The sequence below is a fragment of the Nicotiana tabacum genome, chromosome 6 (genome assembly GCF_000715075.1).
Source record: "Nicotiana tabacum cultivar K326 chromosome 6, ASM71507v2, whole genome shotgun sequence".
Lineage (NCBI taxonomy): Eukaryota > Viridiplantae > Streptophyta > Magnoliopsida > Solanales > Solanaceae > Nicotiana > Nicotiana tabacum.
The window spans coordinates 134,289,974-134,362,062 of record NC_134085.1 but is presented as its reverse complement, the minus strand read 5'-3'; the positions used below and the strand labels follow the sequence as shown (position 1 = coordinate 134,362,062).

Here is a 72,089-nt window from a genome sequence, read left to right as displayed (position 1 = left end):
GGGAACAATAGGGGCCAATCCTTCACAAATAAAAGAGGCCAATGCAATAAAGGGGGTCGAGAACCCTCAAGACGTTGGTTCTGCCCCACCCGGTGTTATTGACATAACGGGGTCGCCTTCGTTCACGGACTCGATGTTCTTTGAAGCTCAAAGATGAATGAGCTATTAAATGAGGGGATCCGTGGAGTGGACGATCCTCTCCCGAGATTTTTTGATAGCGTGGACTCCACTAGCATGGAGGATGCCACCAGATTGGGTGACTTAGAAGTACCAAGAAAATGTTCGCCCTCGGGGGCAGGTGGGTCTAGTTCGATCCCGATACTGGTCAACCGATTCCCAACCCCGAGTGTCGATCCTGGTGGAAAGCAATCGATCATTAGCTCCATTCTGGAGGATGCCCGGGTCCTTTCCGCACTCGTAAGGGTAGCTAGTTACCACTGGTGCCTGGTGACTGAAGAAGACCAGGCAAAGATGAACGAAGTGGATTCCCGATGCTTTTTCAACGAAGCAGAGCAGGTGCTAAATCGGGTAAGGTATTACCAAACCTTTACATTTTGTACCTTTGGTTAATTAGTGATCTTAATATTTCTCCTCATATTCGCAGGCCTCGGTGCTTCACCATGAGACCTTCCTCTGATACTGAGAAGAGCTGAGCCTCCTCGAGGCCGAAGCCAAAGAGCTTACTGAGAAGAGAGACATGTAGAAACTTCTCAGTGAGCAACGTGAAAAAGAGGTTGAGAGAGCCTTCGAGCCAAGTTGGACGCGGCTCAGAAAGAACACGCCGACCTGGTGGAACAGATAATAAATTTTGAAGTTAGTGATGACCAGATAGACACGGTGACTAATAGTTAAAACCCGTAGGTCCAACAGAAGCTTGATCGGATCGACCAGTTTCAAGCAGAGATAGGCATGATAAAGATCGAGGGCAAAGAATGGAAAAGCAAGATGGACCGCTTGGCCTCAGAAAAAGAAACTGCACGAGCGTAATTGGCCTCGATGGAGGCCCAACTTCGAACGATGAGAGAGAAATATGAGGCATAGTCTCAGAAAGTCAAGGAGATCCAATCTCAACTTAGCTCGGTTACCGCCGATCGGGGGGCCCTTGCAAAAGAGCTTAAAACGGCCAAGTCGGTAGCTAAAATAACCAAGGCTGATGCCGACGAGATGGTGGCCCAGTACAGAGACCACGCCGAGGTAGCCCAAGACCACTTAATAGACATTGTTGAGTATAAGAAGCGGCAATCCCGAAGGGAGGCCTCGAGGAGGCTCATGCTTGGAATTTTGATTTGTTGTTCGAGATTGAAAATGCTAAGAGGCTCGAGGCTGAGTCCAAGAAGTTAGCTAACCCCAAGGACGACAAAGAAGAAGATTCTAAGGGCTCTGGCGGATCCGAGGGTGGAGAAGAACCCGATGGTCCAGGTGATGAGGCAGGCTCCGATGAAGACTAGGTCACTTAGATGCCTCGCAGATGTTTTTGCTTTTCTGCATTTTTTTTTTGTTGAGGCCATTTGGCCTTTGTAAAAATTTGTATTGAGGTCATTCGGCCATTGTAAAAAATCTTTTGATATATATATATATAAGGCTTTTTCCCTTCAACAATTTCCAAGCTCTTTTTTCTTTCATGATTGCAAAGATATTGAATGCCTTAGCACGTTACAACTAGGTCTTGTTTGGAGATTCGAATAGGCCTTGTTCTCGATATTATTTTTCTTAAGACTCGTGGGGGAGGGGGGAGGTATAACCAGGAGCTTTCCCCAAAATTCTTAGAATATTTCAATTTACAATTTATCGTGTGTGGCCTTTTAAACCAGTTTAGAAATTTCGAAGGCCATATGTTTTGATCACGGGTCTCAGACATCTCCGAGGCATTCTAGGATGGCCGTAGCCTTTTTAGTTCAGGTGTATCCATATAGGCTTGTTACCCCGAGTCATCTGAGCTTACCCAAGACAACTATTCTCTAATGGGGATGGTCGTAGCCTTTAAAATTCGGGCACTACCTAATAGGCTTTGTGCCCCCAGGCTTCGCTATCCCTGGCTGTTTGAATCTGCCTTGGACAATAGTCCCCGAGTCAGGTGGCCCTTGGGCTCGATGATTTTAGGGGACCAAATGTAAGAAAGAAATTTTTTAAAAAGGGGCAGAATATTTATCCGCAAGGTAGAAGCTTCATTTCATTTTTGCGAGCAATATATAAGGTTACATATGTGTACAAGATTTTGTCAGGGCTCAGGCGACATGCAGACACAGTTCAATTGACCGTTTGACCCTTATAGTGGATCCTATCGGCCGAGCCTAGACTGTTCGAGCGCAAAGTGTCTTTCCTTGTTAACATCATTATCCGATAGTGATGCCCCCTAGTGTTTGAGGCCGATCATAGAAAAGCCTCGGATACTATTGACGTGATCTTTGATATCGGTTCATGAGCGGTCTTTGATTATAAGTTAGCATGATCCATTGTTGTCTCGTTAAAAACCTGGCCGGAAAACTCACTTGGGACAAAACCGGTTCAAAGGAAAATAGTGCAACACATGCTTTCAGACCTAAAAATTGTATCGTTCCTTTTCGATTACCTGCAAGTGTTAGTTCAAAATATAAATAAAAGAAATAAATAGGGTCGTACCTTAGCAGTAGTATCGTTGCAAGTGAGTTATATTCCAGTTGCTTGGTAGTTGTTCGCTCTTCATTGCTCTGAGTTTGTAGGACCCTTTTCCAGTGATCTCGATAATCTGAGACCTTCCTAGTTCGTCCCTAGATTCCCTTCGTTCGGGTTTCGAGTGTTTAGTGTAACATTCCTTAATACCAAGTACGCGACATTGAAGTGTCGAAGGTTTGTTCTTCGATAGTAATACCTCTCAATCCGTTGTTTTTGGGAAGCCAACCAGATGAGGGCGGCTTCGCGCCTTTCATCTAACAGCTCTAGGCTCGCATTCATAGCCTCGTTATTTGACTCTTCGGTTGCATATTGGAACCTGAGACTTGGCTCTCCTACTTCGATCGGTATTAGAGCTTCGACGCTGTAAACCAGTGAGAATGGAGTGGCCCCGGTACTGGACTTCGAGGTCGTACGCTACGCCCAAAGGACTTCGGGCAAGATTTCTTTCCACTTTCCTTTGGCATTGGTTAATCTCTTCATGAGGTCATGGATGTACGTGGATTCAGATTTCCCGTTTCGAAAAACTTGCTTACTTTGCTACCGATGAACTGTTTTCCATTGTCGCGCACGATCTCGGTCGGCATTCCAAACTGGCATATTATATGGTCCTAGATGAAATTAATGACTTCCTTCTCCCCGAATTTCTCAAATGCCTGGGCTTCCATCCATTTAGAAAAATAGTTAGTCATAAACAATATAAATTGAGCTTTACCGGGTGCCCATGGAAGGGGTCTGATGATGTCCATCCCCCATTTCATCAACGACTAGGGTGACAAGACCGAATGTAGCAGCTCCCCGGGTTGGTGGATCATTGGAGCATGCCTCTAACATCCGTCGCATTTTTGTAAGAATTCCTTCGCGTTCTTCTCCATGTCGATCCAGTAGTAGCAGGCTATGATTATTTTCCAAACTAACAGCTCAAAGCCCGAATGTTTTCTGCAGGTGCCTTAGTGAATTTCTCTCAGAAAGTACTCGGTGTCTCCTGGTCCTAGACATATTTTGAGTGGACCACCGAACATTCTCCAGAACAGGGTGCCATCCTTGGACAAGCTGAACCGGGCTACCTTATGCGCAGAGTTCTCGATTCCTTGGGATCCGAAGGCAATTTTCCATTCTTCAGATAATCTATACACTTATTTATCCAGTCCCAAGTTAGGCTTGTTGAGGTTATCCCAATGTGACCTTCTTCCACTACCGATCTCATGAGTTGTAAGACTGCTCCTGAGCTGAACTCATTGTTGTCTACTGATGATCCTAAGTTAGTGAGAGCATCGGCCTTGCTGTTTTGGTCTCGAGGTGTGTGTTGTAAAGTCCACTCCTTGAACCGAGGTAATGTTACTTGGAGTTTATCCAGGTATCTTTGCATTCGTTCCCCTCTGACTTCAAACGTCCCATTAACTTGGTTCACCACAAGGAGGGAGTCACAATTGGCTTCGATTACTTCTGCCCCCAAGCTTTTGGTCGTTCGAGACCTGCAATCATGGCCTCGTACTCGGCCTCGTTGTTAGTCAATTTTACAGTCCTAATAGATTGTCTAACTATATTACCTGTTGGTGGATTTAATACAATGCCAAGTATGCACCCCTTTGCATTCGAGGCACTGTCCGTAAAGAGGGTCCAGATTCCAGATGAAGTCCCCAAGTTTAACAACAAATCTCTTTCGACCTCGGGTATGAGGCCGGTGTAAAATCGACCACAAAGTCTGCCAAAATTTGAGATTTATGGCGGTGCGGGGCCTATATTCGATATCGTACCCGCTGATTTCGATAGCCCATTTGGCAAATCGTCCCAAGAGCTCGGGTTTATGTATTATGTTTCTCAATGGATAAGTAGTTACAACACATATATGGTGGCACTGAAAGTACTGTTTTAGCTTTCTAGAGGCACTTAGCAAAGCGAGCGCTAATTTCTCTAGGTGAAGATACCTAGTTTTGGCCTTGCCTAGAGTCCTACTGATATAATAGATTGGAAATTGCGTACCTTCTTCTTCCCAAACCAAGACTTCGCTTACCGCTACTTCGGATACTGCCAAGTACAGGTATAGTTACTCACTTGCTTTCAGAGTGTGAAGCAGAGGCAAGCTCGAGAGGTACCACGTGTGTTACTCCAAGGCTTGTTGGCACTCTGGAGTCCATGAGAAGTTATTTTGCTTTTTCAACAGTGAGAAGAATCGATGGCTTTTGTCGGAGGATATCAAAATGAATCGACCCAAAGAGGTTATGCGTTCGGTTAACCTCTGTACAACCTAGACGGTGTCCACTACGGTAATGACTTATATGGCCTTGATTTTGTCAAGATCTCGATCCACCAATTAGACACCATGAATCCGAGGTATTTTCCGGACCCGACTCTGAACGCGCATTTTTCTGGGTTCAGCTTCATATTGTACTTATTCAATATGTTAAAGGTTTCCTGCAAATGTTTCAAATGGTCCTCTGCTCATAGGGACTTAACCAACATGTCATCAATGTAAACCGCCATTGACTTTCCTATTTGTTCTTCGAACATCCGATTTACTAGGCATTGATAAGTGACACCAGCATTTTTTTAGTCCGAATGGCATTACGTTATAGCAGTAGTACCGTACTTAGTGATGAAGGACATTTTTTCCTGATCATCTAGGTCTATCCAAATTTGGTTGTACCTGGAATAGGCGTCGAGAAAATTGAGGATCTCGTGGCCGGCCGTCGCATCTATCATGCGATCGATGTTGGGCAGAGGGAAAGAGTCTTTGGGGCGTGCCTTATTCAAATCTTTATAGTCTACACACATCCTTAATTTATTCCCCTTCTTGGGGACTACCACTGTGCTTGCTAACCAATCTGGGTATTTAACCTCCCGAATGGACCCTATTTTAAGGAGTTTAGATACATCGTCTTTGATGAATGCATACTTAACTTCGAATTGAGGCCTCCTTTTTTGTTTGACCAGACGAAACTTCGGGTCCAGGCTCAGCTTGTGAATGGTCATTTCTAGCAGGATTCCTGTTATATCAAGGTGGGACCAAGCGAAACAATCTATTCCAGCTATAAGAAATTGAATGAGTCTTTTCCTGAGCTCGGGACTTAACCCCGTGCCCAGGTATACCTTTTGATCGGGTAGATGCTCGATCAATATAGCCCATTCTAACTCTTTAACCGTCGATTTAGTGGCATCGGAATCATAGGGGCTATAAAAGACCCGGAAGCCCGTAATCATCGTCTTCATTAGTCCTTTGCTTCTTCGGTTGGGTCGGGACTGGCATCGGTAATTGCTATTTAGCTTCTTGCTTTCTGACCAAATTTGGCCCATTTGTCTTTGCAAGTGCAGATATCAGAATTGCTTTTTCGACCGCAAATATTTTGTTTGTGGCTAGTTGTTCTCTGTAGATTGTTTTAATCCCTCATGGTATTGGGAATTTTAATACTTGGTGCAGGGTCGAGGGCACTGCCCTCATGTTGTGGATCCATGGCCTCCCTGAGCAGAGTGTTATACCTCATGTCTCCTTCAATCACATAAAACTTGGCTTCTTGGATGGTCCCGGTGGAATTCACCGATAATGTTATCTCCCCCTTAGTGGTTTCACATGTCATGTTGAGTTTGTTTAGGACTCAAACCGCAGGCACGATTTGATCTTGTAGACCGAGCTGCTCTAAGACCCTCGATCGGATGATATTGGCCGAGCTACCTGGATCAATTAACACACGCTTAACTCGAGATTTATTAATGATTACAGATATTACCAGTGTATCATTATGGGTCTGCACGATCCCTTCTGCATCCTCATCGTTGAAAGACAAAGTTCCTTCTGATATGTAATCTCGAATTCGTTTCTCCTCGTGATGGATACTTTGGTGCGCTTCAACATCAACCCTAGAGGGACATCGACCCTACCAATGATCATGTTAAAGAAGTGTTGAGGTTCTTCTTGTTCTGTCTGTTTATTAGAATCCCTATTTCTGAAATGATTCTTGGCTCGGTCGCTCAGGAATTCTCGAAGATGCCTGTTGTTGAATAACCGGTCTATTTCCTCTCTCAACTATCGGCAATACTCTGTTATGTGGCCGCAAGTGCCATGATATTTGCACATCTAGGTAGGATCCCTTTGGGCTGGATCGGATTGTAGAGGTCGAGGTCATTTGGTGTCCTTTATGCGTTTGATAACTGATAAAATGGCAACAACATCGACGTTAAAGTTGTATTCCGATAACCTCGGTACTTCCTTAGGCCCGATAGGCCTATCAAAACCGTACTTGCTCATAAGTCCCCGATTAATTTGACCTCAATCACTTCTCCTTTCACTTCTTATGGGGTTTCTCCCAGACCTATTATCTCGTCTATCCCCATTTTATGGTTGATAACGATCCCTGCTTGATATCAGTTCACGATCAACATCTTTATTGGCTCTATCGATGGCTCTGACGGTATAAATGGAACCTGAAGTGGCCCCAAGTTGATCATCTTCAACTCTGATTTTTGAATGATACCGGTTATGTACGTCGGCCCAAGTAATAGCCGGATATTTTATCGTTTTTTTAAACTGTTGTGAAGCCACCAAGCTTCGAACATTGAGTCCCTGGGTGAAAGCTTGAATGGACCAATCGTCCGCAACTAGGGGTAAGTCCATTCTCTCCATTTGAAAACGGGACACAAACTCTCTGAGCATTTTATTATCCCTTTGTTTTACTTTGAAAAGGTCTGACTTCCTGGTCTCGACCTTGATAGCTCTGGCATGTGCTTTTTATGAAGGAATCTGCAAGCATAGCAAATGATTCAATAGAATTAGGAGGTAGGTTATAGTACCATATCATGGCTCCCTTGACAGAGTTTCCCCCAACTTTTTCAGCAGGACAGACTCAATCTCATCATCCTTCAAATCGTTCCCTTTGATGGCACATGTGTAGGAAATCACATGCTCGTTTGGATCGGTCGTCCTGTTGTACTTAAGAATCTCGAGCATGCGGAACTTCTTAGGAATCGGCTTTGGAGCAGCACTATGAGGAAAAGGTTTTTGAACAAACTTCTTGGAATCCAGGCCCTTCAGTATCGCGGTGCTCCTGGAATTGAAGGTTTCCACCTTCTGGTCATTTGCTTTGATTTTCTTCTCCCATGATTCTATCCATTTCGTTAGTTCTTCGAGCATTTTTTTGATCTCGGGGTTGGTCCCCGACTCCTTTTCGTTCGGCCTCTCCGGGATCAGTTTATTCTGTTGATGACTTCCCAGGATTGTTCGGGCTCAATCCTGCTCGGCGTGCGGCTCTGGTTCTGGAGTTGGGCTATCATTGCCTGTTGAGCCTCTAACATTTCGAAAATTACCCGCAAGTTGATCCCACCATCTTCGTGTGCAACCAACCGGAGATCTCTGTGGATGTTGTTCTAAGGATCGGTAGGCAAATTTGCATTGATAGCCACATGCGAGCTAATGTCGATCAGGTCTGTGACTGGGACTCCGCCGAGGTCGGCTGGGGGGACCTCATTTCCGGGTGCCACGTTGTCGGTTTGGCCGGATTCGGCGTCTACGTTTAAAGGGGCTGACTGGGAGTTTGACATTTTAGATTTTGGCCTGAAATCAGAGACATTTCAAAGAATAAGTGTAAAACAAGGTGTGTTATAGAAGTTCGTATCAAATAGCCACTATTATCCTTAGCTCCACGGTGAGCGCTAAACTGTTTATCCTTAAAATCGGATAACAATTAAATTTGTAAGTAGTTTCAAGGATGCGTGGTTTAATTCGATACAAAACAATTGATGAAGTAAATAACGAATAAAGAAAGACAGAAACGATTCAAACCACGTGAGAGAGATGGTTCCAGTCTTAGTGAAATAATCGACCTCGATCCGAGCCCACTACGATCGGCGATAATGAACAAGAAAGATAGCTAATAGCATAGACAATAACACTATATTTGCCTTGAAGTGCGAGTTATAATGTGCGTTATGAAACATCTGACCCCCTTTATATAGTAGGGGAGTCCTAATTTAAGTACAACTCTATAAAAGGTAACAAATCTTCTAATTAACTGATAGCCGATTTCTTATTGATACGTCCGAGATCCCCGCCGTGATATGTGGTCGATCACGAATATCATGGCCTTCTGTTGGCCGGGCTTGATTACCTGTCAACGTGCTCCGAAGTTAATGAAGGCATGGACCGACCCGAACCATGATCCCGATATCCTCGAGCGTAGGCGTTATGGTCCCGGACTCCAAATCGATGAGACTTCTACCTCGGTCTCGGCTCCCTGCTGTCGTATCTCGAGCTTGGCTTAACATGTCGGAGATCGGGGTGTAACCACGAGACCGGTTTTACCCGTATACAATAACATATATTGAACACCTTTTGTTGGAATTTTTTTTCACTTTTTTCAAGTTTATACACTCTCGAAGAAATTCATGGCTACGTTCTGCGCTGCGCTGGCCTTGTTCTTCCTTCCATAGAAGTTTAGTTATTCACCCGACTCGGCTGAGCTTAATGTAAGAGACTTATCTCTGCTATCTGCTTCAATTTGCCTTATCATATCAAATATGAATGTTTTCTTTTATTCATTTTACTTATTTATCTAAGGATGGATCTCTATGCATTTTTTGTTTCTGCACGAGACAATATTCCAGCAGAAAGATTGGCAGCTACGATGATTATAAGTCGAGGTTTCGGGATAAACGAAACACGTCATTATGTCAGCTTCTTGTCTTTTTTTTTGTGTGTGTGTGTGTTTGTGTCTTTGCCATTAGAAAAAACTAATTTCCATTAACCCATCATGTTCTTATTCTTATTTTTGGAAGTTCTCTCTCTATATAGTTGTATTTTGTGGTGAGATTAGGTATATATACAAATTGAAAATCGGAGAAGGTTAGATATAAACACGCCGAGAATGAAGACAACAGAACTTGCTCAATATATATTGGCATTTTCCCCCTCTTAATTTGGAGTTTAATTTGAAGAGAGCTACTCCTTATCTTAGTTTATTTACAAAGAAAGAAGGAAAAACACTTGCTCCATGCACAATGTCTTTAAGCCAAGTCAAAGTGGCATAACGCCATATGTAACCATTCTGTTTCTTTTTGTTGGAATATAATCCTCCAAAAAGTTGGCATCTGAAAGTTATTCAATACTTTAAAAAAGGACCTGCATGTAGCAAACATTAAGTTACCAATATATGCATGTGAAGTAAACGAAAAGAAAGGAATGAATGTTTTCACTTGTGTTGCATCTAGGTAGTAAAACACACAACCCAAAAGAGAAAAGAAAAAAACAAAAAAATGTTTCTCATATATGTTCGAGTGTCGTATTCTTAAGAAAGTTTTCTGAAGTTTGAATTTGAATAGATAATGAAATTAACTTATTTATATCAACTGACCTCAGTTCTGGCCTTTTGGGACACACCTATGATAGGATTCACTTTTGGATATAATTTCTGTATTAAATTTATAATTAAACATTTATACCCCTATACCAATCCTACATATAAATCCCCGCTGGGGTATAATATAACTAAGTATTTACAGTATAATTATTAAAAAATAAATTATAAAGAAAAAGTTTTTCACATTTTTATTTTAGTTTATTTATTAATTAATTCGCTTTAAAATTATCTTAAAAATACTTTTTAGAAAAGTAGGGATAACAATATTATATTTAAGAGTTTAGAGATAAAAATACTTTGCCAAATACGTAAAAGTTCAAGTCATCTCATAATTAAGTAATTTGTGTTCATTTCCCGTTTAAGAGTTCCAAAAGATAAATATTTTAAAAATATTAATTCTCGTATTTAATCAAATGTGTGAATAAATATTTTTAACAAGAATGTTTATACTCCTTTTAAGTTTCATAAAAAATAAAGAAATAAAAACTTTTTATTTATAGTTTCAATGTGCCTGGTAATAATTAAATCTAATATAGGATATACCTCATAGGGGATATAAATATAGGATTTCTATTGTAAAGGGGATATAAGTGTTTGATTTTGAAATACATGGAATGTATCTGAAGCTAAGTCTAATTACAGGAACGTGTAGCTTAATTGTGATGACCCAAGAGGTCATCACTTGTTTTAAAAACAAATTCTATATTCCGAGGCCTAAAACACCTCCTTCTGCATCATCTCGATTTGCGTGCACAGTCCGGGCGCGTAGCCGGAAAGCCAATATGTGAAAAATCTGTGAAAATGATGAATTTTGCTTATAAAATGAATTTAAGTTGACTTCGGTCAAAATTTTGGGTAAACGGACCCGGATCCGTGATTTGAAGGTCCTGGAGGGTCCGTAGAAAAATATGGGACTTGGGCGTATGCCCGGAATCGAATTTCGAGGTCCCAAGCCCGAGAAATGAATTTTTATAGAAAATTATTTTCTGGAATATTTATGAGTTTTTGGAAATGAAATGTGTTTAAAACTTGATGGTATCGGGCCCGTATTTTGGTTTCAGAGCCCGGTACAGGTCTTATATGTGATTTAAGATGAGTCTGTGAAATTTTGTAAGAAACGGGCTTGAAATGATATGAATCGGACCTTATTTGAGAAAAATTGAAAAAATTGAAGTTCTTATGAAATTTCATGCTTTTGATGCTAAATTCATAGTTGTTGATGTTATTTTGGTGATTTGAATGCACGAGCAAGACGTATGATGTTTTTAGGTTGGTGTGCATGTTTGGTTTGGAGTCCCGACGAATCGGGTGAGTTTTGGATAGGCCACAGGGTGGAATTTGGACTTGGGAAAAATTGCAGGTTTCAGCTGTTCTATTGCAGGCTTGCATGCGAAGCCTGACTCGCAAATGCGAGGGCTGGGTCGCAAATGCAAAATAGCCCAGGCCAGCGCTACCTCGCAAATGCAAGGTACCCATCGCAAATGTGATGCCCCCCAGTTATTGCCTTAGTCGCAAATGTGATTGTTGTATCGCAAATGCGACTTCGCATTTGCGAGAGGTCTATCGCAAATGCGAAGAAGACCGGAAAATGTACTTAGTCGCAAATGCGACATTTTGTTCGCAAATGCGAAGGTCTCAAAATTATGAAGGGTTCGCAATTACGAATCCTGGTCGCAATTGTGATATCAGAGACCTGTAAATTCATACTTAGATGCATTTTCAACCATTTTTCATATCTTCTCAAAACATAAACTCTCTAGGGCGATTTTTCAAAGGCAATTTCTTCTCCAAATCGATTGTAAGTGATTTCTAACTAGTTTTCTTCAATCCTTAACATCTTTTCACATGATTTCAACTCAAAATCAATGATTTTCATGGGGGAAATTGGGTGTTTTGGGTAGAACCTAGGTTTTTAAAATTTTGGGGATTTGGACCTCGATTTGAGGTCTGATTTCAAAACAAATTATATATTTGGGTTAGTGAGGGAATGAGTAATCGGGTTTTGGTTCGAACCTTGAGTTTTGACCATATGGGCCCAGGGGCGATTTTTGACTCTTTGGGTAAAACTTTGGAAAACTTATTTTCATGCATTAGAATTGATTCATTTAGCATTTATTGATGTAATTAAGTAACTTGTGGCTAGATACGAGCGAATTGGTGGTAGAATCAAGGGGTAAAGAAATAGTTGGGACTTGAATTGTATTCGTGGCATCGAGGTAAGTGTTTGGTGTAACCTTAGCTTGACGGATTAGGAGTCGAGTCCTATTAGCTATGTAGTATTTGTTGAGTACGACGTATAGACATGGTGACGATTATCTATACGTTGGTGTCAATTATGCTCGTGAGTCTTATATCATAATTATCTTGATTTCGTTATATTATTCATGCCTTGATGAAGATTTCTATTGTTGGGCAAAGTTTGTGGAAGTAATAGTATATTTGAACATTGAGGAGCGTTGGCTCAAGTTGTATAACGAAAGGTAAAAGTATAAGAGGTAATTGAACCCCTTTTAGAGCACTGGCTCAAGTTGTGAAGTGAGTTATGAAGTAAAAGTGAAAAAAGAGAAGAGAATCTTATTGTTGCCTCCCTTGCCGGGATATTATTGCTTTTAATGCTATCTCCCTTGCCGAGATGTTGATGTTTTGATGTTGGTCCCTTGTCGGGACTTGATTGTTGAACATTGTTCCCTTGCCGGGATTCTTAGTGTAATTTCATTTATTTCCTTGCCCTATTATTTGTGATTGTTGTTTGGGTGAGGAAGAGCGTTAAAGCACGAAGGGTGATGCCGTGTATTATTTTGGTGAGAGAGTGATAAAGCACGAAGGGTGATGTCGTGTATGATTTTGTGAGGAAGAGTGTAAAGCACGAAGAGTGATGCCGTGCCGCACGATGTACCATTCCGTGTCGATTATACTGATTTTATAGTAAGGACGAGAGTAAAAGTACGAAGGGTGATGCCATGCAATTTTTATTGATTCTTTTGGTGAGGACGAGTGTAAAAGCACGAAAAGTGATGTCGTGCACTGGTTTGATTCCTGATTTTTGCTGATATTTGAGATATGGTGTTTCTTGTATTTACCCCTGTCTTTCTATTCTTAATTGATGTTTTCCCGCAGCATGTTTCCCCTTCCCATACTTGACTGTATATTACTGTTCTTCTTTTCCGTTGTATATGATTTAACTGCACAGATTTATTTGGTAGTCTGGTCCTAGCCTCGTCACTACTTCGTCGAGGTTAGGCTAGGCACTTACCAGCACATGGGGTCGGTTGTGCTGATACTACACTTTGCACTGTGTGCAGATCCCGGAGCAGCAGCTTTTGGACCTTATCTTGGGTGACTGCCTTCAGTCGATACAGAGATCTAAGGTAGTCCTGCAGGCGTCCGCAGGCCCTGGCGTTTCCCTCTATCTCTTCAGTATGTTTCATTTACTTATTTCAAAAACAGTGTACTATTTATCTTTCAGACTTTATTTGTAGTACTCTTAGACCGTCTGTGAAGCTGTGACTCCAGTTTTGTGTAGTCTTGTTCAAACAGTTGTATTGGATATACTCAGTATTTTTATTATTTTTCTTTCGCTTGTTATAATTTTCGTTGTCTTTAAATTATTGTTCAAAATTGTTAAAGGATTAAATGGAAAATAGGTAAATTGTTCAAAAGTCGGCTTGTCTAGCTCATATTAGTAGGCGCCATCACGACTCCCGAAGGCGGGAAATTCGGGCCGTGACATTAATTAACCCTAGAAAATTAACCTGATGAGTTCTCAGCTGGTGCTTTATCTGGGTCCCTTAAGAATAATTTTGAGATATATATCAATGACATGCAATATTTGGGGCATAAAGTGATTAGTGAAAGTTGTTTTCATTAGTAAAGTTTTCTACTTAAGGCATAAGTTCCACGTTGTATGAGAACTTCCACAACCATGGCAACTTGCTTTTGTTCCACTAAGATAAAAGAAGGCCAAGGGAGATGTATCCAAAATCCAAATTATGTCACGTAGTAGCTGGCGCCGTATTCACTCCCATCACTCCTACCTAGGAAATTCTACACAAATGAAAGGAATTAACTTAGTTAGATTAAGGGGTAGTTTGGTATGAGGTATAAGATGGTATAGTGCCGGTATACAAGTTTAATGTCATTTTAATATTTCGCTTGGTGAGTAAACTAGGTATAACTTATACATACTTCTTACAAATTATGCAATTGTCATATTTAATACAACATACCAAATAATGCATAAAAAATAATCCCAGTATAACTAATCCCAGCATAACTTATCCCAGCATAACTTATACCAATATAACTTATCCCGGCATTAACCGTATTCAAACCAAACGATCCCTAAGTCTGCAGAGTCATGCAGCTTCTCGCCAAAAAGGAACAAAAAGAAAAAGGGAAAAAATGTTTAATTTCTATATAACGTAGGTAAAATTATTCATATAATCAGATCACTTATAAGGTATTATAATTAATTTTTATATATAAAATAATTGATAACCTTAACATTTTGCTTGGATGGTTGTTACTTGTTACATATTGTATTATATCGTATTATTTCTTTAAATACAATATTTGTTTTGATTGTTACTTTAATTTTATTATATCGTATCGTTAAATCCGCCGTTATGTACGTAATGACGGATTTGGTGTGGTGGCATCGTTACCTTACTTTTTTCTCTCATCTTGCCCTTCCTTATTATTAAATAATCATATTTTATCCTTTATTTTACTTTTTAATATAATAATTCTACAACAACAACAACAAACCTAGTATTTTTTTCACAAATGGGGTCTGGGGAGGGTGAGATGTACGCAGCCTTACCCCTACCCTAGAAGGACGGATCGAGAGTCTATTTTCGATAGACACTCGGCTGGAGAATGGATGACAAAAAATAATGGCAACAAGAAGGAATAACAACAAGATAGAAATACTGAAGCCAAGAAAGCAGTTAAACTCTAGGTAATAATAGCAATCTATAAATAAAAGAATATCATACTAACACTAATGCTAGCGAACTGGAAAGACAAAGAGATACGCTCTACTACCTACCAGCCTTCTAACCTAATCCTCGACCCCCACACTCTCCTATCTAGGGCCATGTCCTCAGTCAACTCCAGTTGCGCCATGTCCGCCTAATAACCTCGCCCCAAGACTTTTTAGGCCTACCTCTACCCCCTCCTGATACCCACTGAGGATAACCTCTTGCACCTTCTGACTGAGGCTTCTATACTTCTCCTCTTAACATGTCCGAACCATCTCAACCTCGTCTCTCGCATCTTTCCCTCCACCGAAGCCACTCCACCTTATCCCGAATGACTTCATTCCTAATCTTATCTAACCGGTTATGCACACACATTCACCTTAACATCCTCATATCAGCTACTTTTATCTTCTAGAAATGAGTGTTCTTGACTTGCCAACACTCTGCGACATACAACATAGCCGGTCTAACTACAATCTTGTAGAACTTACCTTTAAGTCTCAGTCGCACATTTTTATCATACTTTGCGCCATATAGTAATTCTACTATGTATCATATTTTTTCTTAGTAATGTTGCAAGTTTATTCTTCACATATTGTTGGCGTGTGATATCATGAAACAACGGCAAACAATACAATCTATCCAAATATTATATTCATCAAACATACAATACATTATGAAACGGTATCTAACAACCATCCAAACAAGCGGTAAAAAAACTATAACGCAATAGCTAGCTCTCACTGTCTCACATGTTAAAAATTAATGGTAATTATACAAAAAATCTTACACTTTAATTTTAGTATATAACGTGTGTGTATATATATAGTAAAAAAAAAAAAAGGAGAAAGATTTGTGTTGTTGAGATACGTGGATTGATAACCTGAAAGTAAGATTCATATTTTCCTCTTTAATTTGATGGTAAGTAGGTATTGTACATGCATTCCCCTTGGAGAGTTTGGCCTTTTGCATCACTGTCTATTGGTCTTCTGGCTCACTGGTTTTATGATACCTGCTTTGATGTTTACATTTTCGTAATGCTTGTCTTTGTCCAACTTTAGAACTTGACAAAGATATGGAATTAATTAATTAGGTGCTTACTTAATTCATACATGCATGATAATGCTAGTTTTCTCCTTTCCTATATATTTCTAATTAATTCTTACTCTTTCTAGAGATGTCGTCCCCATACAGACTGAAACTGGAATGTTTTTTTAAGTTTTTCAAATTTTCGAAAATTTTTAAAGTGCATATTCAAATGAAAATTGAAAATTTTATGAACAAACACTTATTTCGAAAAAAAGTAAAAAAAAAAATTAAAAAATAAAAAAATTCTTATGCCCAAACGGGCTCTAAGTTTTCTACAACTTTTCAAGTAGGACTACAAAATAAGACTTGTGATTGTTTCTCGTATTTCAAAAATAATGTAGTACTAATAGCTTTTAAAACCTTTTTCCTTTTTTCTTTATTGAGTAACTTGGTTCTAACTTCCGAGAGTATTGTACAATATTTTAAATGGTTAGTTTTATTTGGATAGTACGCAGTCTTTTGAATATTAATATATTAGATTTTAATTTTTTAAGTTTTTATTTAGTTATATGTTTAAAATAAATGTTTAAAACATCTTTTTAAGATATTTCTCAATCATGAATATGCTTATTTTCGATTTTACTTTTTTACATGTTTGTCTCTTACTATATTTTTTATATTATTCTTAAATAAATAATGGGTGATTCGTACAATAGATTTGCATGGAAAAAACTTAAAAAATTTGTGTTCATATAACTTGCTAAAGTACACAACTAAGTAACTTTATGATCTTTTTTTAACTTTCTTAAAATTAAGGAAATTTAACAATTAATAAATTTTCGTCTAATCACTCTTCCATCTTTTTTTTTTTTTTTTGCGATTTTGGTTAAGTGATCTCCTCTAAATTTACATGGCAAAGAAAAATATATGCTCAATATTAATTCCAAAATTTTGAAGAGGAAAAAATCGAATTATTTAGGCCCGAATGAATAGAAAATGGTAGATGAAAAAAAAAGTAGCACTTTATGTCATATGATATGTAAACTTATTTTTATGCCTTTTAAAAGGTAAATTATATATTCTTCCAGAAAATAATGCCTTTTGTTGAATGGATCATAATATGTAAAGCTTTAGCCACTACGGAGTTGAACAAAAAAATCACAACTCAATACTGATATAATAAAATAGTTTACCAATATAAAATAATTATTCAAATATAATGCAAATAATAAACAACCACATTGATTATTTTGAGGGGAAAAAATAAGAACATGTATATATAGATACATGAGTGATAATTGATATTTGGATATACTAAACTATTTCATGTACGAGTATTTACGCTTATGGAAGAGACACATGATTGGAGTTTAATTAATCGCGGTTGGAGTTAAATCTTGAAATTGAATTATTACCTAATAACTTTTTATGTTTGTATTATTCGTTATTAATGTATCTTAATTTAAAAAAATATGACTTTTATGTACCTGGATCATTAAGGCTTAACTAAATTAAAGTGAATCATTCAATCAAAAAAATAATATTAAGTATTGTTGTATTCTTTAAGCGATTTACAACTTCAATGCATACTTATGTCATTTTAGAATGTTTATTACTTTTGAAAAGTGTTTGATAACATTTGACATAAGATATTCGTGCATCGCACCAATGTAGAGACAGTATATATATATGCAACTATTGTCTTTACTCCATTCACTATTACATATCTATTATGCCAATAGCTACCAGATATATGCCGATTTGAAAGCTAAATAAAGGCGGAATACATCGAGACTCTCCGAATTTGGCACACAGGTTATTCAGTGCATACAACAATTACTTTTTGTCTTATTTATTCCCTTGAATAAAAAGTTATTCTATTGTTAGAACAAATTTCATCCTATCAAATTAAGCATAATGTCTTAACCATAATAACAATTGACATGTTGCTATTGAGATCCTTCCTGCATATCTAAAATATTTTCCAACTAAGAAAAAAGTTAAACATAGTTTATATTTTTACCAAACTTAGACAACACGCACAGTGATATAATAAAGCTAATACAAATTGTAATAAGCATCCTAAAGTCTTGACTACCATGAATCATTAATTGGACAAAACACTTATTCATATCTAACGTTTACATCAAATCAATAGTGATTTTATGTAATTACCGAGCAAGTATTTTCTTGCCAATATACATGATCATTTTATAAGGCGTACGTAAAAAGCATATATCCAACTGCTTTACTTATTAAAAAATCTGAAGAATGAGGAGATTGGATCGCTTTAACTATATTGTGCTAAAGATATTGGCATCTTGCTGATTTTGATTCTTAAATATGTCTATTTCACGTACTTAAAAATTGGTAAAAATAAAACAGTACTGTATCTCCTTGGATTCGCCATTATGTCCTTCACTTAGATACTATCCTTGAATTTTAAGGGTATTTTTCTTGTCAATTTGATGTTCTACAAACTGATTAAAAAAAAAAGAGTTTATTGCATCTTCCAGGGAATTGCCTCTTAATATTTTTTAATGGCCTTCCTTTTTCTTTTGCTTCTTACGGCCCTTAATCTTAAGATTAGAAAAAGAAAGGGACCCTACTAGTTTATAAATGATTCTTGCCAAGTCGATTACAATCTATAATTAAACCAAAAGGAAAATTTCTTTAAGCCCTATTAATTTAGTTTATACAACTAATTTTTCAGATACCGACAGAAAAAGGACCAAAAAATAATTATATTTAATTTGCTATGATTTAATTTCTTCATGTACCTCTTTTCTTTTTTAATTATTTTCTCTTGCCAAGACAGTTCTATATTCGTTAATTATATATTATACAATTTTAAACTAATACAGGGAGTAATTGACGCCATTTTGTGGAAGGAAATTTGAAGCAAATCTTATTAGACATTTTATTGGTAACTAGTATTAGGGTACGCGCTTTGCGCGTGTATCCATACTGATGAGTATAATTTAAAATAAATTACGTAAATAATATTAACTGATGTTATTGAGAAGCTTTTGAAATATTTCCATGTAAAACATTTTCCTTCATACCAAACACACCCTATATGTAATAATTATATTAGTACAACATATTCATATATGTTCTTTATGACAAATAAAACACTTGGCATGTAGACGATAATCTAATTTTGCTTTATTCAAGTGTTTGAGTTTTCTAATCTCGTTATCCTTTAAAAATATATTAAAAATTAGATAAAAATTTATATAATTATTTTTTATTTTTTATATTATATTTAGGTATTTTTACTAAATTTGACTATTAAATCTTTCATTCTTTAAAATATGTAGCAACGCCTAATATTTTTGGAATTTAATTGTATTATCTACACCCGAAATGAAACTAACCTTTAGTAATTTAATATTATTTAAACCCTAAATGAAAAATATTACGTTGCTTATCATTAGGACATGACGTTAGCTTTTAGACACAACATAATTATTAAGATTTTTAAATTAAATTTTAAAATATGAAAATAAGTAAGAACGAATTAATTTTTTCCGACATTGCTGTTCTTCCATTTTTCATGATAAGTTTTTCAATGTCTCTGAAACTATGCTATAAGATTTAACATACAAGTTTCAAATAACATTTGCTGGACTATCGAAAAAGCACAAACAAATATTTACACACCCTTTATGTAATAATTATATTATTACAACATATTCATATATGTTCTTTATGACAAATAAAACACTTGGCATGTTGACGATAATCTAACTTTGTTTTATTCGAGTGTTTGAGTTTTCTAATCTCATTATCCTTTTAACATAAATTTAAAATTAGATTAAAATGTTATATAATTATTTTTTATATTATATTTAGGTATTTTTACTAAAGTTTTAACTATTAAATCCTTCATGCTTTAAACTATGTAGCAACAACTCATATTTTAGGAATTTAATAGTATTATCTACACCCGACATGAAATTAACATCTAATGATTTAATATTATTTAAACCCTAAATAAAAAATATTACATTACTTATCATTAGGACATGACGTTAGCTTTTAGACACAACATAATTATTAAGATTTTTAAATTAAATTTCAAAATACATAAAATATGAAAATAAGTAAGAACAAATTAATCTTTTCCGATATTTCTGTTCTTCCGTTTTTCATGATAAGTTTTTCAGTGTCTCTGAAATTATGCTATAAGATTTAATATACAAGTTTCAAATAACATTTCCTTGACTATCGAAAAAGCACAAACAAATATTTACACACCCTTTATGTAATAATTATATTATTACAACATATTTGACAGGTTTTCAATGTCTTTGACTTATATTTTGATGATTTAACAAATTTACTGTCAAGGACCAGATAGGGAACCTAACACACTTGGGCTACACTGCATGTTAATAGATTCCAACTAAATGTGAACTGCTATAGCTTCAGGGGATAAAGAACCAAACAAGGACCTGATACCCTTGTGGTTCCCTCATAGCAGTACGAAGTCAATGGGACACAGCTGGAAGCGACGTGACTGCCTGCACAGTTTCTGCCTGCACTGCACTGTTTCCAGTGGCCACTTATTCCTTGACCAACTGAAGTACTTACATCATTTCAAGTGATGTCATCAAGGTGTATCAACAATGAGTTTATACCAACACATCACTTGACCACTTCAGTTTCTCAATCAAGCCTTTTGCAAAAACTGAGAAATTAATTCTCACGGGCTTGAAGAACAAAGTTAAATGCTACTACGGACCAGTTCCTAAAGTTAGTATTTTATTGTCCTTAGTTGAGTTGTAACTTTGTGATTGTTCTTATTGTATCTCCTAAGTTACTTAGCAAGAAGCGTTGATTAGGAACCCTCTTATAAAATCCGTAAACTCTCTGAGTTTATGTTGTGACTAGGTTTAGTCATAAGTTAAAATCTTTATAACTAGAGAGTGACAAAGTGGCTTGTGGTAAGAGTATCACAAGTTAGTTGAGTTGAATTCTTTGTAATGGAGTCATTACAAAGTGGCTTGTAATAGGTGTTTACAAGTTAGTAAAGTTGAAAGCCTACAGGTGTAGGTTGTGGTTTTTGTCCCCCTTGAGTTGGGATTTTTCCACGTAAAAATCTCGTGTCTTATTTACTTACTGTTTTATTAGCATTCTCAGTACAACCTCATAGAGGACCAGGTACTCTACTGTTTGGTGGACTCATACAAACTAACAATTAGTATCAGAGTGGGTTCTTCCTATCAGGCTAACACCTAGGAATGATCCTTATGGATGCTCCACCAAATTTTGAAAAAGGTCAATTTACATACCGACCACCCCAGGTTCAATGGATAATACTATGGGTGGTGGAAAACAAGAATGCATGATTTTATCATGGCTGAGGATTCTGAGTTATGGGATGTTATATGTGACGGTCCTTATGTTCCAACAAAAGTACCGGAAGAACTTCCATTTCCAATGGCAAAAATCAGTAAAGAATACACTGACGCAAACAGGAAAGATATAGAGAAGAACTTTTGTGTCAAGAAGATTCTGGTATGTGGAATAGGACCTAATAAATACAATAAAATCTCCGTCTGTGACACTGCTAAGGAGATATGGGAAGCTTTGCAAACAGCTCATGAGGGAACTACCCAAGTAAAATAATCTAAGATTGATATGCTCACTACCGAGTATGAACTCTTCAGGATGAAGGATGATGAATCTATTCAAGATATGCACACAAGATTCACTTCCATCATAAATGAGCTACACTCACTTGGTGAAACCATTCCTAGGAACAAGCTAGTGAGGAAAATCCTCAGTATTCTGCCTAGTCCATGGGAAAGTAAGGTGAATGCTATTACTGAATCAAAGGACTTGCACGAGATGACCATAGAAGAGCTGGTTGGAAATCTGAAGACCTGCGAGATGAAGAGAAAGATAGACAGTGAAAGAAGAGAACCAAAGAAAGAAAAGAACTTGGTACTCAAAGTTGATAGCAATGACTCAAGTGAGGAAGACAGTGACATGGCTTACTTAACCAAAAGATTTCAGAAGATAGTCAGAAGAAATGGAGAAATACTAAAAAGAGGCAGCTCTAGCAAACCAAAAAATTATGATCTCTGTCATAAGTGTGGAAAGCCTGGACACTTCAAGTCTCTTGAAGCAAGAATTCTCCAAGTACAACCCTGAGAAATCAGCTAAGAGGAACTTGGTTCCTTTCAAGGACTTCAAAAGAAAGAGATTTGCTGACCATGTGGTGAAACAGGCTCTTGCAGCATGGGGGGATTCCTCTATTGAGTTTGAAGATGAAACTGATGCTGGCGATAGTTCCATGATGGTAGTTGAAAGAGAGGAAAATGAATATGACTCAACTTTTGCTTTGATGGCCCAATCAGATGATGATGAAGACGATGACGACAAAGAGGTAAATTTCAGGGATGTTCAGAGAAATCTGAAATCCTACTCTCCTAAGAAACTTATGTCTTTAGCTAATGTATTGATTGATGCCTATCATAACCTTGTGGAGGATAAGGATGACCTGATCTTAGAACTAGGGGAAGCTGATAAAACAAGAGATGATCTCTTGGTAGAAATTGCAGAACTAAGGGAAATAATGGAAGGACTAGGAACTAAGTCTAAACCTGGAAATACTGGCAAAAGGATAAAAAGATAGTCAGTGAGGAACACATTAGGCTTGAAATGAGTTGAAAGCTGTGAGAACTGGGATGTGTGTTGAAACAGAGAAAAAACAAGTACCTCCAAACTAAACTGGAAAGAATAAAATCTTGAAAAGTCCCTAAAGTGGACTTGGTCCTCAGAATCTATCACTGCCATGTACACTAATAATGGTGGAAACAGGCAGGGAATAGGGTTCCAAAGGGAGAAAACTCCTTACAACCCTCGTAGAAATTACGTCATTGTTCCTAATAACTGGCTTTGTACCCACTGCAGGAACAATAGGCACTTCAAAGAAAATTGCCAGCCAGGGTTCAATCTGTTCAGAAAAATAAAATGTTTGCTGAAAAAGTGACTACTAAAGAGGGACCAGGTTCCACTCACAAAAAATGCATATTACCTGCATGAACTAAGAGAACTCTTATTCATCCTCTTGCCTACTACAAGGGACCCAAACTTTCTTGGGTTCCTAAAACTAACTCTTGATCTTCTTGTGCAGGGAACAATGAAAGGAAGCGGTCAACAATAGTTTATGGATAGTGGATGTTCAAAGCACATGAATGAGAACATCATGGACTTTCTTTCATTAAAAGCCCTGCAAAGAGGGAATCCTTTAGCAATGGGAAAAATAGGTGCATTATTGGAGTTGGAAAAGTCGGGAAGTCGCTTATTCATTCTATTGAAAATGTGTACTATGTCAATGGCCTTAAGTACAGTTTCTTGAGTATCTCTCAGATCTGTGATAAAGGAAACAAGGTGGAATTCTTGTCCAAGATATGTACAGTTACTGATCTGGTAACTGGTGAAGTGGTACTTGTGGCCAAGAGATACAAGAACATTTATGTTGCTGATTTCGAGTCCTTACAAAGTGGTGATCTGAGTTATCTAAAAACTGTTGATGATGATGCTAAATTATGGCACAAAAGATTGGGGTACGCAAGCTTTTCTCTTCTGAACAAACTAATTCAGAAGGACCTGGTCCATGGTCTGCCCATGTCAAAGTTCAAGGTGCAAAAAGTTTGTGATGCATGTGCTAGAGGAAAACATGTGAAGTCCTCTTTTAAGTCTAAAAGGGATGTGAGCACCTCAAAGCCACTTGAGCTTCTGCATATGGACCTATGTGGTCCTATGAGAGTGCAAAACAGGGGAGAAAAAAGATACATTTTCGTGATAGTGGATGACTATTCCAGATTCACATGGACTCTATTTCTCAGAACTAAAGATGAAACCTTTGAGGTATTTGTGGCATTTGTGAAGAAAATCCAGGTGATGGAGTCTAGAGTCACATGCATTAGATCTGATCATGGAACATAATTTGACAATGCCAAATTTGATGATTTCTGCAATGAAAATGACATCACTCATAACTTCTCAACTCCCAGAACTCTCCAACAAAATAGAGTAGTGGAAAGGAAGAACAAAACTCTTGAAAAGATGGCAAGAACAATGCTAATCGACAGTGGAATTGCAAAGAACTTCTAGGCTGAAGTGGTCAACACTGCCTGCTACTTGGTGAACAAGTGCATGATCAGATCACTCTTGAACAAAACCCCATATGGAAACCCAAGCTGACTTACCTAAGAACATTTGGGTGCAAATGTTATGTTCTCAACAATGGAAAGGATCAGTTTGGTAAATTTGATGCCAAGAGTGATGAAGGAATATTTCTAGGCTACTCTTCTCAAAGCAAAGCGTACAAGATATACAATAAGCGGACTCAATGTGTTGAGGAAAGTGTTCATATTATTTTTGATGTGTTTTATCCATCCTGTGAGAAGAGTGCTGAAGAAGATCAAGATGGAGAATCCTTACTAGTCCCTAGTGAAGTCATTGACATGACAAATGGAAAGGCAGATATGATGAGACAAATAAAAGAGATGAGTGAAGACAATACTGCCTCATCTTCAATGGAACTAGATACTTCAATTACAACCACTGAAGTTGAAGAATGAGTGATTGATGCAGTTCAGTGTACTCCACTAGCACCTGAGATAAGAACACATGAAAACCAGTCAAATATACCTACATTCTCTACAAATGAACCTCAGACGTTTAACTAGAGACATAAAAGCTCTCATCCTCTTGACAACATAATCACCCCTCTAGATTCCGGAGTATAAACCAGGTCAAAAGCCAGAAATTCGCTTACCTTCTCAGCCTTTCTCTCCCAAATAGAACCCAAGAATATCAAGGAAGCCTTAAAAGATGCAGATTGGATTACAGCCATGCAGGATGAGTTACATCAGTTTGAAAGGAACAATTTCTGGCACCTGGTACCTAGAACCTCAGATCGAACCATTATAGGAACCAGGTGGGTATTTAGAAACAAGCTTGATGAACATGGAAACACCACACGGAACAAGGTCAGGCTAGTGGTTCAAGGCTACAATTAGGAGGAAGGGATTGATTATGATGAAACGTTTGCTCCGGTCACTCGCATGGAAGCTATTAGAATTCTAATCGCTTTTGCATCTCAAATGGAATTCACCTTGTTCCAAATGAATGTCAAAAGTGCATTTCTGAATGGACTTCTTAAGGAACCTGACCTGCTCGGACTATACTGCAAGCTTAACATATTCCAACTAAAGGTGAACTGCTACAGCTTCAGGAGCTAGGAACCCAAATAAGGATCTGATACAGTTGTGGTTCCCTTATCGTAGTACAAAGTCAATTGGACACAGCTGGAAATGAAGTGACTGACTATATTGTTTCTGCCGCATTGCACTGTTTCTAGCACCCGCTCATTCTCTGACCAACTAAAGTGCTCACATCATTTCAAGTGATGTGATCAAGGTGTACCTATAATGAATTTATACAAAACATCGCTTGAAGGTTTCAATTTCTCATTCAAGCTTCTTGCCAATAGAGAAATCAATCCTCACAAGCTTGAAGAACAAAGTTGAACGCAACTACGGACCAGTTCCTAAAGATAGCTTGTTGTTGTCCTAGTTGAGTTGTAACTTTGTGATTATATTTATTGTATCTCCTAAACTGTTTAGCTAGAAGCGTTTGATTAGGAATCCTCTTGTAAATCCGTAAACTCCTTAAGTTTATGTTGTGACTAGGTTTAGTCATAAGTAAAAGCCTTTGTAACTGTAGAGTGACAAAATGGCTTGTGGTGAGAACATCACAAGTTAGAAAAAGTCTTTGTAACTAGGAAGTCACAAAGTGGTTTGTGGTAAGAGTACCACAAGTTAGTTGAGTAAATTCTTTGTAATGGAGTCATTGCAAAGTGGCTTGTAATAGGTGTTTTACAAGTTAGTGATGTTGAAAGCCTACAGGTGTAGGTCGTGGTTTTTTGATCCCCTTGTGTAGGAATTTTCCACGTAAAAATCCTCTGCCTTATTTACGTACTATTTTATTAGCATTCTCAGCAGAATCTTGTAGAGGACCGGGTACTCTAGTGTTTGGTGGACTCACACAAACTAACAATTGGTATCAGAACGGGTTCCTCATATTAGGCTAACACCTAGGAAGGATCTTCATGGCTACTCCACCAAATTTTGAAGAAGGACAATCTACATACCGACCACCCAGGTTCAATGGACAATACTCTGGGTGGTGGAAAACAAGAATGCACGATTTTATCATGGCTGAGAATTGTGAGTTATGGGATATCATATGCGATGGTCCTTATGCTCCAACCAAGGTACTAGAGAAACTTCCATTTTCAATGGCAAAAACCATCAAAGAGTACACTAAAGTTAGTGGAGTCATTGTAAAGTGGCTTGTAATAGGTGTTTTACAAGTTAGTGAAGTTGAAAGCCTACAAGTGTAGGCCGTGGTTTTTTGATCCCCTTGTGTGGGATTTTTCCACGTAAAAATCCTCTGCCTTATTTACATATTGTTTTATTAGTATTATCAGCAAAATCTTGTTGAAGACCAGGTACTCTACTATTTGGTGGACTCACACAAACTAACAGCATCTTATATTGAATTCACCTTGTTCCAAATGGATGTCAAAAGTGCTTTTCCAAATGGACTTCTTAAGGAAGAAGTCTATATGAAGCAACCTCCAAGGTTTGAATGTCATGAACACCCTGATTATGTGTTTAAACTGGACAAAACATTGTATGGGTTGAAGGAGGCTCCTAGAGCTTCGTATGAAGGACTATCAAAGTTCCTCTTGGAAAATAATTTTAAAAGAGGAAAAATTGACAACACCTTGTTCCTAAAGAAACGGGGAAGGAAACTGCTCATTGTTCAGGTCTATGCTGATGATATCATTTTTGGGGCAACAGTTGAGTCTCTGTGTGAAGAATTTGCAAAACTCATGGGAAATGAGTTTGGAATGAGCATGATGGGGGAACTGAACTTTTTCTTGGGTCTTCAAGTAAAACAGTCCTCAAAAGGTACATTCATTTGTCTGCAAAAATACATCAGGGAGCTCTTGAAGAGGTTTGACATGGAAGCATCAAAGGTGATAGATACTCCCATTACGATGGCCACTCGACTGCACATGGATGAAACTGGATCTCCTGTAAATCAAACCATGTATAGAGGCATCATTGGGCCTCTTCTCTATCTTACTTGATATTGTCTTCAGTGTGGGGCTATGTGCAAGGTTTCAATCAAATCCCAAGGAATCTCATTTGAAGGCTGCCAAAAGAATTCTGAGATACCTTAAAGGAACACATGACCTGGTTCTTTATTATCCCTCAAGCGACAATTTTAATCTCATTGGATATGCTGATGCAGACTATGCAGGTTATCTTATGGACAGGAAAAGCACTTCTGGAATGGTTCACTTTCTAGGATCATATCTCATCTCCTAGGGAACAAGGAAGCAAAATTTAGTGGCTCTTTCAACAGCTGAAGCAGAATATGTAGTTGTAGCATCCTACTATGCTCAACTTCTATGGATTAAGCAACAACTAGAAGATTTTGGGGTACTTATTAAGAGTGTGCCCCTTCTATATGACAACACCAGTGCACTCAACATGGCCAAGAATCCAGTTCAACACAAAAAGGACCAAGCATATTGATGTGAGGCATCACTTTCTGAGGGATAATATGGAGAAAGGGTTGATCTGTATGAAATTCTATAGCACAGAAGACCAAATTGTAGATATCTTCACCAAAGCATTTAGTAGGGAACATTTTGAAAGAAACAGAGTGAAGCTGTGGATGCTAAAGCCCAATTGAGGACTTGATTCCTCATCATTTGGCTATGAAAATCACCTTTAGGTAAAACTAGCTAAAAGTGTTTTCTGGCCAAGTCTAACTTACTTTAATACCGTTGCAGGTAAATATACATGATGAGTATAGAAGATGTAAATGCAGTACATAGACGATAAAAGAGGATTGATACTTTCAAATAACAGGTCAAGAACCTGGTTCTTGTACCAAAAATGAGTAGTTCTGTGCATTCTTTAATACACGTCTTAAAAAGGTACAAAACACAACTGCCATGTCATCCACCTTTTCAGATCCTACTGTCACGTCTCTTCACTTCAAATCGTTCCATCTCCCTCTAAAACATTGCACTTCTCCACGCACAACTACCGTTTCAGAACCGGTCTCTATCTCTCTCTTCATAATTATCCATCCTTAATAAAACCCTCTTTTTTTCTCCACAAACCATACGTCTTCCATTGGGACTCCCTAGAGTACCTTCACTCCATCTTTTCATGGCCGATACAAACTCCGACATCCCTGCCTCAGTCATCCTTGGTACTGAAAAACCTATGGAGTCTTTCGTCCCCTCTGAGTCTTCTATAACCACTCCTACTCTCCCCGTTGAAATCACTCCTCACCCAGATTCCCCATCTCTCTCCATTTTAGAAACCCCTAAAATTGTTGATCCGTCTTCTCTATCTTCTAAGGTTCCCACTAATCAAAGAACAAATGGAGAACAAGGTCAAAACAATGAGGTCGCAGAGGGTTCCGCCATTGTTACTGCAAATTTTGTGGTGGCAGTGGTGCCGATTAGGAAAGAAAATGTTGTAACTATTTTTGTTGTATCTGCTGACGATGTCCTTCATGAGATAATTTCTCAGAATAACGAGGTACATGGTATTAGGGAAGAAAGAGCCATAGTGACTGTTGAGGATGTTGTACTAGCAGAAACTACTGGCCCTCACATGAGGCACCTGATCCCTCTCCGGAGGACCTAGGTCAGGGTTCTCGTTCCCAGTACAGTTCTGCTCCTACATTTGTTATTGCGCCTATAGACATTTAAGCTTCTGAGATGAGGTCCAGTGATGAGGAGGATTTAGACAACTTGGCTCTCGATGCATTCATAATTAAGTGAAAGGTGGTGTCCACTCCTGACTCTACCACCAAGTGACCTACTACCAGGTTGCAAGCTAAGGTGGCCTACGACTCTGCCCTTCAAAAGAGCAAAAAAAGTAGTAAGAAGTAAAAGAGGATATTGGTGAAAGATAATGTGCTTATATGTGATAAAGCAGTCCCTGTGGTAGAAGTGGAAGAGGAAACACCAGAGGAACTAGGTTCATTGGTGAGACGATCCCAAAAGGAGAAGTGTGATGACCCGGCTAGTCGTCTCATGATTTGCCGCTCTATTTCCCTTATTTCTGCTTCTTATTGCTTTGTCTATCGATTTTGTGAGTGACTGGGTTGGTTGGTTTGGGTTCGAAAAGGATTTGGTAAGGTTTGAGACACTTAGTCTCTTTTGAGGAAGCTTAAGTTGGAAAAATCAATCGGATGTTGACTTATGTGTTAGAGGGCTCGGATGTAAGTTCTGATGATTCGGATAGCTTCGGGAGGTGATTTGGGACTTAGGAGGGTGATCGGAATGTCTTTTGGAGGTCTGGAGTAGATTTAGGCTTGAATTGGCGAAATTGGATTTTTGGCGTTTTCTGGTTGATAGATGAGATTTTGATATATGGGTCAGAATGGAATTCTGAGAGTTGCAGTAGTTCTGTTGTGTCATTTGGGATGTTTGTGCAAAATTTCAGGTCATTCGGACGTGGTTTGGTTGGGTTTTTGATCAAAAGCGTAATTTAGAAGTTTTGGAATTCCTAGGCTTGAATCCGATGCGAATTGAGTGTTTTGATGTTGTTTTGAGCGTTCCGAAGGTTGGAACAAGTTTGAATGAGGTTATGAGATATGCTGGAATATTTGGTTGAGGTCTCGGAGGCCTCAGGTGAGTTTCGGGTGGTCAATCAGACCATTTTTTGTTGTTGTAAATTGCAGAAAAACTGCTGAGTGTTGCAGAGAAATTAGACCTTCGCGTTTGCGAGTAGGTCCTCGCGTTTGTGAAGGGTTATCTGGTGAAGGCTGAGATTTTAGCCTTCGCGTTCACGAGGAAGGCTCCGTGTTCGCGAAGGGCTAAGTGATTGGGCATTACGTTCGCGAGAAGGGGAGCACGTTTGCGTAGAGGAAATCGAGCAGCTGGGTTTGAGGTTGAGTTGTTCATCGCGTTCGCGAGAGAGGGAGTGCGTTCGTGAAGGGTTAGTCTGAGGAACCATCGCATTCGCGATGGGCATATCACATTTGCGTAAGAGGAGTTTTGGTCAAAGTTGGTTTGTGCTTCGCGAACGCGAGGCGTTGACCGTATTCGCGAAGAAGGAATTGAGGTCTGGGTAGAATGTTTAAATAGCCGTCTTGTCGCGATTTTGGGGTTTATTTCCACCATTTTTGAGTGATTTTGGAGCTTTTTGAAGAGGATTGACGAGGGATTGGGAAACACTTAGAGGTAAGATTCATGGACTTAATACTCGATTCTAATGTGAAATCTACCTAATTAATCATGGAAATTAAGCCTAAAATTGAAGAACTAAGGCTTGAAATTGGAGATCTAGAATTTGGGATTTGAGGGGTCATTTGTGGTTGGATTTTGACGCTTTTGGTATGAATGAACTGGGGGAGTGATAAGGAATCCATTGATGTGAACTTTATCAAAATCCGAGACGTGGGCCAGAGGGTCAGAAATTTCGGGATTTGTGTTGTTATTTAATTTCTTTCGAGTGAGCTTTATTCCCTTAGCATATTTTAATGGTTTTGCACAGATTTTGGTTAGATTTGGAGCATCCAGAGGCCGATTCGAGGGGCAAAGGCATCGCGAGCTAGAGATTGTGACCGGTAGAGGTGAGTAATAATTGTAAATATTGTTCTGAGGGTATGAAACCCCGGATTGCACATCGTTATGCTATATTGAGGTGACACACACGCTAGATGACGAGCGTGGGTCGTGCACCATTGGGGATTGTGACTTAGTCCGTCCCGAATGACTATTTTACCGCGTATTTTATTGAAATCTATTTGCTATCATTTTATTTTGGGTTGAATGTCATATTTGGGCCTCGTGCCAACTATTTGAACCCTTATGGTATTTTACCGATATTTCCTCACTGTTTTGACCTTATACTTAAACTCAGTCATGCTATATTCTACTGTTTTCATAACTTAGTCATGTTTACTCTGCTTTAACACTTAAATGATTTTTTGGGCTGACCATCATGTTTTACTATTGCCCGAGTGGCTTATGAGATTCTGTCTGAGTAAGGCCGAGGGCCTATGTTGTGAAGAAACACTGATTATGATTATGAGGCCGAGGGCCTGAGATTTGTACGCCATGAGGTGGCTTGTTGATGTGAGCCCGAGAGCCTAGTGATGATGCCACGAGATGGCTTGATATTGCGCTTGGGCTGTAAGGGGTCCCTCCAGGAGTTTGCACACCCCCAGTGAGCGCGTGTACCCATTGTGATGCGAAATATAGCCTGAGGGGTTGGTATTATTTCTGAGATATTGCCCGAGGGGATGGACGACCACCAGTACCACCAGCTATGTCCACTAGTGGCCGAGGACGCAGTCGTGGTCGCGGTAGGGGTAGAGGTGTGGCTCGCACAGCAGCTAGGGCAGCACCTGGAGATCCACTAGCCGCCCCAGTTCAGTCCAATGTTGCCTTTGCTTTTTAAGAAAATGCATATAAAATCTTTATCTATATAAAATCTATCATCTTTTATTGTCTAATTGCTTGAATTTTAAATTCTCTTCTCTATCATATTGTGTGTACATATGTGGCATAAGTTAGCTCGGCTAGACTTCTTTATGATGTTTGACTGTTTGTGTCTTTTTAATGATACCAAAAGAGAGAATAAATAAAGTATAAAGATAAAGATAAAATGATTCAAAAAGAAGGCAGCCCTAAATTCAGGGGGAACATGATTCAAAAAGGAAGGCATAAAGTTAGAGGGAACTTATGAGTTCCTGTTACTTTATCTGGTTCTTCTTGCTCTAAATACACGTTATCAATGTTTAAGTTTGTCATCATCAAAAAGGGGAAAATTGATAGGTTTTCAATATCTTTGACTTATGTTTTGATGATCTGACAAACTTACTGTCAAGGACCAGATAGGGAACCTGGCACACTTAGGCTACACTGCAAGTTAATAGATTTCAGCTAAATGTGAACTGCTATAGCTTTAGGGGATAGAGAACCAAACAAGGACATGATACCCTTGTGGTTCCCTCATAGTAGTACGATGTCAATGGGATACAACTGGAAGCGACGTGACTGTCTGCACTGTTTCTGCCCGTATTGCACTGTTTTCAGTGGCCACTTATTCCTTGACCAACTAAAGTGCTTACATCATTTCAAGTGATGTCATCAAGGTGTATCAATAATGAGTTTATATCAAAACATCACTTGAACACTTCAGTTTCTCATTCAAGCCTTTTGCAAAACTGAGAAATTAATTCTCACGAGCTTGAAGAATAAAGTTAAACGCTACTACGGACCAGTTCCTAAAGTTAGTATTTTGTTGTCCATAGTTGAGTTGTAACTTTGTGATTGTTCTTATTGTATCTCCTAAGTTGCTTAGAAAGAAGCATTGATTAGGAACCCTCTTGTAAAATCCGTAAACTCTCTGAGTTTATGTTGTGACTAGGTTTAGTCATAAGTTAAAGTTTTTGTAACTAGAGAGTGACAAAGTGGCTTGTGGTAAGAGTATCACAAGTTAGTTGAGTTGAATTCTTTGTAATGGAGTCATTACAAAGTGGCTTGTAATAGGTGTTTATAAGTTAGTGAAGTTAAAAACCTACAGGTGTAGGGCGTGATTTTTGTCCCATTGAGGTGAGATTTTTCCATGTAAAAATCCCGTGTCTTATTTACTTACTGTTTTATTAGCATTCTCAGTACAACCTCATAGAGGACTAGGTACTCTACTGTTTGGTGGACTCATACAAACTAATGCACAAACAAATAGTTAGTGTAAATTAGATAAAGATTAGGGAATTTGCCGATTAAGGTTGAGAAGGATTTGTGAACAATATTTTAGTGTATTCCAACATTACAAGTGTTAAGAAAATTAAAATGAAAGGTAATATTGTTAGATTACATATTTCAAATAGGAAAGGATTTATAAAAGGTACAATTTTAATTCACTTTGAAGGTCTTAAATATTGGAAACATTCAAATAAGAAAATATATAATAACAAAAAATTAGTGATTTCAAATTCTTAAATAGAAAAATAATAAAATGACTATTTTGTCTAATGTGAATTCTATTTTAAAAGGGTAAAAAAGATGAACGATATTTCGCTGAGGGCCTTCGTGCTTTTAATATAATATAGATATAGATAGATAAAACAATAAAAATGGATGTTTGTGTAATATCTAATAAAATCACTAGGCAAGCACATGTACAAATTCAAACTTCAGGGGAGGTTTGTGTAATTGTTCCAGAACGGAAAAAAGAGAAATAAAATGAAATTATTTGTTATTTTACTTGTCTGTCACTTTCAACTTTCAAGTACAAATGTACTAAGGTGCTCTACATTGTCCATATCAAAGAAAGATTACTCTTCACATAGCTATAAATATGATACCAACCAAAAAACTAAAAATAAATATAATACCAACCAAAAGAGAAAATGAAAAAAATAATTGACCGTTGGATCATAATCCCACGTACACGGCAGACGTTGATTGCTTCGTGCGTGAGCCACACCTCCAAAAAGCATAAAGGAAACAATAGAGAATTAAAGAAAGAGCACACAATTTTATCCCAACTTTAATTATTTCATAATTATAAAATTTATTTCCGTATTTTATAACATTAATTGTCATTCATTGTTAAATTCTTACATTATATTACTACCATTTAGGTTGTTTTTTTTAACGAAACTCCTGTAAAACAATATTTGGCCAAATATTTGAGAAGTTTTGAAATTGTGTTGTTTGATAGATTTGCAACAAAACAAAAATTTGAAACAACACAATCAAAATATGAAAATATTTTTGGTCAAACTCTTTTCACCTTGTCCCAAATGCATTAGTTTTTCTGAAAATGATCGAGTAATTAAATATTTAAGTTCAAATTCTTATTACAAAAAAAAAAAAAGCGATCCCCTATTCAAAATAAAAGAAGTACCTCACCTCACTTTGACCTTTGTCATCGGCAACAATTGATATACTCTTTTTTTTATAGCTTCAATAGTTCTTTGGACATAATTTAGCAAAGATTAATAAAAAAGATGCTATGCATATTAGTCGAAGTAGAAGTAAATTGATTTAAAAAAGAGTTGTACATGCAAATTGATTTCATAATAAAATAGTCAAAAATACACTATTTTATTTAAAAAATATAGTATGATTTATTATTAAATTCTTTAACTCGTACACCTCTTTTTCCACTCCACTTTCTTTCTCTCTCTTATACTTAGCTCTTCTCACTCCTCTCTCTCAACTCTCATCTCCATTCTTACGCGATCTCTTCTAAAATCACTTTCTCCAATTCGAATTCTGGACGCTTTTTTATCTCTTTATTTCTCTCTCTATCTCTGCCTCTCAGAAAAATCTCGGAGCGGGGACAGAGCGAGTGAGATTTTTCTAGGGTTTCATTTGAGCTAATATCTGAGTTGGATTCAGCAGGCCAAATCTGAAAGCGAGCTGTTTCGTGCTCGATATGTGACAGCTCAGCACTCTACAGGTGAGATTTTCGTGATCTTTGTTTTCAATTTTAGGAACAAATTTCTGACTATTAAACTTGTTAAAAATCTGTACTTTTTTTACTAGTTTAAGTGCATTGTTAGTGTTTTAGATCTGCCTGGAAAAGCTGTGTATTTCGAATTTTTGAGATCATGCTGATTACTGTAACTCAACACTGAGAGATCAGTAGTTGATTTATTTCTAAGCGGAACAAACACTAGTTGCATATTGAAACATTGATTAACTGTGAATAAGTGATAAAAGATATATGTAAAATACACGTGTTATGCATCTATTAGTTTGATGCAAACACCCGTAGATGGCAAGAAATGAAAAAAACAATATTTTTGAGTTGTGATTCTAAAAAGAATTTGGGTACAGGAGATTTCGTCGTAGTTCCTCTCACCAGTTTTGATTGGCGTGAGTGAGTCAAGGGTTCTCTAATATCTGGATACTCATTAATCTTTGAAATTGTATAAGCATAAAAGGGAGTTATTCCTTCGAATTGGATAATGGGTACTATTTCATGTTCAGGCCATATTGTGTTTAATCGGTTTGCTAGGAAGTTTCTCGTAGTGGAAAATGATTGATTACATGTCGAAGGATCAAGTAAATAAAGAAATGGGGTAGCAATTTCTGTTTTATTATGCATATTATTTATAAGTGAAAGTTAAATTTTTGATACAAAACTATCTGTTTACGCCTATCAATAGGAAGGTGAAACAAGGTTTGATAATGTCACCTTAGTTATGCTTGTCTAAAATCTTAACCACTTGGCCTCTAATTGATTGTCCACGTTCTTTTTGATGAACTGACATAACTATTGGTTACCATGGTTGTATTATGAAGCTGACTGCTTTAGTTGGCTACTTCTATCATCTATAAGTATGTCCTTGGTCCTGTTTAACTTCATGCCTGTTTGTTGGAATATCATTTATGTAATATTTATCTTCAAAAATCTTGATTTGCAAATATATGGCGGGATTGACATATGGATTGTAGCAACGGATTGAGATTCTATTATTCGTAACTAGATCATGCCAGTCTTTTTCTGCTTGCAGGTTTATTGTCTTATACAAGTCTGGATATTTGAAAATAATGTTGTAGTAATTTGTTTGATTTTGCTAATTTATAGCAAAAGGAAATATGCCTTCATGGTGGAAGTCATCATCAAAAGAAGCTAAGAAGAAAGCAACAAAAGAAAGTTTTATTGACACATTGCATCGCAAGTTTAAGAGTCCAGCTGAAATTAAATCTCCCAGTAAATCAGGAGGTTCTCGAAGACATAGCAGTGACACTGCTTCTGAGAAGGGTTCTCTGTCCCAAGCACAATCAAGAGCATCATCGCCTTCCAAACATGTAGCAAGATGTCAAAGCTTTGCTGAAAGGCCTCTGGCCCAACCACTACCACTTCCTGGTCTGCGTCCAGCAAATGTAGGTCGGTCAGACTCTGGAATCAGTGCATCCGCAAAGTCCAGAGTGGAGAAGGGCTCAAAGCCATCCTTGTTTCTGCCTCTCCCCAAGCCTGCATGCATCAGGCACAGACTGGACCCTGCAGATACAGATGGAGAGCTTGTCTTTGCATCTGTTTCAAGCGAGTGCTCTATTGAGAGTGATGATCCTGCTGATTCACGTCAACGTAGTCCACTTGCATCTGATTATGAAACTGGGAGCAGAACTGCTATTGGTAGTCCTTCCAGGTTAGCAAATGTAGAAGGTCATTCAGAGGAAAATTTGGTCATTATCGATTCTTTTCTTTGAAAAGTCATCTCTTTTACCTTTGGCTGGCCTTAATTTCTTTGGCTAGTGTTTTTTCTTGTTAAAAACTTTGGTGCTTTCTTTTGATATGTAATTGTAGTACCCTGATTGACACAATTCTTTTTCTTGTTGGTTTTGAAGTTTGATTGTTAAGGATCAATCTGCGGCTGGACAAATTAGCTTGAAAGAAACAACAGGACCAGTTAGTCTTTCGCCAAGTAAAAATGTTTCCTCTGTATCTCCTAAAAGAAGACCTTTAAGTAGTCATGTGACCAATATACAGGTCCCTCCTCATGGAGCCTTTTGCAGTGCCCCTGATAGTTCTATGTCAAGTCCTTCTAGAAGTCCTATGAGAACTGCTGGAAGTGAGCAAGTTACTAGTTCTACTCTATGGGCAGGAAGGGCTTATCCAGATCTTCCTTCACTTGGATCTGGCCATTGTTCAAGCCCAGGATCTGGTCAGAATTCTGGGCATAATTCAATGGGAGGAGATATGTCAGGACAACTGTTTTGGCAGCCTTGTAGAGGAAGTCCAGAGTACTCACCAATTCCTAGTCCTAGGATGACAAGTCCAGGGCCTAGCTCGAGAATTCACAGTGGCGCCGTCACACCAATTCATCCTAGGGCTGTAGGTGGAGCCTCTGAATTGCAGTCTAGTTGGCCTGATGATGGAAAACTGCAAAGTCACCCTTTGCCTCTTCCTCCTTTGACAATCTCCAACTCTTCGCCCTTTTCACATTCCAATTCAGTTGCAACATCTCCCTCGGTGCCTCGAAGTCCAGGTAGAGCTGAGAACCTTGCTAGCCCTGGCTCTCGTTGGAAAAAGGGAAAATTGCTGGGTAGAGGCACATTTGGACATGTTTATGTTGGTTTTAACAGGTACATTCACTGACCATGGCCTTCTGAAGTAAATACAAATCCAACATGTTGACATGTCCAATTCTACTATTGATCGTCTGAAGATTTTGTTTAATACCTGGCCTTGTCTATTCTGCAGTGATAGTGGTGAAATGTGTGCAATGAAGGAGGTTACATTATTTTCAGATGATGCAAAGTCAAAAGAAAGTGCAAAGCAGTTGGCTCAAGTAAGTTATCCAATAGGGAGCAGTCTATTGAAGGTTTAATGTTTGTGGACTGCTTAGAGTTGTTGATTCCCGAGTCATAATATATTTATGTGTTCATGTTTGAGTATGCTCTTATATTCAAGTACTTTGCAGGAGATTGCATTGTTAAGCCGGTTGAGGCATCCAAACATTGTTCAGTACTACGGGACAGAAACGGTGAGCTTCGGACACAGTTTGCAGCCTTATCAATTGAGAGCTTGATATGTTAATTACTGTTAAAGAATTTGGTTCATAATCCTATCACTCCAAAGCTTAGTTGCGAGATTTAAGTAGGGAGCAACTATAAACCTGATCATATGAGAGCCATATACTTTTCCGTCCTATGAATCAATAAAACAAGTGCTAAGTTTCAGAGCAGTGAATAAACCGAAAGGAAAGAACAGACTTTCTCGCGCTCCGAAATTTTATCGTCTTTTTGAGCTGACATTTTTTCTGAATTGTTTACCTCAATCAGGTTGGCGATAAACTGTATATCTACTTGGAATATGTATCGGGCGGGTCCATTTATAAGCTTTTACAAGAATATGGTGCATTTGGAGAAACAGCGATCCGTAGTTATACTCAACAAATCTTATCAGGGCTTGCATATTTACATGCTAAAAACACAGTGCATAGGTAATTATGTTCTTTGGTTGGATCATTTTCGTAAAATCATTCTTTTAGCAGTCTTTACCTTTGTACCCTGATTGCCTAACTCTGCATTTTCACAGAGATATTAAAGGAGCAAATATTCTTGTTGATCCAAATGGGCGCATAAAGTTAGCAGACTTTGGAATGGCAAAACATGTAAGTTTACCCATAGACTTCTAAGGAGTTATATGTTAGATGATAGCAATTTGCTGTATGATATAATCAATTAGATGTCATATGGTTTTTTTATTCAAATCTGCTCTTTGATCTCTAAATTATTGCTGTTGGAATAGACAACATTTTTTCTAATCATCTAGTTTTGTTTCTTGTTTCTGGAGTGATAAATACAGAACTTAATCCATTAAGTCATGCACTGGTGTTATTGTCAATACTGTACCATCAGGGACACTTTTACCCTCTGTAGGTGTGCTCTTCAGGCTGAGCCTCATGTCTTTAATTTTTCAATCGCAAATTTGCAGATTACAGGACAATCATGTCCATTATCATTCAAGGGAAGCCCTTACTGGATGGCCCCCGAGGTGAGGAATGATTTGGGCAGTAATTAAAAATTTTGCATGCGCCTTGGTTGCTTATAGTTTGACTTAAAAGTGTCTCTTTGCTAATGTTTCAGGTTATAAAGAATTCTAGTGGCTGCAACCTTGCTGTTGATATATGGAGTCTTGGATGCACCGTCTTAGAAATGGCTACATCCAAGCCTCCTTTTAGCCAGTACGAAGGGGTGAGTAATTCGGCCTAGAGAACATTAGTTGAGCATTTCACCTTTTTTTCTCTTCTGGAATTTGTCTGGGGATTGAGTTTTGCTATAATTTAATTTGAGATGCAAGTTGTACAACACAATTTATTCCCTTAACCTCTAATATGTGGTGTTTGATGGGCCCAAAGGTTGCTGCTATGTTTAAGATTGGGAATAGTAAAGAACTCCCAGCTATACCAGAACATCTCTCAGATGAAGGAAAAGATTTTGTGAGGAAGTGCTTGCAGCGTGAGCCCCGTCATCGTCCTACTGCTGCTCAACTATTAGAGCATCCTTTTGTGAAAAATGCTGCAACTCTGGAGAAGCCAAATGTTTCTCCTGCATCTTCTGATCCTCCATATGCAGGAATAAATGGCGTAAAATCTCAGGTACACTTCTGTTTATTTTAGTCTTCTTTTCTTCCCATCAATAAGACTTTGGAAGTCCTTTCTCTTTCTTTTCACTTTTCAGAAACAGGAAAGTTGTGATGATGGTACTGGTAAAAGTACACTGGCACATTTATTCTTCTATCAGTAAAATGATCATTAATGTGATGTATTCTGAATCAGCAATTAGTTTTGGCAAAATTAACTGATTGGGTACATGTATCCAATATTCAGGCCTTTATTTTAAATCTATTGACCGCGTATATTGTTAAGGGTTCATTCCTGGTTAAGATTAGTTCAAGCGTCTATATTTGGAGTTCATACAGTAATCAATCTCATATACCGATAATAATTCAGTTATATGAACTTGTCACATAGGACCTAAATAATGGCTAGTTCTTAGAAAAAAGATCGCTTTATTCTGGAAAAGTAGATGATTTAACTGGTATGTAAATATGGTCAAGGTTTATATTGTTGGATGTGCGCTAAATAATCTGTGTAGTAGAGTTTGTAGCTTTTCTCTACAGTTGGCTAGGGGAGGAAACGGGTTCTTACAATATGTTTTCCTTGGGTATCACCAAGTAGTTTCTGTTATCTTTTCTGGAATCATGAACTTTTTTATTCTTTTCCTTTTTCCTTCGGATAGGAATCTTTTAGCAATCGAAGTACGTAAAATTAAAAAGAGAAAGAAAAGGGATTTACTAGACAAGTTAAAAGAGGAACAGTGAGAAATTTTCTACTTGCTGACCAGTTGTATTGCATTCTGTCATGTGGCTAAAAGCTGCTTCTTTTGACGAGAACAAGCTAGGTTCATTTGGATGACCAAATAAACTTAAAATTTTAAGTCCTGTCATTCCCCATCCTTGCTTCTCTTCCCCTGTATTCAAACAAAAGCAGAGAGCTATCTCTGATGTCTGTGCATGTGCTTTCTTAAGCATAAATGTGTTTCATGTTAGAATGCCATCTCTTTTGTCATTGCTTTCCTTGAAGGTAATCGAGATTGGTGAGCCTAGTTCTTGTTAGCTTCTTGGTTCATAACAGAGTAAGAAGCTTCACTCTTAGAAAAAAGAAAGAAAATAGAAGTGAACTTCTACTTTGAAAAAAAAAATTGACTTGCTTTTAGCTTTTTGATTCATTTGAGAGTAAGTTGCTCACCCTTGAAAGAAGAGAGACACAGAAAGAAAATAGAAGGAAGTGAAACTTTTATGCTTAAAAAAAAATGATAATTGACTTGTGTCGGTTTCCATAAGGAGATCTAGATGGAGGATGCTCATGGTGCAGCATATCCGAAATGATGATGCATATTGATGCTATCGCACCATTAACTGTATTATTAGATGTAAATTGTTATCTCTTTATTCTAGCACCAGTATGAGGGATCATGTCTTCCTTGGAACAAACCGTCTTCCCTTGTCCCATGTTGGAATACCTAAAAGAGAAAGAGAGTAAATCACCCCTAAAGAAAAGGGTGTGCTAACGATTGATAACTACATATTAAGTTCATGATGTCTGATTGCACAAAAAAGTAATTTCAAGTGAAACTTACAGTACATCGAAAACATTATACATCTTCATCTTGGACTTATGTGGCATGGTTTAAACTTACGGGTGTGTTCTTTATGAATCTTAGGGCATTGGACAGGCAAGGAACTCACCTACGTCAGAATCAGAAAGACTTGCAATCCATTCGTCCAGAGTTTCAAAATCTAATTTTCACTGCAGGTTCTTTTCTCTTGATTATTTCAAATTTCTTGAGTTCTCTGATTTTTAATTGAGTCTTTCTGAAGAAAGCAATTGCCATTCAAGTTATAATTCTGAATATAATAGAGAATGAAGGCAGTACTCGTCTTTGTGATTACTGATATTCCTCTTTGATCTCCAGTGATATCCACATTACAAGGAACATATCATGCCCTGTCTCGCCGATTGGTAGCCCTCTTTTACATCCAAGGTCACCTCAACACCTAAATGGGAGGATGTCTCCTTCACCCATATCAAGTCCTATCACCATGTCTGGCTCATCAACACCTCTCTCTGGAGGGACTGGTGCTATCCCATTTCATCACCTTAATCAGTCAGTTTACTTACAGGAGGCAGCACAACTTCCACAGAGTCCTTATATGAATGGGCCTTCGTACTGGGATCCTGATGTTTTACGAGGGACACCGTCAGGATCTCATGCTTTCCGGGAACTGGCATCCTCTCAAAATGATGCTCTTGGAAAGCAGTTCGGGAGGCCTACGACAGGAGAGCTTTTCGATGGGCAGTCGGTGCTGGCCAATCGAGTGTCTCAGCAACTCCTAAGGGATCATGTGAAACTGGTTCCTTCACTAGATCTGAACCCTTGCCCTCCTTTGGAAGGTCGCACAGGTGAAGCATGATATTATATTTGTCAGATACAACATTCGAGGTTGAAAAAAAAAGATACAACATTCACGGGAAACTTCCCAGTTTCATTGTCTACTGGGTTTTCTTGTAAATCTGTTTATCTTTGTAACTTTGAAGGAAGCTGATTTGTGCAATAAGGATCCCGTGGAAGGGTGGGGGTTGGGGACTTGGGAAATAAAATAGCTTATTGAGCAGAACTTTATCCATTGTCGATGTCGTTCAGCTGATCATATTACCTCTGCCCGGCCTCGAGTCTAGTGTTTCAAAGATGAAGCTTACTTCCCAGTGAATCTTTTGGCCTTCTTCACCATAGCATCTCTGGTCACTACAGCTGTTTGTAAAATGTTGAGTGCCTGAGATCAAATTTTATAACCAACCCTGAGCCATGAAAGGAGTCATTTGTTCGTGGAAGCTAGCTTCAAGTGATTCAATGTATAGCTGATCCTTCAACAAGACATTTGTGGTACCAAACATGTATATTTATGCTGTCCCATAGAAGAGAGTACAAAAGAAGCAAGCATGCAAATTAAATAGGTTTAGGGCCCTTTATCTCCTCCGCTTTCCCCCTTTTGGGGATGGCGGTTGAGGTTGTTGTACAGTGAACAATGAACTGAAAATATTGCAGATACTGTTGATTAAACAATCTGAGATGACAGCACATTTCTTTTCTATATTTTGTCTTTACGACTGCAGCTGGTGTCTTACTGAGACGGTCAATCTTCAAGTAAGTTTTGATTTAAAAGGCGTTTAGTTCGTGCTCCAATTGTTTGCGGAAGCACAAGTATTGGGGACTGTATCAGTTGCTTGGGGGACTAAATTAGATCCAAATTACAAGATAGCAAAGTCAAAGGACATGGTTACACCATGAAATTAGGCAAGTTACCCGGTTCCCTAAAAAATCCTGAGTACATGTTTCGGTGGAACTGTAACTGCAATCAAGCTTATAATGATAAGAAGCTTGACCTAGAGCTCCTCTTGAAAAAATCGGATATTTGTTTGGCGTAGTAGCCTATGAGTCCCCTCTTCACACAACAGCAAGGTTTAAAAGAGTATGCATTATGTTAGTCAACTAATCTCATGGTAAAATCCCACAACTTTTTTGCCAATTCAGCATCTTTAGCTTGTGGGCTTGTCTCAGCTATCTTGCAGTCCGAATAATATTTGCCACTTACACCTTTAACATCCGGATGCAAAGCCACATAGCATGTTGTTGCAGCCCCCTGAGACCAATTTTCACAGGGCAACATCAGCAAATATAGAATTATATCAACAATCTTATGGAGACAACATTATGTGCCTATGAAACAGTTAAAAGGTGCAGAATGGAACAGCCAAAACTAAAGAAAATATTTTTTGTCTCCAGATCTCTCTTTTGGCTCCTGAAACTTCATTTGTGAAAGCTATTCATACATGTCAAAGCTACACTATAACAGTAGAAATGGAGAAAAGAAAGGACCTGTGGGTACTCCACTTTGAACACAAATGATGACAAACCTCATTTTCTTCTTTTAAGTACTATATACTTACTATTGATAATAGTCAGAAGAAAGGGTTGGTTGCATAATATCTAAAGAACTGTAGGTCTTAATCCAACCAGAGTTTGTTCAAGGAAAAATAATAGCAGACTCTTTGTATCATACTCCATTTGGAAAATAACCCAATGAATCGTGATTTGGAAGTTAAATTCAAGTTCTAACAAACAGGGTAATTTAGACGTCTCATTTCTCTTCTTCTTGCAGTTTAATACAAAAGAATTTAATAGAACTTCCAGTACTCCCATAATTACCTGCTGAACATTTTTCATCACATGCTTACCAAGGATATTAACAACGCCTGCATCACATCGAAAAGGGACAATGGCTTAAAAAAGAGTAAAACGTGAATAAGAACCATGTAGAAAGGGTACTAGTCACAAGACCAAAGAACATATCCATTAGTCCAAGTTTTCAAAGATTAATGAACATACCAACCTGCAGTATATTTAATTCATAAAATTCATTTCTACTATTGGTTACTCAGAGTACAGAACCCGAAATATAACATGGAAGAAAGATCTGAGAGAGAATCTTTCGGTAATTTCAAAATGCCCTCAAAGAGCATTGTGAGCGCTAATGAAATAGATGAAAGATAAATAAGCTCGCAGCCATATAAAGCTTATAATTTAGACCAAAGGCAGTGACCTGATCATATTGTTCCAGAAAATGTAAGTAACAGGTTCACAAACTTTAGTAAAGAACAAGACATAAGCAACACATGTAAGAAACGAGCAGATCCACTATGGACAGTTTACAAGGGCTCCAAAAACGGATTTGGCTTATTAGATGCTTACCTAGCTAATATCAACACCACCAAATTTAACTTAAATCCTCGCCTATGAAGTCATGAAGCAACAGAGATAGACAGAATACATGACTCAAAAGTCAAAGAGATTACCACTGATAATGCTGTGCTGACGGAAAAGGTCAGTGGCAATGGCTCCTGGGTGAAGAGAATTCGCTGTAATCTCCACGCCCCCTTCCTTTTCAAGGAAATGACCACATTATTGTTCTTAAAGGAAATGGCCACATTATTATTCTTAAAATGGATAAAAAGCTTATCTTCTACTTATACCTGTTACCAGACAAGCAGAGTACCAAAAGGTTCTTTAAGCCTAACAATGCTAGTTAAAGAGAGAATTCAATCTAACTACTTCAACGTCTAATCAGAAAAGAAGAGAGGATACTTATGCCAATATCTATTCAGGGACTATGGGCTTTAATATATTTTTAAGATAAAAATTGTAACTCAAAAGTGTTACAATGCAATATCACAGGGACTGCAATGGATGATGTTTTCGTGAGAACATTTTTAGCACATGCTGAAATTTAAAGGCGTGCTTTAAGTACTTGTTTAGCAGAAAGCGCAAAGCCAAAAGCCTCCTACCATCATGCCATGCCACTTTGTGAAGGAGATTTCAGTCATCATGGTAAATCCATTCAAAAACTACTAGGTCTAGTGTCAGTCTCAAATTTGACATTTTTATATGAAATGCCTTTACAATGATCTGGTGGAATATTTTTACCAAATGTATAAGAAAAGTCCATCTTCAAACACATTAAACTGTTTACTAGGTTAGTGTGTACCTTCAGACGTCTAGCAAGTTCATTAGCATGTAGCACATTGGCAAGCTTTGACTGACCATATGCAGACAGCCCATTATACCTGAGGATCATTCGTCCGCATAAGACAAAATCCTGGTCTCAACTTTTCTAGACATAAGCATAGTTCATCTATTTTTGAAAACAACATAATATGTACTCCTTATGACTGCAAATGATTGATCAACTCCTTTGACTAAAATATTTTTGTCCTCCATCACCGAGAATTTTTATCCAAATAATTTAAATTTGTGTAGGGAATAAACATTTTGCAGTAGTCATTGGAAATGACTACTTCCCCGGACCCCGCGCATAGCGGGAGCTTAGTGCACTGGCTGCCCTTTAGTCATAGGAAATGGCATCCCTATGATGTTTCTTCATTCAAATGTGGTCGGTGACAACACAATAAGGAAATCAGGGCCAGTTTCTAACAGATGCTCAGTCCCTATGAGAGAAAGATTGGGAGAAATGGCAAAAATAAATTTCTATCACTTCAATTCTTACAGATACTCTAATCCAACTAATCAAAATTTTGGGGAGAAAATTAAAGACTCAACAATTAAAGAATTAGCACATGCAAGATATGTCAGACTATAGCATGTTCACCCTAATTGATCATTGATTTTGTCAAACCGAATCCCTTCATGGTACGAAAATTTGTGGCGTCGTGAGGAGACATTAACAATCCTCCCTTCTTTTCTGCTATGAGTAGCCGTTCTTTTCATGGTCTCCAGCAATAGATTTGTCAAAAGAAAGTGGCCTGCAAATAAATATACCCGTGAAATCACCTTCAAGAGTGATGAAATTTGAACTTAGTATCACCAAAAATATAATGTAAATACAAGATGTCATTATGTTATGCAGAAATCTACGAATACAGAACCATGCCAAGTGAAGGAGTATGACATTAAAACAATTAGCATTCAACACTACAAATGCCCACTAGGGTGCCTGCCTTAAATGATATTAAACTAGAAAGATGTCATAAAGTTATGCAAAAATCTAAGAACACACAACATCGCAAACTAAGGACATGAGCACGACAAGGGAGTAATAATGTAAACATAAAACGAGTGAATTTTGGCTGTAAAGACCAGGTGATCATCCAAACTTAAGCAAACCAAGAATTGGCCATCACAGACAGTCTAACAAGCAGGACGTATATTATTAGACGATAGACACTTAGCCAAAACACTTGACCTCATCACTCTAGTGTTAAGGCCCAAAGACTGGAGATTCATGTTACCCTATATTAACCATATTGCCACCATAGAAAATACCCAGTCTTTCTATTCTCATTTTCCTTGACTAGTTCATTTCAGTGTTTAGTAGGAAATGTGATGCATCTTACCAACATGGTTTGTTGCAAATTGCAGCTCAATCTTATCCTTGGAAAGTGTGAATGGGGTTGCCATGATACCTGCATTGTTACTTTGCCACAGCATTTCAATGATCTAGTTATTTCCGTGCTCAAAAGTCTGTCTATAAGCAAGTTAAAGCACAAGTACTCATGAATAGGAATGCAAGTTTTTTTCACCCTGATGGTGGTGGGAGGAGGGTTTAACAAGACAATATCATCTGAATCTTATTTACCAGCACACTGAACTTCGCTATATCAGCAACCAAATATGGATGGCCTTGGATTCAATCTGTCACCCTTTTTAATTGTATAAAGTTAAAAGGAATATGCAGCCATAATTACTCGAACTATGGTGCTTTCTCGAGCGAAGAAATAATAATCAGGGGTTGTTTTGATACGGTTGAGAATTGATCTTTGAATTTAGCATGACTGGTTACTTTAAGCTTCTAATTTTCAAAAATTGACCCATTAATTTTGTGAATTTCCTAGTAAATTCACATTACTTGGTAATATAAATTGCTAACCTTTAGAAACTGCATGTTGATTTTGTATTGTCTGAGTCGATTGATTGGAAAATGAAACGGTGATCTCCGTTTATATTAAAACATTGAAACATAAAACTTATCTTATGTACTGCAGAGAAGAAAAACGCCTGAGATTAACCAAATAAGTCCCATATGTCACATTCAAATATGGAATCTTCTTTTGATGAAGATTGACTCACCTATTCCATTTAGTGATAAAGTCTAGTGATTTTGTAGGAGTGGCAAACGTGCGGGTCGGGTTGGATATTGTTCGGGTCGAAAATGGGTAATGAAAAAACGGATCAATTATCCAACCCGACCGATATTTAATACGGATAAAAAACGGGTTAACCGGCGGATAATATGGGTTACCCATATTATCCATGACTTCTTGTATATGATCACTTTTGGGAGAATTTTTAGTCTTCCTAACTTGAGAAATCCCCAATTTGAGGCTTTACAAATGTAAAAGTTAGACCCATTGGTTATCCATTTGGTTACTCCTTGGTTATCCATTTTCTAAATGGATAAAATGGTTCTTATCCATATTTGACCCGTTTTTAAAAAGTTCATTATCCAACCCATTTTTTAGTGGATAATATGGGTGGTTAACTGTTTTCTTTGAACCATTTTGCCACCCCTATGATTTTGACTTAAAACTTGTATAGAATATAATTTGGGGCTTAGTGTATTAAGTAATCTCATTTCTACATTTATTAATCATTCAAGACATTCTATTTCAACTGTTAGATTAGGTTACCAAAGCATGCGGTGTTTGAAAACTAACACATAACAATGGTTAGCTTCCCTTGATGTTCTTTTTAACTTCTTACTTTTCTCCTGCTTCTGTATTTACATACATACATCTATACTTATATGCCCCGGCCACCACACCTTTAATGAGAACTTAGGGAAGAAATGCGCATAAGACTCACAGCAGATATACAGGATTCTGTTTTTTGGAGACATTAAATGAGGCACGGTGCTTTAACCTTCTCAATATCAGTAGTTAACATACTTCTATCTTTACGAATTACTACGTCTCTTAGTTGAAACTAATGAAGCGGTCATAAGTATGTTAGTTCTCATGAAGTACGGCTAACACAGTTTACTAAATTCAAATCAAGAAAAGAAAGCACAACTAGGAATACTTGAAATTGCTCTGCTATGCATTTACGTCGGAGAGTATAGAAAGTAACTAAAACAAGAGAAATCTACACTTAACCATTTCCATCTTACATAAGCAGGTTTAGAGGAAGGCCTAAGGAATTGTAATTTGATGCAAAATTCCTCACTGATGCAAGTGAACTGAGATCCAACTCCATGGCATCAATTTTAGCTTCTGGAACATCTCTAATGATTGCCTCTTTAACTTGTTTACCAGCAGAGATATTCCTGACCCCCATTATTACATGCACACCCCGCAATGCAAGAACACGTGCAGTTTCAGCACCGATTCCACTTGATGCTCCTGTCAACCGCAACAGAAATAAAAACATGTACTTTGATAGCAAGTATCCACAAAGATAAAGAGAGAATTTAGAGAGATTATTACTACTTTTCAAATACTACAACGACAACAACAACTGCAGCTCAACTCCGAACTAGTTGGGGTTAGCTTATGAAGCCTCTATGCACATTCTGCTCTACTGGGGTTTGTTTCATTCCAAATACACTACATATGAAATTCATGCAAATTACAGTGTTTTAGGTTTCTTCCTTTTTTTTGTGTGTGCGCGTGTGGGTTTGGGGGGGGGGGGGTTATACAATTGAGGTAGTGTTGGACGTTTGATTATGTTTCAAACGAATTTAAATGTTAAGAGGGAGGATCAACTATGATTCAAGTCGTGTTTAAGCAGATTAGACATATATGAATGCAAGGTGCCTGTAGATTTGAGGAAAAACAAACAATCTATTAATCCTGCAAATTTTATGCACCCTAAGTTAGTTTCAATAACTTAATTTCTGACTCAACAACAAAATTAGAAACCAGAAGTGAACTACGCAAAACTATTTAAACACTAAACCAAGAAACTTCTGTTGGCAGGTAGAATTTTCGTAGGAATACTATGCTCACAACTCAGTTTGGAAAAATTGAAAGGGAGAGTTAGTTACCAGTAACAATGGCAGTAAGAGCAGAGGCATCAATTCCATAAGTTACTTCCTCAGCTGTTGAATTTGCAGAGAACCCAGAAGCACCCTTTTTGCTTAGAAACCACATAGAATATTCTTCTTCCTCTTTCTGAAAGGTATACAACACTCAGCAAACTGTAATAACAGAACTTAAGCTATCCTCTTTTCTTTTTCTTGGATTTTTCTCTAGCCAACTTTTGGGCAGGTGCGGATTTACATTTATAATTTTTAGACTACCAAGTAATTTAATGATTAATATTTGTTGTAACACTAGACAGTTACACTCAATTATTTTTTTAAAATAAAATGATTATTAATATTTTTGTATATTAATAACAACAACAATAAACACCGATGGTCTATCGAAAACAATATTTTTACCTTCGCAAAATTAGGAATAAAGTATGTGTACATTCGATCCTTCCAAACCTACTTGTAGAATTCTCAATAACAATATTTTAAGTAATTGGATATTGTAGAGATTGGACACATCCATTTTGCATAAATTCGAAATGTGATGTACAAAGAATATGAAAATAGAAATGCATGGACGGTCCTAGAGGAACAATGGTTTAAGAAGGATATTTTGAGATTATTTTTTTGCACAATAAGGTTTATAACTTCATTATCCATGACCTTGATGTCAACCTTTAGGCCGCTAGATCCGAACGAAATAACCTTTCGATCGAGGTTGACTAGCTTAAGGAAGAGTTTTAGTGTTGAGCGGTTTCCCTCATTGTTGAAAAAACATATTCTATGTACAACATGAGGAGAAAAACTTTGGAAGAGGCCAAAGCGGGCTTCATAGACTTTGATGCAAAGATCGCCAAGGCTCGTGAGCTGGAGTCAACTGCCCAAAGGGGTTTCCCGGTCCGACCTGATGCGACTGACTCTTCTGGTTCCAGTTCTGAGTTCTCGGGAACTGAAGAAGAACCTAAAGGGGATGATGGTGAAGGTCAAGACCTCTATCCAGCAGCAGATCCACCTACTTTTCCTGGGTGCGCATATGTTTCTTTTCCCCCGGATTCGGGGGATGCAGTAGTTTAGCTTTATGTTTTCTTTCCTTTTTGTCTTTTACTTCATACTTTGTACTTGTGTACACTTTTAATCAGCCGTAGTTTCCCTGCATAAGACAACACCTTTGAAATCCAGCTTGTAACTCTGCCTATCATCTTGTCAATGAGAGGCTTGCATTGGATTATGGACAACCTTTTGTGCTAAGAGGAACTCCTAGATATCTTATAAGAAGTTTCCCCTTTATGAATCCTAGATGGTCAAGAATTTCAAGCTGTAGAGTCTGGTTGACTCCACCAAAATACACACTGCTTTTATCCATATTTTCCTCTAGACCTGAAGCCCTTGAGAACATCTTGAAGCATGCATACAAAGCTTTGACTGAAGCTATATCACCTCTGAAGAACAATAGAAGATCATCTACAAACCCCAGTTGTACTATGTTCAACGTTGCACGTTTTGGATGGTATCTGAACTCCTTGTTATCCTTCAACCCTTTTAGAACTCTTGTGAAGTATTCCATGGCAAGTACAAATAAGAAGGGAGACATAGGGTCTCCCTGTCTTAGCCCCTTTTTTTTGCTGGGAATGGCTTGATTAGGATTACCATTAATGAGAATAGAATAGGATATTGTTGTCACACATTTCATAACCCATTGAATGAATATCTCAAGAAAATTTAGTTGCATTAGAATTTGTCCTAGAAAGCACCACTCCAAAGAGTCATAAGCCTTCCTCATATCAATCTTCATACATCATCTTGGTGAAATAGACTTTCTGTTATACCCTTTAACCAGTTCATGACTTGGTATGATATTATCTGATATCACTCTGCTGGGTACAAAGGCTGACTAGCAATCATCCACCAAATAATCCATTACCTCTTGTAGTCCGCTAGTGATAATTTTGGATATAACCTTGTAAATGGTGGTGCAACAAGATATTGGTCTGAACTCAGATACTTTTGAAGGATTTTGCACCTTTGGGATCAACGTTGTTGCAGTACAATTAATAGGCTTATATAGCTTGGAAGTTTTGAAGAACTTGAACAAACTTTACTAGCTTCTCCCATATATTTTTTCATACCTTCTTAAAGAACAGTGTATTATAACCATCACACCTTAGGGCTTTAGAGTCATCTATACTTTGCAAAGCCTGGAAGACATGTTCTTTTGAAACAAGTGCTATTAGCTTCAACTGTTAGCTTTTTGTGAGCACATTTTCCCTCTTCAAAACCTCAAGTTTTATAGCTGGAATTACCTCTGCTGATGATCCCAGGAGCTGCTTATAGAATTGAGTTATCTCATGTTGCACCTCCTCCTGAGTTTGAGTATATATTCCTATCTGAGTGAGCAGCCCAGTAATCTTCTTTTGAGTATTTCTATTCTTGATACTTTCATGGAAGAAAGCTGAGTTTGAATCACCTAGAATTAATTTCTTGACTTCTGCTTGAGGATACTTTCCTCTATCATCACCCATTTCTCCAGATTAGCTTTCAAATATTTTTTTAGAGCTCTTTAATTCCTCTGCGTGATCAGGTGTTATGAATTTCCATTTGTACTTGTTGAATTTTTTCCCTAGTAGCTTGAATCTTTTCATGTATTCTATGTACTCTCAACATTTAACTTCTTCAAGCCTTGTTTCAACAACTTCAGCTTCTTCCAAATTCTTTGCACTGCATGTTAACTTCCTAGGTTTCGTTAACTAGACTTGGAAAATCTTTATGATCTGCTAGGTTATTGAAGAATTTGAAAGGTCTTAGTGGTGGTTGTTGGTCTTGTTCAAAGTATAAGCATATTGGAGTATGATCAGAGAAGAAAAGGATCATGAAGTACCACCTCTAACTGTCATATCAATCATCCATCTAGCATTTACTAAAGCTCTATCTATTCTTCTAAGTACATGGCTATTCGTCCAAGTAAATTCTCTGCCCACTGTTTTAAGCTTTGTCATTCATGTGTCTTGCAAAAAAGTTGAGAAGTCCTAATTTCTGCCTCCATAACTGAGTTGCCATTATATCTATCCTCAAAATTTAGTATAGCATTGTAATCTCCCATGGCAATCCAAGGTCCATCTAACACATTATATAAATGTGTCATCTCTTTGCACATGGTCTTTTTATGGTCAATAGTATGAAGACCATATATTGTTGACATCCAGAACTCTTTGTTTACCTGGTGGATAAGAACCTTCCTAGTGATCAGCTGTGCTGAGTAAAATCCAGTACTCTAGGGTCCCACAGAATCCATAGTCTCCCTCTGTTACTTGCTGCATAGTTATCAGTCCACTTCCAATTCCTAGTAATTTTTTGAATAATCTTCCATGTGTGTGCTCAATTATTGCTATCAAAGCTACTTTATTCTCCCTAATATAAAGCTTTATTTCTCTATGTTTATAGAATTTATTCAAGCCTCTAACGTTTCATGTCGTTTGTCTCTTGCATCACTTCCCTGCTATTTATACCACTGGTACCTATCTGATTTACTGGTGCCAGCATTTGAGAGCTCGAAGGAGCAAGAATGTTGAACCTAGGGTGCTCACCCCTTGGTTCCTTTCCACAGTCTTGGCCCCTTTGGAGACAAACTTATTTTTGACAGTCTTCCACCCTTCTTCCTCTGTAGGAATATCTGGACCTTTTGAGAGACTTTGTTGCTGTATAGTTTCATTTCTCTTCAGCTTCACACCCTGTACTTGGGTTGGTGGTACAACAGCCTTAAGTATACCCTGGTATCTTTATATTCTCCATCCTTATGTCCTAACTATTGCGGAAGCCAAATGTATATAGTGTGAATGAGTCACAACTACTATATCAAAAATTATGGCAGCCACTAAATAATAAATAAGACAATAATATAACAATAAAAGGAACACCAGAATTTACGAGGTTCGGCCAATTTTGCCCACTTCCTCGGACACAACCGATATTTTATTCCACTCCAAAAATACAAGTGAAATAATACTAAAGAGAGAAGATACAAATGCCTTAAGAAGATAAGAAGGCAAATGAGAGGTGTGTTTAAATCATAAATATTAGACCTTCTTTTATAGGGTGAAGTACCAACCAAAATTGGTACTTCACCGATGTGGGACTTTGGCACTCAACAAATCTCCACCTTGGCAAAATTCCACATCTTCAATTTTCTCTCAATAACAAATTTTGGTTGTATCTTCATCTTCAATCTTTAGTTTTCAACAATATTGATCAAATCCAAACAATGTTGAAACTTGATCGCAGTCACTACCTTTGTCAGCATATCAGCATGATTCTCCGTAGTATGAATTTTCTTCACCGTGACTCCACCTTCTTCTATGATTTCTCGTACGAAATAATACCGAACATCAATGTGCTTCGTCCTTGCATAATAAACTTGGTTCTTCGCTAATTGAATAACACTTTGACTATCACAAAAAAATGTGATACTTTTTTGTTCAACACCAAAATCTTTTAGCAACCCTTGAAGCCAAATTGCCTCCTTCACAGCCTCTGTAAGAGCCATGTACTCTGCCTCTGTTGTAGACAAAGCAACTGTTGACTGCAAAGTAGACTTCTAACTAATTGGTGCCTTTGCAAAAGTAAACACATAACCAGTAGTTGATCTTCGTTTGTCCAGATCACCCGCAAAATCTGAGTCACAATATCCAACTACAGATTGATTGCCTTCCTGCTCAAAAACTAACCCAACATCTACAATATTATGAATATACCGTAGAATCCACTTTACAGCTTGCCAATGCTCCTTTCCTGGATTATGCATATATCTGCTAATAACTCCAACAACTTGTGAAATGTCAGGTCTCGTACAGACCATTGCATACATCAAGCTACCAATAACATTTGCGTATGGTACCCTTGACATATACTCCTGTTCAGCTTCATCTTTTGGCGACATAGTAGCACTTAGCTTAAAATGGGGAGCAAGTGGAGTATTAACTGGCTTAGTCTTTTCATCTAAGACAAAACGTTATAGTACTCTTTTTAAATATTCTTTCTGAGATAAATAGAGTTTCTTTGAACGTCTATCTCTTATTATCTCCATGCCAAGAATTTTCTTTGCCTCACCCAGATCCTTCATCTCGAACTCCTTCTTCAGTTGAATCTTCAACTTATCAATTTCTTCCGAATTCTTGGAAACTATCAACATATCATCAACATATAGGAGAAGATATACAAAGGAACCATCTTCAAGCTTGCGCAGATACACACAATGATTGTATTTGCTTCTCTTGTACCCTTGCCGCAACATAAACTTGTCAAATCGCTTGTACCATTGTCTAGAAGATTGTTTCAATCCGTACAATGATTTTTCAAGTTTGCATACCATATTTTCTTTTCCAGCAACTTTGAATCCTTCTGGCAGAGTCATGTAGATTTCCTCCTCCAAGCTTCCATGTAAAAACGTAGTTTTTACATCCATCTGAACTAGTTCCAAATCCAACTGTGCTACCAAAGCCAACACAATTCTAATAAAGGAATGTCTTACAACTGGAGAAAGCACTTCATTGTAATCAATTCCCTCTTTTTGAGCATATCCTTTGGCCACCAATCTTGCTTTGTAGCGAACATATTCATAGTTAGGAAATCCTTCTTTATTTGCAAATACCCATTTGCACCCAATTGCTTTCTTTCCCTTCGGGAGATTGGCCAATCTCCATGTATGATTCTGATGAAGAGATTGTATTTCATCATTCATGGAAATCCTCCACTTATCTTCTTCTGAACTTTGGACTGCGTCTTTATAAGTGGTAGGAACATCATCAGCTACAATTGAGGCGGTATAAGCAACCATCTCTATAAGACGAACATATTTTGTTATTGTCCTTTTTGGCCTGCTAGTTGCTATTGATTCAAGTTGTTATTGAGGTTCCTGAGTTGGAATCTCACTCTCTACTGGCTCTTCTTCCAGAGGACAATTCATTTGTTTCCTCCTCTGCTTCTTGTGTAGGAAAAATAAATTTTTCCTCAAACTCCACCTGCTTAGAAGCACCCTCATTTTGTTTGGTATCTTCTGTTACCTTATTTACCATAGTAGATTCATCAAAGGTAACATCCCTGCTGAATATTACTTTCTTTGTCATAGGACACCATAAGCGGTATCCTTTGACTCCAGAAGTAATCCCCATAAAAATAGCTTTCTTTGCCCTTGGATCCAATTTTGACTCTGTCACATGATAATATGCAGTTGAGCCAAATACATGCAAAGAGTCATAATCTATAGTAGGCTTTCCATACCATTTTCCAAATGGTGTCTTGCCATCAATAGCAGTAGATGGTAGACGATTAATGAGGTGGCATGCATATGTAACTGCCCCAGCCCAAAATTCTTTGCCCAAGCCAGCATTGGACAACATACACCATACCTTCTCCAACAAGGTCTGGTTCATACGTTCTGCCACTCCATTCTGTTGTGGTGTATGTCTGACAGTGAAGTGTCAGACGATGCCATCATTTTCACAGACCTTATTAAAATGATCATTTTTGTATTCACCTCCATTGTCTGTGTGAATACACTTGATCCTCCTGTCTGTTTGATTCTCCACCATCATTTTCCATTTGAGAAAAATTCCCAACACTTCATCTTTGCTCTTCATTGTATACACCCACACTCTTCGGGAAAAATCATCAACAAAGGTTACAAAATAGTGCTTCCCACCCAATGAAGGTGTTTTGGAAGGACCCCAAGCATCAGAGTGTACATAATCCAAAATGCCTTTAGTATTATGGATCGCCGTACCAAATTTAACCCTTGTCTGTTTCCCTTTGACACAATGCTCGCAAAACTCCAAGTTGCAAGCCTTTACTCCTTTTAACAATCCTTAATCTGATAAAGATTTCAAGGATTTTCCTCCAGCATGTCCCAAGCGCATGTGCCATAGCCTGGTTGCTTCTGCCTCTTTTTCGTCATTGGATGTTACTGTCGTTGTCCCAATAACTGTACTACCACGATAACGGTACATGTTATTATTTTTCCGATTGGCCTTCATTACCACTAGTGCACCGGAGCATACTCTCATTACTCCATTTTCTGTAATGATTTTGAACCCTTTTGATTCTAGGGCTCCCACAGAGATGAGATTTTTCTTCAAACCTGGTACATATCGAACATCTGTTAATATTCTGATTATTCTATCATGGTTCCTTAATCATATTGAACCAATTCCATATGAGGTAAGAGGGCTGTTATCCGCTATGTGGACGACTCCATATTCTCCTTCTTGAAAATCCACGAACCAGTCCCTGTTGGGACACATATGATAGCTACAAGCCGAGTCCATAAACCATATGTCTGATAATGTTTATGGATCTATTGTAACTAATGAGAAGTCTAAATCATCACCATCAGCTATATTTGAATCCATAATGGCCTTTCCATTATTATGTTTGGCCTTATTCTTCAACTTTGGACAGTCTTTCTTCCAGTGCCCCTTTTGTCGACAAAAAGCACATTCATCTTTGCTGGGTCTAGATCTTGACTTGGATCTTCATTTCTTTGTCCTCATTTGATTTTAAGGACGACCCCTCACAACCAATGCTTCTCCTTCTCCGCCCTTCTGTTTTTCTCCCTTTCTTTGTTCATAGCTGTACAAAGCCGAACAAACTTCTCTAAGAGAAATTTTGTCATTCCTATGGAGTAGAGTAGTTTCAAGGTGCTCGTACTCAACAGGAAGTGACCCCAACAACATTAAGGCCAAGTCACCATTATCAAAAGTTGCATCGATATTTTGCAAATCTGTGACCAACTTATTGAAACTAGTGATATGTTCATTCATCGTGGTACCAGGAACATAGGTGAAGCGAAACCGTCTCTTCTTCATGTATAATTTATTTTGACTGTTTTTCTTCAAAATTTATCCTCCAGTGCTTTCCATAATTTACTTGTAGAAGTTTCCTTTGTGTATGGATATTTCTTCTCTCTAGCAAGGTAGGATCGAATGGTACCGCAAGCAACACGATTGATAATTCTCCAATATTCTTCTCCAATAACATCTGGTCACTTTTTTTCAATAGCAAGATCTAGCCCTTGTTGAAAAAGGACATCTAGAACCTCGCCTTGACACATCCCAAAATGTCTTGACCCGTCAAAAATTTCTACCGCAAATTTTGCATTTGACACAATTCTTGTCATAAGCGAAGATGCCAATGATGACGTATTGTTGACACTTGATGTAGATTTTTCTTGTTTATTGTCTCCCATCTTTGACACAAATATTATTTAATAGCTGACGACACAAATCAAGATTATTTCCTTTCTGGTGTAGAAGATCAGACTAAGCTGTAACCACAGAGCATACTCATACAGAACCTTGACTCAGTTACCAAGATAAATCTTTTCTGATGTGGAAGATCAGACTATGCTACAACCACATAGCATACTTAGACAGTACCTTGTCTTTGATACCAATTATTGCGGAAGCCAAATGTATATAGTGTGAATGAGTCACATCTACTATACCAAAAATTATGGCAGCCACTAAATAATAAATAAGACAACAATACAACAATAAAAGGAACACCAGAATTTACGAGGTTCGGCCAATTTTGCCTACTTCCCTAGACACAACCAATATTTTATTCCACTACAAAAATACAAGTGAAATAATACTAAAGAGAGAAGATACAAATTCCTTAAGAAGATAAGAAGGCAAATGAGAGGTGTGTTTAAATCCTAAACATTACGCCTTCTTTTATAGGGTGAAGTACCAACCAAAATTGGTACTTCACCGATGTGGAACTTTGGCACTCAACACTAACTTCCTCCAAAATTGTTGAGGCTTCTGATACCTCCCCTTCTGTTGTTTAGGCATAGCTTCCTTCTGTGGTTCCTGGCACACACGCCCCAATTGCAAGCACTTGTTACAATACATAGGCATTTAATCCTACCACACTTCTCGTTCGAATTCCCTTTCATTAGGATCTTCCCCCATTAACTATTTGGGAAGTGGCCTTGTGATGTCTCTTATGCTGTTATTAAAGAAACGTTTGCTTTAACAGGTTCATTTCTTTTCCTTAACTTAACATGTATTATTAGGAATCAAGCTTCAAAAGAGCTATTAAGAGTTAGAGGTTGAATTTGCAGTGATAGTGTGTGTCAATTGATTTCTCTTGGTGGAGTATATATGTCTTTATGGCTGGTGTTTCTCTTCCAATTTCCTTTAGTGAAATTTCTGTTTTATGTGTTAAGTGATATTTGTTAGGTGTTTGGTATAATTTTCTTACCATATTTGGTTTTCCTATTTGTTGAAGGAAAGGGCAATATAATTACCTTAATTGGGTTTTTCTTTTTGTAGAAGAAAATTATAACTCTCCTATACTTAGCTAGTCCTTTTTCTTATAGAAAAATATTTGGACTTCTATAAATTGAGGATCCTTCCTTCTCATTCAGGAGCATCCACAATGTAGCCATATGGGGTTTGAGAGTCGTGTTTAGGGGAAAAACTTTACGGGACAAGTGTTAGTGAATCACTTGTATTTTTATCTTCGTGAGGTTGTTCGCTCAATATTTTTGTATTCTTTTTATATAGTTGATTGCTCATTTCTGCGGTGGACGTAGGTTAGTTGACCGAACCACGTTAAATGTTTGTGTCTTTTTGGTATATTTCTCTTTGTTGCATGATTTATCGTCGCTCAAGGTTTACTTTTCTAGCTTCCGCATGACACCTGATTTTCCAATCCCAACAAGTGGTACCAGAGCGAGGTTCAAGACAGGTTTATCTTGGCGGGTTCAGTACTAGCCGCAATATATTTGACGATAATCGTGATTTTTTCTGAGGAATTTGACTGGTGTGCTACGCACGTTGAGACAAACTTTGTGGTGGAGATTTGGAGATGCGACTTGTTGAAGGCTATGTGAAGAAGGTGGTTCAAGTTTATTTTGTCAGAAAATTCCGGTCAAGGGGGAGAATTGTTAGGTGTTTGCCATGATTTTCTTACCATATTTGGTTTTCCTATTTGTTGAAGGAAAGAACAATATAATTACCTTAATTGGGTTTTCCTTTTTGTAGAAGGAAATTATAATTCTCCTATACTTGGCTAGTCCTTTTTCTTGTAGAAAAATGTTTGAACTTCTATAAATTGAGGATCCTTACTTCTCATTCAGGAGCATCCACAATGTAGCCATATGGGGTTTGAGAGTCATGTTTAGGGAGAGAACTTTATGGGACAAGTGTTAGTGAGTCACTTGTATTTTCCTCTTCGTGAGGTTGTTCTCTCGATATTTTTGTACTCTTTTTTTATAGAGTGAATTGCTCATCTCCGCGGTGGATGTAGGTCAGTTGACCGAACCATGTTAAATGTTTGTGTCTTTTTTGGTATATTTCTCTTTGTTGCATGATTTATCGTCGCTCAAGGTTTACTTTGCTAGCTTCCGCATGACACCTGCCTTTTTCGGTCCTAACAAGGTTAAGTATTTGAATTTCTACTTTATGTAGAATTTGCATTCGATTGCAAAAGCATTTAGTAGATAAAATAACATGAGTAACTACTTTCAGTCGTTTGCTTCTAACGTGAAAGTGTGTGGTGTTCATTGTCACGTTTTCTTATTTTCTATGTTGTTAAAATTGACAATTAGTTGATCTTCTGCTACTAGAGATACTAGAATAGATCCTAAAAGCCATAAGTTATTTTGGTATTTGAAAGGATTTGAATATCTCCATTTTAATCTATGATGTCGACTATCAAAACATCAAGAACAAGTTTCTTGATTCGTCGGTTGGTTGATTCAGCTTCTGTGCTTTGGAGTTTAGCATGCGATAATTATCTGTCTCAGTTTGCCAACATGAAGTTTAAAGCATGAATGTCTTATCTTGTTGCAATTGTGTGATAACTCAAAATTAGATTAGCGATTTTTTTATTGTTTGAAATGATATTATAATATCCATATTTTATAATTATTGTAAGAAAAATGAGTAGATAATATTGACTAAGAATAAGAAGGAAAGAAGAACAACTTATCAAAAATACTGTGTTGTGGCAAGCCACTGCCTTGAAAGCGATTTCGACCTGACTAGGTGCAAATCGTTAAGGCCGGTCGCTCCCCGAGGTTCCACAGCACCTCCAAACACGTGTACTCGTGGCTGGAAGTTTAGAATTTGCACAAAACAGTTGCCCAGAAAGAAGAGAAGCTGAAGGTATTTTCTGTAGTTGTTACAGAAATTAAAGAATATTGTAGGAAGAAAAGTAATGATTGGCAAGATGGATTCTTGGTTAAGATTTTTTATTTTATTATGACGGCTAATCCATAACCTATTTATAGGTAATTAAGGAGGTTGCATGTACGACAAGTGTCGAGAGTCGTTTGACACTTGTCCCATTATATTAGTCCACTTGGCTCCAATATTGACAAGTGTATCTTGTCTTCCATGCATGAAGATATATGATAAATTTGCATAGCCATTTGTCAAAGTCATTCAACACTTGGCTTTAAGGATTCATGCAAAAGACCACTTGGAAATAGATAGGACATTTAAAAAATAAATAAAAAAACTCATGGCTATTGGTTATAAATGAAATTTCAAAAAGAAATTTTTGACTTTGCATTGTGAATAATTCCAACAGTTATAGTTGGCAAGTTATATTTCACTGTTTTTACCCACAATGAGGTTGATTTTTCACGTGATTAAAGGCATGCATGAAACCAATCTCAGAATCTTTATGACCTTTGGTTTATATCTTTGGTAAAGTTAAATTTTAGTTTTGACGGACTTATGGCTCTTATCATGTTTTGAATTCACCTTTCTTTGTTTTATTTCCTTGACGTTCTTTCTTCTTTTTGCTCTCCTATTTGATTTACTTGTTTGAATGTTTATGTGTTTGGGATATCACATATGTTAAACATGATTGTATCTTGAATGCCTGTTAAGCCGTGAGAGTTGGGGGAATAGGCCGAACCCATTAGATATTAACTTGCTCACATACTTAGGAAATGGGTTTTGGTCAAATACGAGAAATTAAAAGTTGAAATGGATTTTTATTTATTTAGTTATGTTTTATTTTCACTTTAATCGCTAGGAGCATGCTTATGCTGTCAACACAGAGTAGGCATATATTAGAACATTTTATTTTCAGCTTTGAGGTAAGAGGTTGTCCCCTTTAGCTTTTATCAGGGGATACCTCGAAGAGTTTGTAAATATTTTATTTAGGTGAATACCCCGTGGTATCATGTAATTAGAGGCCTTTACGGACACCGTAAAAGAAGCATAGTGCAGGATAGTTTAGGACTTTTGGTACCTTCTTTTCCTTTTCTTTTCTTTTATTTTACCTTTATCTAAGAGCGAACAATCTCGACCCTTTTTTTTGTTTAGTTTTCTTTCTGTGTATTGTGCCTCCAATTCGAGTATTTTTAAAAGCCAACTAGATCATCTATGTAATCGTGACTTTCACCGGATTAGGGGAATGCCTAACACCTTCTTCCTGAGTCAAATGAACCCTCTTACTCAAAATTTCTGGTGCAAATCAGTTTTGGAGTCAAATGTGTTTCAAAGGAAAATTATTTTTAAAATGGTGACTTGGCACACCAAAATTTATGTCAAGTGGCGACTTCTGAGAAAATCCCTGTCGAAACAAATATTTTGTCACTTTTAGAATGTGATACCCTTTTAGCTCTTAAAATCTTTGTATCTTTTAAAGGGTATGTCAAAAAGAGGTTTATGTTACAGAAAGTGCAAAATGAATTATTGGTTTTATACAGAGGCGGATTTGTAGGCATTTACACAGGGCACGTGAAATCATAGTTTTTTCGTTAAAGTAGCTATTTTATGTACATATTTTTTAGAATTGGTCTAGTATTATCTGCCGGGACACATACTCTAAAGAGGCTTGGTGGTGCACTTGGCTAAATGTTGAGTTATTTACCTAAAGGATTAGAGATCAAATCCCACTTAATACTTCTTTTTTTCTCCTTTTTTTAGTGCGTACCCATGTTATTAAAATCTTAGATCTGCTTCTGATTTTATATACCAATCAGTTACTTGAGAAGGAGCATTCTTGATGCCGAGCTTTACTTAGAGATGATAAAGTATTGCTTCCTTATTTTTCTTTTCAGTCTTAGTTTTCTGGTGGTTTTAATGTATTTTACATGTTATTTGCTGGTGCTCTGTTTTTCCTTACTTCTCCTATTTTTCCATGTAATAGGAATATAGGACATATTGTAGCAGACTAATTTTTTTTACCTTGCCTATAAGTAGGCAACTACACAGTCATGGAACAAAATTTTATTTCCAAATTTTAAGGAAATTATATATTGACTAGCTACGGAAATTGCACCCTAGCCATCTTTTTTAACCATCTTGACCTTGTTGTACACATGTTTCTATAGTTGCTCGATTAGCAAAGGCACTCGGTGAATCATTTCAAAGTTGTCCTAAATTTTTGCTACCAGACGTGCGCACTCAGTCTCTTAAAATGGAAAAGGGCCAAAAATGACCCTAATATTTTATTTTTGGCTCAAATATGCCCTTAAAGCTACCAGATCAGAGATGTCATTTTCTAAGTTTGCCACATGTGTGTATCTTATGGAGTGAACAAAAGTAAAACCCACCCCTTTCCTTATAATCTAACCCACCCGGTATAATGATTTGGCCGGTCATTTTGAGCCAATACCAAGCGATAAATAAAGAACAAGTAAGAAAACGATAAATGCTAAAGTGGCCTCGAGCCAGTGAGAACGAGCAAGTTAGAAAGAAGAGAGAGAGAGAGAGATATTATTGCACTTGAGGAGAAATAGTTGGAGCAACATCAGCCCTTTACAAGGTAGTGTGGGTTCCCTTTATATAGGAGGGAAACCCGGCTATAGTACATGGGCAGTAATTGTAAAGTACGGAGATGTGAAGGCTAGGCGCCATGATTTGGCGTAGGCTCTGGATAGGCCGGCCCTGTCAGACTTAGCCGTGTGCCTATGGAACTTCCCCTTCTGTTCTAGCCTCGTCCTCTGTCTTCTTCGAATCGGGCCCCGACGAGCCCGAGGGAGGGAATTTGGTCATGGCTTCATGTCCTCGGGGTCTCGAGGCATTCTTCTAAAGTGGCTTGATAGCGAGAAATCAAGTCCTCTAATTTCGCTACAAATAGTCTCTGCGTTTCCCAGAACGAAGCGATGGGAAATGATTCTGACACCTGACTCCTCGAACATCTTATGGTGATGTCACACCAATGATGTAACCTGTGGCGCGAGCTTTTGTGGCAATCGGGGTGCCCCACGGACTTGTGCATTTGACATCATTTAATGTGTTTCCGATTCACATTCTCCAAGGTGAGTGTACCGCCGTCGATTTGGTTCCTCAAGAGCGCAGTAATTGCGTTCGTCGATCAGTCTCCCAAAGCCTCGATGACCGTGTCGTTACCCCCTATAAATGGGGGTGCCTTGGCGCTGATTTTTCTATCCCAGTACCTCCGTTGGCTTATTTGCCCATTTCTTCTTATTATCTTCCTCCATCCTTGAACATCATATTTGGATCTCATTGCCTCAAGGCCGTTCGGTAGAGCTCCCGCAGGCTGTGTTGTGGTCTGTTGCCGGAGCTTCCCTTCGTCGAGCATGATCATGCTGTCCTATTGCTGCCGTTGTCGCTATTATGTTCACTGTTGTTATTATCGTTGGCCTGAGACGATGTCGGACGAGGAGTCGGTGTTCCCCTTTCGTAGGTAGTCATTCGGACTATGCACCGCTGCTCACTCTCCTACCCGGGCCTGGTGCGACATTTCATCCTTTGGCGGGTCATGTCTCTTTTATCTTCCTCCTCTGCATCCCCTCCTTTTCCTCTTCTTCATCTTTTTTCCCAGCGGGGACCCCCCGGGGGATTGAGCTAGGAACCTAGATGAAGCGGCAGTTGAAGGAATCACCCTTGAGGATGCATGCTCGAGGGGCCGGAGATGGATTTTCGAGGATGGACCGAGCTCTCAGGTTTCAACACATGTACATCCTTCCGTTCCTCCATTTTTGGTGTAGAGATCCTCTGTAGGCTTTTGTAATTCTATGTAAGGACCCCTCGAGGGCCGTTGTATATGGATTTTTATGAATATTAATATACTTCCTTGACTTCTATCTTTGATTCTTGCCTTATTATTGCATGCTCTTGTGCCCATCGAGGTCTTCGAATGTTTTCCTTTGATTTTGACTGCTGATATCTCACTCGGATGCGAGCGTTCTTTTCGATCCTCTACTGATTGACATGTCTCTTTTCCGAGCCCATCATCGTACCTCAGACCAAGCCTGAATTGATCCGATAGGTTCGGGCTGTTGGGGCCTCCGAGTTGCATGGAGATAGTACGTTGAGTTTTGGAGCTTTCGAGAGTGGTAACCTGAGCGAAGGTCAACTTTAGGTACCTGGGGCTCTTTTTTGAACTTGATGCAGATAACTTTTTAAACCATAGGGGATAGACTTCTGTTGAGAGGTTGCCTATAATCAGGTGTTGCCTCGAGCCTTCCTGGAGCCTTCGTGATCGGAACTTCGTGTGCTTATTTTTCTTTTTAGAAAAGGAAACCATGAGATCAGGTACCGCCTTGAGCCGAGTGATGATGTTGAAAGCTTCCCGAAGCTTGGCTTCTTTTTTGGCGGAGATCCTCAAGGTCGGATGCTGCCTCGAAACTGGAGACAATACGGTTGACTCCTTGAGGCCTGGTTTCTCGTCGATAGATGCCCATGGGGTCGGGTATCACCCCATCAATCTGTGTTGAGACCGTTGGCTTCCCGGGGCTCACTCTGAATAGGTGAATCGTTGTTGTTTCCCGTATATATGTGGGGTGGCTTCGGCTTCTTCAAAAGGCCTCACTATTTTAGATAGCTACCTTTACGCCTTGGCATAGGGTTCTTCATTTCTTCAGGCGCAAAAAGCATTGGCACACGTTTTTGCTTTAGTCTGTCAATTCTACCATAGTCATGGCAACTACTTCGGGGCCGGCCCGCCAGGTAGTGGGGAGTGCCACTCCTGGCGCTCAGGATCTACAGGAGTTCGCTCTGAAGACCATGTCTTCGATAAAAGAGGAACATATGGAGATTATAAGGAGATACTATGGATGGAGCAAGGGGACAATGCTGCACGTGCTTTCCCCGGATGAGAGCATTACGGACTCTGTTGATGGATTCTTGAGCGTATACCTATATCCTTTTGTATTTGGACCCCTTGATAGGGTCGTGCTTGATTTTTGCTTGAAGTACCAGGCTACTTTGGCATAGATACATCCGTCATTTTGGCGAGTGGCGCTGATGATGAGGTCCTTTGCGGAGAAGGCTGGGCTTGAATTCACGCTCAGTTACCTCGTCAGGCTGTACCGGCCCTTTCATCATAGAGGCCTGCTAACCCTGCGGTGCCGTTCGTCCACGCCCTTTGTTGTCGATGACGTAGAATATGGGGATCGAGAGTGGGCCAGTTGGTCCATCCGGGTCTGGACGACTGGCATCATCCCCGTGGGCTTATGCCATTTCCCAAGAGATGGAATTACACATGTGAGTCGAGTGACTAGCGCTTTCTCAGATTTTGCTTATAGCAAAAAATTAGTAGAGTAATTGTGCTTCTCCCTTTTTGTAGTAACTTCATGGATGCCGGCGAAGTTCTCGATCTGCCCGGCTGGGTTCGGAGGTTGGTGACCCATTCGACCTGCGATGAGTGTAGGTGGCAAACTGTATTTCGTATCAGATGGGGAGCGAGATACCAAGGTATGCGCGCATGCTGCCTTTGCCTTGGCCTTCGTATATTTGAGATGATATTTTCCCCTTTCTTTTGTACCGGCTTTGCCGCTGTGGTACCGGGCGGTTCCTTGGTATGGGGCAGTGCTCTTCCAAAGAGGGGAAGAAGTCATCGGCCTCCGACCTGAGGGACAATGGTGATAAATGGGATTTGCACCTGCAGTGTGGTGGAGCTTTTAATGGGGCTCAACAGGCCCGTACCTTCGAGGAAGGGGCATCGCTCGAGCCTGCTATTCCCGGATTGTCTGATTCCGGGATGGTGGTTCCTCCGAGTGGATATGCTTTGCCCGATGTTGATTCTTTTGGGGCCGAAGAGGCAGGACCAATAGGAGTGTGCTCCGCCTTCGAGGAAGTATGCCGACTTCACTTCATGGTGAGTTTCAATGCAGTCATCCTGGTATTTTGCGTCTTCCGTTCTTTATCGAGTTTTTCTTTTGCAGGCCATTGATAGGCTCAGATCTAAACTATTTCGTCAAGAGGCCAGGCTTTGGGAAGCTCTGGAAGAGGGTGATTCCTTTAAGCTCCTTAGCGATGAGAAGGAGGTTGAGTTGGTGCATTAGCGATATGAGGCATACTGGATCTTGAATTACGAGAGCTCCTCAGCCAAGGTTCCTGCCTTCGAGGTCCAACTCCATTTGGCTCGTGACAATTCTTCAGTTCAAGCGGATATGATCGCGAAGCTCGAGACCGATCTCTAAAAGGTTAGGGCTAAGATAACCGATGCTCGGGCTGAAGCGTCGTTGAGTCGAGAAAGGGTTTATCAGTAGATGGAAATACATGTGAAGGCTGCTGCTGACACCCAGGCCGAGTTGAAGTGGGTCCTCGATCATGAGAAGAAGATCAAAGAGTATGTTTGTTGTAGATCCCGCAGAGAGGTACTCGAGGAGGTCGACGCTAGGGGCTTCGTTCTCTCGGAGGAATTGGATCGTGCAAGGGCGGATGAGCATGATGCTCAGTTACTTCTTGCTAACGTCTCGGAGAGCAAATTTGGGGCCGGTAGGCCGTATCCTTTTGGAGCAAAGTGTAGATTTCGTCGTTTTTCAATTTTGTTTTGATATCTATAGAACATGTTTGTAGATGGAGAGTGCACCTTTTGCGTATATAAAATAAGGGAAAACTTGAAGCTTTATCTCTTTCGTATCCCTTTCTACATTACTTTTGACCAGGCGGGCTGGTTTCGGTATTTGATGGGAACCTCGTGGGTCCGGAGCTAATTAGGCAGGTCCGAAGGCTTTTAAGTGCGACTTTTGTCGTAAGTAGGCATTGGGGCCTTTGTACTTTGCCCAGATGTTTAGGCTCAATCTTTGAGCCCGACTTGACTCGAGCTTACCAGACCTCCAATCTTTTGTGCATGCATGAGCGGATGATAATCGGTTTTATTTCTCGCCCTTGGGCGTTTGTTGTTTTCACTATTTTGGGTTCAGTCTCTGAGTCGCGTTGCGACTCGAGATTCAATTGACCCTCAAGTTTTTCGTGCCTGCATGGGCGGATGATGATGGTTTCTATTTCTCGCCCTTGGTCGTTTGTTGTTTCAACTATGTTGGGTCCAGTCTCCGAGTCGCGTTGCGACTCGAGCTTCAATTGACCCTTAAGTTTTTTCGATTTTCAAGCTGGGGACAGTGGGTCTTACACTGTTTGGTTGTTGAGACCTTTTAATATGCGGCCTGGAGGCTTGTATAGTTAACTATTTTGGATCCGGTATTTGAATTGGGTTAAGACTTGAGCTCATTTTAATCCTCAAGTTTTCAATTTTCAATTTTCAAGCTAGCGACAATGGCTCTTATGTTGTTTGGTCGTTGAGACCTTTTTGTGTGCAGCCCGGAGGCTTATTTGGCTGGCGACAATGGCTCTTACGCTTTTGCCTGTAGGCATTTTGTAGGCTTTGTATTCCTCTTGTTAAGGTCTTTTTGAAATTATTTTTCCTGGCCCGTCATTAGTTTGAGAAGAACCTCAATTTCAAGTCGTTAGCGGCGATGTTCGAGGACCTCAGAAGGTTTTTAGCTCGTAGGATGAGTAGGTCGAAGCCTTGTGATTTGGAGCTGACATGGTCGAAGCTCATTTGCCTATTGAGGGAAGCCTGTTTTAATCGGTTCTTTTCGAAGTATATTCGAAGTAATGGCCTGTGATTTTGTTTAGAGACGGTCGGGCGTCCCTGAGTCGCGTTATTTTGGATGGAATAGCCATTTTGACCGTAGTCATATGTGTTTGGCCGGAGCCATTTTTGATCCCGAGTGATTGTTTAGGCGTCTACACCGAGGGGCAACCCTTTCGGGATTCTTACAAATGCGACGTATAGCCTAAACTTTGGGATTTTGAGTTTTATGCTTGTAGTAAGATCTTACAAAATTGTTCATGCCTGTTGAGGTCTTACAGTTTGTCATGCCTGTTGAGGTCTTATAGTTTTGTCATGCCTGTTGAGGTCTTACAGTTTGTGTCGCTATGTGGAATAGATCGGGTTATACCGAGTCTGCCCGCTCAGGGTCTTACGGCCTCGGGTTTCCCAGTGTACGACGAATGGCGACAATCATCGAGTTTGCTTGGGCTCGAAGGCCGTCATTCGTGAGCTCGGAGTTACCTTGCTGGTGTTTTATGAGCCCTGAGCGTAGATCCTAGTACGACCCTCCGCCATGTTTAATCGGACTTGGCCGAAGATGTGGTTCGCTTACCCTTTGATCCTTTCAAGAGTGGAAGTATTGATGCCGGCGATGCGTCATATAATGAGGAATTTCCTCTTGCTGCGTATTTCTTTCCGCTCACAGTTTTAATTCCATCCCTTGCGTGGAATTCCATCCTTCGGGCGAAGTGAGGGCGACGCTGTCTTCGTGCGGTGCACTCGTGGCCGTCTGAATAAGACGTTCGTGCTTTGCGCCTCCTTTGGCGGTATGGGACTCAGCGTTCCCATCTGAGCAAGCTGTGCGGTATCAAGAGAATGGTCTTTCTCCTTGCTATAGCGATCGCCGTCTGGAATTTGTTAAAGATTCGAGAGGTGCTCGTGTTTTAACCTGGCGATCCGAGCCGCAATATTAACCTCGGCCCGACAACGTTGATCGAACCACCTGAATTCATGATCACATGTTTTATTTGAAATAGATCAAATGAGGGAGAAGGTTACCAATGTATTAGTGTGAGGTCATGGCGAAGTCACAGCATCTTTTTTGCTGGATGTAAGGGCGTCCTCAGGAATGTATCCCTGGAGCCATCTTTTCCTGGTAACGAGCATTTTTACTTTTCGCTTTATGAGTCCTTGGAGGGTGCCTCCATTCCTCCACTATCGTGGCAATACGTCACGGCTTATTTGCTTCGTTCTTCTTGGTCTCCTTCCTCCCTCGGGGCTGGGTTCGAGACAGATCACTAGACAATACTCGACAGTGATTTTTATTGAGTAGCACGATTGTTTTCCTTCTGATCTGGTGGTCATTTTTGACCCTGTGGTCGTGCTTGCCATGCGGTTCCCGCGCTAGGTTGTGGTTCTTTTGAGGAGGATTCAGTCGAATAGGTCTGATCCATTTGGCATCCCTGGTTTTGCTTACGGTGAACACGATGTTCGGTATAGCAATGCTGAAATCGTACTCTGATGGGCGAGACGCCCCTATTGGCCATGCCTCATCGAATCTGGCTCTGTTGAAGATTCCTCGAGGATGTTGCCCTCGAGCCATTTCCCGATCATTGCGAGGTAGATTGTGTCTCGGGGCGTTCCTCCTATCCACAGCTTACGAGTGGTACCTCCATCTATTTGGTATTAGATTCTTTGACGGCAACCTACTTTGGTACACTGAGCTGAGGAGGTTCCCGGATGGTCGTCCACGACCCTGATTCGCAAATGGTGCCGAGTAAGGGCATCCGGCTAGATCTTGGTTGGGTATCTGATTGAGTTTTGTTTGAACTGCCTCGGAGTCGTTGGGCTTGGTTTGTTTAGGCTTTGGGCAAAGGCCTGTGTTGCCCAGTAATCTGAAACTGGGGGCGACCTCGTTTGTTCTATCAGGGAATGAGGTGCGAATTCCCGTGGCGTTTCATTCTCCCTTTGTTCGACCCCGAATGTGTCGGGCTCTCTCGTCGCTACTTTGATGGCATCAACATGTGTCTCTGCGGAGAAATATGCTGGTATGGTAAGCGAGTTTGTGGGGTCAGGTGCTAGGCTACACCGCCATATCATGGTTCCCTTTGAGAGTGTTTCCCCGACCTCTTCAATAAGACGGTCTCGAACTCATCATTTTGAAGGTCATTGCCTTTTCCCGAGCATGTGTACGTGGCGATGTGCTCGTCGGGATCCGATGTCCTGTTGTACTTAGGGAGTTCTGGCATTTTAGACTTCCGTGAAATGAGTTCCGGGACTGCTTCCTCAGGGAACGGCTGTTGCATGAACTTCCACGAACCTGACTCAATCCTTTTGGAGAATCTCTAAGAATCTTTGCTATGGCAGGGTCAGTTATCGATATATTGTTTCTTGATCTCTCGGGTACTTGTTTGGCAGGGGGAGCTATTTTCGGCGCTACTGTACTGGGAGTCTCCGCATGGCTTTGCAACTGAGCGATAGCCAACTGCTGTGCCTGCAACATTTCAAAAATAACATGAAGACTAACTTCCTGTTCTTCCCGAGCTGGGGTTTTATGGGCTTCATGTCGGTCGCTGTGCCGTATTCTCTCATTGGTGTGCGAGGTTTCGCTGACCTGCTGCGCGTCTTGCGAACCAGTGTCCACTAGAATCGGCCCAAGTGCATTATCGAGCTTCTGCGATGTCGCGCCAATGACTGGAGCAGCCACACCATTTTCGCCGTGAACTTCGAGGTTGTCGTTCGCGACTCTGTTTACCGAGCCAGACATTTTGACCTGAAATAAAGAGATCTTGGACAAGAAAAAGTGTGAAAGATAACTCATGTTCGTGCAATAAAACCAGCATGAAAATAATCACTATTATTTTTAACCCCACGGTGGGCGCCAAACTGTTTACCGTGAAAATGGTAGCAACAATTAAATTTGTAAATGGGATTCTAAAAATACGTGATCTATTTTTATGCTAGTTGTTAGATTAGATGATGCTAAGAATATGAAGTTTAATGATGAAATCCGAGCTAAAACGAAGCAATAATTAAACTGAATGGCTTACGGCCCGGGATTCGGACCGGTCGATGGAGGACCTCGGGGTTGATACTTGGGCTCGATCTCGAGCTATCGAGGGAAATTGGGAATGGGATAACAATTAATATATGATTAATCAGGTCTCCTTATGGCCAATACCAAGCGATAAATAAAGAACAAGTAAGAAATCGATAAATGCTAAACTGGCCTCGAGCCAGTGAGAACGAGCAAGTTAGAAAGAAGAGGGAGAGAGAGAGATATTATTGCACTTGAGGAGAAATAGTTGGAGCAACATTAGCCCTTTACAAGGTAGTGTGGGTTCCCTTTATATAGGAGGGGAACCTGGCTATAGTACATGAGCATTAATTGTAAAGTATGGATATGTGATGGCTAGACGCTATGCTTTGGCGTAGGCTCTGGATAGGCCGGCTCTGTCAGACATAACTGTATGCCTAGGGAACTTCCCCTTCTGTTCTAGCCTTGTCCTCCGTCTTCTTCAAATCGGGCCCCGACGATCCCCGAGGGAAGGAATTCAGTCGTGCCTTCACGTCCTCGGGGTCTCGAGCCATTCTTCTGAAGTGGCTTGATAGCGAGAAATCAAGTCCTCTAATTTCGCCACATACACAATGCTTAGTCTCATGCGATGTGAAGGTAGAGCTTAGCCATATGCATATGTGGAGGCAGGACTTAACCTTATGTAATTGAGGAAATAGGGCTTAGCCTTATGTAAAGAGAAGGCAATGCTTAGACTTATGCAAATAAAGAGGCAGGGTTTAACCTCCTGCAAGATTTGAGACACGGTTTAGTCTCATGCAAAGAGAAGGCAATGTTTAGCCTTCTACAAATAGGGAGGCAGGGCTAAGCCTCATGCAAGATTTGAGGTAGGGCTTAGACTCATGCAAAGAGAAGGCAATGCTTAGCCTTCTGCAAATAGGGAGGTAGGGATTAGCCTCATGCAAGATTTGAGACAAGGCTTAGTCTCATGCAAAGAGAAGGCAATGCTTAGCCTTATGCAAATAGGGAGGCAGGGCTTAGCCTCATGCAAGATTTAAGACAAGGCTTAGTCTCATGCTAAGAGAAGGCAATTCTTAGACTTATGCAAATAGGGAGGCAAGGCTTAGCCTCATGCAAGATTTGAGACATGGATTAGTCTCATGCAAAGAGAAGGTAATGCTTTTCCTTATGCAAATACGAAGGCAGAGCTTAGCCTCATGCAAGATTTGAGATATGGCTTAGTCTCATGCAAAGAGAAGGCAATGCTTAGCCTTATGCAAATAGGGAGGCATGGCTTAGCCTCATGCAAGATTTGAGACAGGCTTTGTCTCATGCAATGGGCAAATAGCAAATAGGAGCAGAATATTTCTTAGCTGGAGATATATTTGTGCTTGGCGGTCTAGTTGTTATGAAGGTAATGATTTTAAGGTGCACGTACTTGTGGTTATTCCTCATTCCTGCATCCAAAGAAAAATCATGAGTTTTGCAGGGCAGGTTGGTTCGTGCTTTTGTCTGCTTGTTTTGCTTTGCTTTGCTCTGGAAATCTTGCTTCAGTTGCCATGGGTAACACCTGGCTGCCATAGAAATA

General features: G+C 38.9%; 2 protein-coding genes across 3 annotated transcripts; one reads left to right on the top strand and one right to left on the bottom strand.

The window, feature by feature from the left end:
* Positions 1–34,241: 34,241 nt before the first annotated feature.
* Positions 34,242–42,264, top strand: LOC107783890 (mitogen-activated protein kinase kinase kinase YODA). 2 transcript variants are annotated; one of them, XM_075255391.1, is made up of 12 exons: positions 34,242–34,554; positions 35,689–36,253; positions 36,453–37,190; positions 37,309–37,396; positions 37,529–37,591; positions 37,890–38,050; positions 38,146–38,221; positions 38,545–38,604; positions 38,697–38,804; positions 38,969–39,208; positions 40,836–40,927; positions 41,088–42,264. In XM_075255391.1, exons 2-12 carry the CDS (start codon positions 35,700–35,702, stop codon positions 41,584–41,586), a joined length of 2,679 nt encoding a protein of 892 aa, XP_075111492.1. In that variant the 5' UTR covers positions 34,242–34,554; positions 35,689–35,699; the 3' UTR covers positions 41,587–42,264. The 2 variants fall into 2 exon arrangements, with proteins under 2 accessions (XP_075111492.1, XP_075111493.1); XM_075255392.1 differs by having other exon boundaries at positions 34,258–34,554; positions 35,615–36,253.
* A 146-nt stretch (positions 42,265–42,410) lies between these two features.
* LOC107777003 (short-chain dehydrogenase TIC 32, chloroplastic-like) lies at positions 42,411–48,950 on the bottom strand. Its single transcript, XM_016596966.2, has 8 exons — positions 48,730–48,950; positions 47,854–48,085; positions 46,082–46,161; positions 45,337–45,490; positions 44,716–44,794; positions 44,027–44,111; positions 43,380–43,426; positions 42,411–42,813 (listed from the first exon to the last, which is right to left on the bottom strand). Exons 1-8 carry the CDS (start codon positions 48,833–48,835, stop codon positions 42,655–42,657), a joined length of 942 nt encoding a protein of 313 aa, XP_016452452.2. The 5' UTR covers positions 48,836–48,950; the 3' UTR covers positions 42,411–42,654.
* Between the last annotated feature and the right edge of the window lie 23,139 nt (positions 48,951–72,089).

Excerpts from the sequence above, each read along its gene's own strand:
- LOC107777003 (XM_016596966.2), bottom strand. The coding sequence starts at position 48,835 with ATGTGGTTTCTAAGCAAAAAGGGTGCTTCTGGGTTCTCTGCAAATTCA. Across the intron at positions 45,491-46,081 it reads ATTTGCAACAAACCATGTTG|GCCACTTTCTTTTGACAAAT; the intron begins GTAAGATGCATC and ends ATTTATTTGCAG. Across the intron at positions 44,112-44,715 it reads AACTTGCTAGACGTCTGAAG|GAAGGGGGCGTGGAGATTAC; the intron begins GTACACACTAAC and ends TTCCTTGAAAAG.
- LOC107783890 (XM_075255391.1), top strand. The coding sequence starts at position 35,700 with ATGCCTTCATGGTGGAAGTCATCATCAAAAGAAGCTAAGAAGAAAGCA. Across the intron at positions 38,222-38,544 it reads ACTTTGGAATGGCAAAACAT|ATTACAGGACAATCATGTCC; the intron begins GTAAGTTTACCC and ends GCAAATTTGCAG. Across the intron at positions 38,605-38,696 it reads CTTACTGGATGGCCCCCGAG|GTTATAAAGAATTCTAGTGG; the intron begins GTGAGGAATGAT and ends CTAATGTTTCAG.